The sequence below is a fragment of the Panicum virgatum genome, chromosome 1N (assembly GCF_016808335.1).
Source record: "Panicum virgatum strain AP13 chromosome 1N, P.virgatum_v5, whole genome shotgun sequence".
Taxonomy (NCBI): Eukaryota; Viridiplantae; Streptophyta; class Magnoliopsida; order Poales; family Poaceae; genus Panicum; species Panicum virgatum.
In genome coordinates this window covers 5,322,598-5,387,361 of record NC_053145.1, presented here as the reverse complement: position 1 = coordinate 5,387,361, position 64,764 = coordinate 5,322,598, and the positions used below count along the sequence as shown (strand labels likewise).

The following is a 64,764-nucleotide window of genomic DNA, read 5'->3' as shown; positions in this document are numbered from 1 at the left end:
TCAAAAATTTGAAAACTTAAACTTTATTATAGAGCAAAATTTAAAATCTAAAACGCTTTCACAATTCATTTGCACAAATGCTTACAAATGACCCGCTGTGCCTACAATTTGGATACCAAAATGTCTTCAAATTAAAAATGATCAATATAAAAATTGCTTAGAATTTCAAAATCTACATTTTTACTATATAGTAAACTTTCAAATTCGAAAAGTGATGAGGACATCGCTGCATCGGATACGTACATGTTGAAGTCCGACTCGTCTACAACTTGGACTTCATTTCCTTCTCGGATTCCAGAAACTGTCTGCACCAAAAACGACGCCACAGCCACATATGGAGTCCGTTTGAGGAGATCTTTGTATGGTTGGAAAGATAATTTCATAACCTTTCCAACGCCACCACATTCAGGTCCATAGTTGTTCGGAGTCCATGGCAATTCATGAAACAATTCAACATCCATAATCTGTCAGAGTGCTGCGCCACCTCTTTTGGGCCAATGGCCCGTGTATCGTGTCGGGCCATCAGCCCATGTTATGGGCGCCCCCCCTAGTCGCCCCAACCCTAGGTCGTCCTGGTTCTTCCATAAACTCACTAGCCGCCGCCGCTTAGATTTGGGTTTTGTTTAGATCAAGTTTTCCACCGAGAAACTGTCTTCTTCATTGTAACTGTGACGACAAGTCCTTTTGCTGTGAATCAGGGTCCCCATTCTTGTTCTTCACCACTGTGGCGATTAGTCCTTTTGTGATCAGAGCTTGAACCCTTCTTTGATTTTCACTTCATACATATCTGCAATTTTAGATTGCGTGTTTATTCTTTCTTACTTGTGTTCTTCTATTTGCTTGCAGGAAAAGGCTTCTTGGCGAGGTCAATCAAGTTGTGCTTGGTTGATAACCAACGGAGCGGTAGTGTAATGGTTGCAGGCTTCAAATTCGTGTCTGATTAGAAGCCGGATCGCCAACGTCATGTACTCCACTAATCGAATCTACCCTACCTCTTGGAAGATCGGGCCGCGTCTACATCAAGTGGTATCAGGACTCAGGTTTACCGTGAGGTATAATTTCGTGTTTCCCCTTTAGATTAATCTTGTTCCTTTACCTACAGTCCACAAAAAGCCCAAAAAAATTTACACTTTCCACTATCCTATAACCTGTTTTAGCCTCTGCAATTTTCGTTTCAGTTTCGATTAGTTGAGTTCGTGTCCGTGGTCGAGTCTTGTTGCGGTTTAGTGTGTTCGTAGTCATAGTCAATCGCTCGTCGCTATTTTTTGTTTCCGCCGCCGTCCCATCCACCTTTACCCAAACAACAAGTCGAGCCCTTACGCTACTTGACTTGCCCTCGCTAGCCGCCTTGTGTGAACTCTCACAGCGCAAGCCCTAGATAGGTTGCAAGCCGCCTTGTGTTTTCGCCTTGCATCGCAGCCCTTCTTGATTTCATCTGGCGATACCCTTGCTGCATACACCAGGAACGCTTTGCCCTAGGTTGTTCGCTTGCTGAGAAGCTTTGCTCAGCCGTGGTTCTGTGTTGGAGAATAGGGAAGCTTTACCCTAGCCGCCGTCACTCGATCTGCCAAGTTGTGAATAATAAAAACCATAACTTGAGTTACTTTCAGTAAAACGGGCATAATTTTTCGCTCGGTGCTCCATTTTGGCTCAATTTTTTATAGCAGAAAGGTGACGAAATTTTGCACAAGCGATAAAATCGCTTCGCATTTAGGGCCGATCGCAGAAATTCAAAAAAATTCACAGACATAGAGTTTTGAGGCTCCGAAATTGTTTTCAGATTTTTAGGAAACGTTCCTGATTTTGTGTAGGCCACATCCCACCTCTATTTAAGGTGAAAATTTTTGTGGTTCCATCTCATGTGATCCTAGTTCAGAGAAAAATATAAAAATAATAGTTGATAAAATAAAAAATCTTGATTCCTACTAGTCCCGGAGGGAAATCGGCAAAAACAATAAAAACAATCGCGCAAGTGCTGTTTTGCTTGTTCTTTGAGTTTTATCCATCGTTCTTTGTTCCAACTTGTTGTGCTACGCCTAGGGACATATCTTAGCCAGTAATTGTGACTTGTACCTTAGATACTTATTGAACTTTGCTACTCTGTTGTGTTTATTGCTAATCCCTTGCTACCATATTGTGCCTGTCCAAACTACACATATTCTTCTGATCAGCACAGGTTCATTTTGCAACTGTTACACCCAGCTCGACAACAGATTGTACCATTCTGTTTGGCTTTGGTAAGAACACTTGCAAGACAGTGGTAAGCCGTTTAAAATTTTGCACTCCACTGTCACCACCACCTAGTAGCTTTTAGTTGATAGGGATAATACATTGGTTTTGTCTTTTGCGCTAACCATGTCAGGGACAGAAGGATTGTCAGCTACGGACTTCAACGAGTGTGTGTCAAAGAATGAACTTCAGAGACTTGTTGATGACCAGCGCACCTACATCGACGGGAAGTTTGATGAGCTGATGCGCACTATCAACGGCCTGGTCACCCGGGTTGAACATGTTGAACAACGTCCCCCTCCACGACGACACCGACGCCAACCTTATGGGGATGCCGATGACGAGGATGAGGATGCCGACCTTGATGCTGATGCTCGTGATGCGGACCGTCTTTGGCGCAATCGTCAAGGTATGGGAGGTAATCAAAATCGTGGTAATAATGATCAGTTTGCTAAAGCCAAATTTACCATGATTTCTTTTGTTGGCACTGCTGATCCTGAGGCTTATTTAGATTAGGAACTTGCTATTGAACAAAAATTTAATTCTCATTTAGTTCCTGCTGAGTTTAGAGTTAGACTTGCTACTAGTGAATTTACTAGCTTTGCTCTGTTTTGGTGGAATGATCTTTGCAATGCTGATAATGCTGTTCCCGTGCCTCAAACTTGGCCTGTTTTAAAACAACGCATGAAGTCTCATTTTGTTCCTCCTTATTACCAACGTGATTTACGTTTAAAATTACAAACTTTTAAATAAGGTAATAAGGGAGTAGAGAAATATTATCAGGAATTGCTTATTGGTCTAGCACGTTGTGGTATTCGTGAGGATGATGATGAAACTAGTGCTAGATTCTTTGGTGGTTTAAACCGTGATATGAAAAATATTCTCGATTACAAAGAATGGACTCGTTTTTCTTAATTGTGTCATCTTGCTCTTAAGGCAGAATGGGAAGTACAGGGACGCCGCGAAGACCAACTTTCTTTCAGGTCCAACTCTGGGAGATTGTTTCAGCAGCGTTCCGACATTGAGAAGCCTAAGGCGCTAGTTGTTAAGCCACCAGCAACACCACCAGCTCATGCGCCCGCTTCTGAGGTAAGCAATGTGTCTACTGTGTAGACCCAATACCACAAGAAGCATACTACTTTGGAAAAGGGCTCCTCGAGTAGATCTGCAAACATCGTGTGCCACCGCTGCAAGGGAATGGGACATGTCATGAAGGATTGTCCAAGTGCTCGTGCTTTCATCGCTGCACCTGATGGTAATGGATATGTAAGTGCTAGTAATGTTGATGTTGATTTGGTTCTTGCAGCTAACATTGTTGCAGATTCGGAGGAAGATGAGGGTGTGGCAATTGATTCTATAGCTGCAACGGCTGATTTTCCTAGTCTTCTTGTGCAGCGTGTGTTGACTTCTAAAGCAGAACATGAGGATGAGGAGAAGCTCCAACGCAAGAATTTGTTCCACATGTTTCTCATTATTCAGGATTGTCGTGTTCTAACCATATTTGATAGCGGAAGTTGCAGCAACTTGGTGAGTTCAGATTTGGTCAAGAAGCTTGGCTTGACCACTCGTTCTATCCCTCACCCCTACCACCCAGAATGGTTCAACAATTATGGTAAGATTAAGGTAACTAAATCAGCACGCATACACTTTTTTGTTGGTTCTTATCGTGACTATGCTGATTTTGATGTTGTATCTATGCAATCATCATCATTGTTGTTAGGACGATGTAGCGAAAATGGCCTCTCATGCCATATTTCAATATAATGTTTTGGCGATTGATGACACACACAACACTGGGACTAATATATGTGTTAAAATGATCATTATCAGGCTTATAGGTCCAAGGGATGAAAAGATACAAAACCCCAAAGAAATCAGGTCAAAAGGACCAAGACAGAGGTAAATTGTACTCACCGGTTAAACCGACGTGAGGCAATTTACACTCACCGGTGCAATGGGCTCAGTGGAGACCAAGTCAACAGTGTGCACCGGTTGAACCGACGACGGGAAAAATGAAGGCGTCGGTGCAATGAACCCAGAAGCTGAGGCTAGGGTTTAGCACCGGTTAAACCGACGATGCTCAAAATTGAGTGTCGGTGCAGTTGTCCAGAGACTCCATATTTCGGGGGTTTCTGAGCTTGCACTCACCGGTTAAACTGACGGTGATTTCAAGAGCGTCGGTCGATTGATCAAGTAGCCGTTGGAAGACTGTAACGACTGAAAGGCACTTGTTTGGTTTTGGTAATTGAGTGACAACTTAGGTGGACTAATAAGTGTTTATGTTGAGATACATAGGAGATTAGTCCACACAAAGACACTAGTATGAGCAACATGTGCCATGGAGGAGAAATGGCTAAGGGTTGATGCTATGCTCATATAGTGTGATCGAGGAGCTCATTGCATATGAGACATGACATGGAGTTATGTGACCAAAGTGGAGAAGATCAAGACAAGGCTTGGCTTGATGGACCGGTTGCAATGGAGAAGGGCAAGTCAAGGCTTTCAAGCGAGGGACCGCGAGGCGGTGAAGCTTGGGCAAGATTTGGCGCCGATGGACCGAGGCAACGGTGAAGAGCGAGCAAGGTCAAGATCGATGGACCAAAGAGGTCATGTGATGATATGGAGTGGATCATATCATTCAAAGAAGATCAAGCCAAGTGTTGACTCATGATGATGATCAAAAGGCTTGATGGAGTTTGGTGCTTGTGTGGCATCAACATTTGGGAAGATGAAATGGAATGCGCAAGGCAAAAGTATGATTTGTAGGGCATTTCATTTCACCGGTCAAAGGTTGTGTAGAGAAGTGTATGACCGGATTTAGGATAGATAGCCGTACTATCAAGAGGGGCAAACTTGTTTGCATATCGGTCATCTAGTGCCACTTGAGCGATCTAACATTGCGATGTTGCTAGGATCGAGTGGCGTGGTGAGATCAAGTGAAAAATCCTTTGAAAATGATTGTGAAATGCTAACACACATGCACATGGTGTTGTTCACACGGTGGTGTTGGCACATTTGCAAAGGAGAAAGAGTTGGAGTTAATTTTTATCAACTTGGGGAAGCAAGAAAGGCTTTTCGGTGTCTTCGAAGAATAGGTTGGCTCTTGGAGTGAAATACTGCTTTGATCCATTGTGTTTTGGATCAAATATTCAGTTGGGATGTGTAGCCCTCTGAATAAGCTTTCCATAGAGTCCAAGATCACCAAATTTGGACATCGGAGCTAAGAGTTATGGCCGTTTTACCGAGGTATATTTCTGCTGGAAATATACCTGCGGACGGTCCGCTCAAGGGGGCGGACGGTCCGCCGTTATCTCGGATGAGCTCGAACAGAACCGTTTTTGGCTCTGTTGGTGATCCAAAATGAACTGCGGACCGTCCGGTCCATGGGGGCAGACAGTCCGCCTTTAAAAGCTGAAACGGGCGCAGAAACTTGGTAGTTCTGTCTTGGGTGTCCAAAATGAACTGCGGACCGTCCGGTCCTTGGGGGCGGACGGTCCGCCTCCTACTGAAAATTCTGGGACAGAAACACTGCGGTTTTAGTGTATGCTCAAGTTTTGAACGGCGGACAGTCCGCCCCTGGGGAGCGGACAGTCCGCCGGTCACTTCCAGATTTAGTCAGAGACGTTTGCAAATCGGTTGGTTCGAAGTTTTGAACCGCGGACGGTCCGCCCAGGGGTGCGGACAGTCCGCCCGGGGCTCTAACGGTCGACTCTGACACATAATCATTGCAGTTCTAGCCGTTGGTTTTGAATGGCGGACAGTCCGGTTTTTGTGAGGCGGACAGTCCGCGAAAACTCTGTTTTCACGAGATTTAAGTGTAACGGCTAGTTTGGGGCCTCCCTCTATAAATAGAGGGAGTGGCCGGTCATTTGAGGTGGCCGAGCACCTTGGGGACTTGGTGTCCATGTGTGAGAGTGCTTGAGAGCCCTCTACTCACTCTAACTTGATAGTAATCATCCGATCGAGTGAGAGAACGATTCTAGTGCGATTGCTTTGAGAGATTGCATCAAGTGGCACTAGGTGATCGTGTTGCAAGCCGGTGTGCTTGTTACTCTTGGAGGTTGCCACCTCCTAGATGGCTTGGTGGCAAGAGGCTCCGTTGAAGCCCGCAAGAAGATTGTGCGGTGCTCCGGAGAAGAGATTGTGAGGGGTATTGTGCTCACCCCGCGGGAGCCGCGAAGAGCAACTCTAGTTGAGCGTGACGTGAAGAGCAACAAGTGGTTCGGCCGGATCATGTGCTAGAGCTCGGTTTGAGCACTCCACGTGGGAGAGTGTGACTTGAGAGTCACCAGTAGCAAGAGGATCGGCGGCAACCTTGGAGCTTGTATCAACGGGGATTAGCTTGGTGGCAACCAAGTGAACCTCGGGATAAAAATCACCGTGTCAATCTTGTCTACTCTTCTCGGTGGTTTGCATTCTCCAAATCACAAGTCCTGTGTTTACATTCATCTATATCTTGTGCTTGTGTAGTTGCTCTCTAGTAATTAGTTAGCTTGTGTAGCTTGCTAATCAGCTTCTTGCTTGTGTAGCTAGAAGTAGAGATCCTAGTGTAACTAGTTAGCTTGTGTAGCTTAATTAGTGGCTCTTGCTTAGATTGTGTAGCTAAGCAAGTTGAGCTCTTAGATTTGGATTGTGTATCCTTGTCCTTGAGCATCTAGTGAGCTTAGGTTTGGCTTTGTGCTTTTGCTCATTAGAATTGTGTATGAGCTCCCCCGGTTTGTGAAGTACTAGTGCTTAGGCTTGTATGACTTGGCATTAGAATTGTTAGGAGAGCTCTTACTAGCTTGGCACTCCATTTGCTTTGTGTAGGACCTTTTTAGAGGTGCCTTAGAGTCATAGTTAGAGGGGTGAAGTCTTGGCTAAGCGAATAGTTTCAATTCCGCATAAGTTTCGGTTAGCTGACGCAATTAGTTTTAGAAAGGACTATTCACCCCACCTCTAGTCCGCCATCTCGACCCTACAACGACTAGAAGGGAAAGTACACTCACCGGTTGAGCCGGTGTTGACAAAACAGGAGCGTCGGTTTAACCGGCGTTAAGAAATTTTGTCAGCCTTTCCCAACGGCTCTTTTAGGGTGTGTGGGCTATATATACCCCCAAGGCCGGGTCATTTGAGTGTGCTGGAGTTGCTGAAAGCTTACTACACTTGAAGAACACCTCCAACCACCATAGAACTTCATTGTACATCATATAGGCTTAAGCACACTTGTGAGAGTGTTTAGTGCTTGTTTAGGCTTAGTTCTTGAGAGAACTAGCTTGAGAGAAAGTCTTGCTGCGGCAAGCATCTTGTGTACTCGTCGTGTGACCCTCCGACTTGGTGTGGAGAGGCAACGACACTTTGTGCGGGGAAGGAGACCCCTCTTGGTGAGAAGCTCCAATAGTGAAGACGGTGCCGTTGGTGACGCTTCGAGAGAGACGGTGGCGGTGGCCTTGTCTTGGTGACTTGGAGTCACTTAGCCTTTGCTTGCCGGGAACCTTGGTGGCGAACGCAAGACGGTGATCAAGCGAAGAGACTCGGCATCACACTTGTTCGTGTTGGACAAGTGGCCGTGGACGTAGGGAGGGACTTGGTGTCCTAACCGAACCACGTTAAATCGTGTGTCTTGGTGTCTTCACGGGAGTTTGCATATTCTCTCCCTTACCTCTTTACTTACCGTATTACGTTTCCGCATTTGCTCTTACTTGCTTGCGTTTACTTTCCTAGTTAGTTTGATTAGGATTGGCTATAGGTTGCAAGTCTTTTAGGGGTAAGTAGAGAGTAGCATAGATAAACCTTAGTCATAACTAGCATGTGTAGGACGTGTTAGGTTTATCTCATGCAAATAGATTGAGCCATAGGATAGAAAGCGATTAGCGACCCTATTCACCCCCTCCCCCTCTAGGGTCGGACACCCCACTGATCCTTACAGACGACCATGGGAATTTGATACTGATGCTGCACACCATGATAGAACTAATACATATACTCTCATGCATTCGGATAAAAAAATTACTTTGTTTCCTTTATCGCCAGCTGATATTAGGAAATATTTTAAAGAGCTTGCTGAAAATATTAGCAATGAATCTTCTGATGCAAAAACAAATGGAATTAAATTGAAAGAAGGAGTTTATATTGCTACTACATCTGCTGCTGCTGAGCTTTGTGATAATTATGATGCACCTTGCTATACTATGCTTTGTCGATATGAATCTTTTCCAAATGCTCCTATGTCTTGCACAATGTATCCTGCTGTCACTAACCTTTTGCAGGAGATTGATAATGGGATGGAGTCGAGAACGACTCCAATTCAAGAAGGGGAGGATGATGAGGACATTGCTGCATCGGATACGTACACGTTGAAGTCCGACTCGTCTACAACTTACCTCATTTCCTTCTCGAATTCCAGAAACTATCTGCACCAAAAACGACGCCGCGGCCACATATGGAGTCCGTTTGAGGAGATCATTATATGGTTGGAAAGATAATTTCATAACCTTTTCCAACGCCACCACATTCAGGTCCATAGCTATTCGGAGTCGACGGCAATTCACGAAACAAGTCAACATCCAGAATATGTCAAGGTGCTGCGCCACCTCTTTTGGGCCAATGGCCCGTGTATCGTGTCGGACCTTCAGCCCATGTTGTGGGCGCCCCCCTGGTCGTCCCAACCCTAGGTCGCCCTGGTTCTTCCATAAACTCAGTAGCCGCCGCCGCTTAGACTTCGGTTTTGTTTAGATCAAGTTTTCCACCGAGAAACTGTCTTCTTCATTGTAACTGTGACGACAAGTCCTTTTACTATGAATCAGGGCCTCCGTTCTTGTTCTTCACCACTGTGGCGATTAGTCCTTTTGTGATCAGAGCTGGAACCACACTTTGATTTTTGCTTCATACATATCTGTAATTTCAGATTGCGTGTTTATCCTTTCTTACTTGTGTTCTTCGATTCGCTTGCAGGAAAAACCTTCTTGGCGAGGTCAATCAAGTTGTGCTTGGTTGATAACCAACGGAGCGGTGGTGTAACGGTTGCAGGCTTCGAATTCGTGTCTGATTAGAAGCCGGATCGCCAACGTCACGTACTCCACCAATCGAATTTACCCTACCTCTCGGAAGATCGGGCCGCATCTACATCAAAAAGCTTCTAAAAATTAAATACAAAAAATGCTCAAAATTTCATAATCCAAAACTTTGCTACACAACAAAATTGTTAATTCAAAATATTTCCGTAATTTCTTCAACATGACATCTTATTTTGCTAAAAATATAATCTTGTACTATCGTTCTTCTATAACTTTTGATGCGATAACGTGGCGTATTTAAATATAACCACTACTTCCTTAAAAACATCATGTCTATTAATTGTCTCATGATTTTGCAAATCAATTAATTATCCACCTAATTGTGCTCTATCCTCCCTAAAAAATTATTTTACTCCTTCTTTCATCACAATAAATACGCCAACAAAAGTCATACCTCCATTTCAATACCTAAAATAATATACTACTTAAATAATAGAATCATGGTAGTAGAGTGCCTAAAATAATATCCAAGTAACTATGTTACTTAAAAAATTGTATATTTACCTATACACAACAACAACTACATGCATTTACTAAAGTCCACATCAACTATAATACTACGACGCGGGATACGGGTCCAACGCGGCTTTGCCGTGTGCCTTTCTAGTGGAAAAGAAAGGTGCTCTTACATATGTTCTTCTAGCTTGGATTGCAGCTTGTAGATTTACAATTCAGAAAAAGCTTGTGGATTTTTAAAATATGCAAGCTAAGGTAAAGGAGATGGCTAGACTGTAACACTAGATAGCCTGTGGATTGTTAGTTTGTTACTTACCTGATTGGAAATTATTGATTGTTTTAGCTTTCTACATTATAAATTATATTATAAATCTAGATATATGATATATATCTAGACACATAAATTTTATTACATATTTAGAGAAACTAAATAACTTACAATTTAGAACGGAGTATACAATCTAAAGTTGTTTCATCTTAGAGGCTATTCCAACATAGGATGGAAGCGGCAATCCACGACTAAATAAAAACAAGAGTAAAATGCACTGGGGGTCCTTAAACTAGTTGACCTATTCTGTTTAGGTCCATGAACTTCGAAAGTGCATTTTTAGGTCCATGATCTATTCAAGTGTGTCAATTGAGGTCCAAAACGCCTCTGTCAGCGTTGAGCGCCTACGTGGACCGCCACGTCGGATCTAACGTGGACAACATATTTGCACATTGACCCTCCCGAGCCGAGCCTTCCTCAATTCTCCCCGTCCTTTCATCTACTCCTCTGCTCCCGCACCATGCGGCCGCCGCAGCCCTGTTGCTCGGCTCCTGCCTGGCCGCTGCTCGGCTCCCTCCCCGCGCCTTGGCCATGAGCGCTCCTGCTCCCTCCCCGTGCCGGCCATGGGCGCGCCCCTCCTCCCTCCCACCTCCGGCCTCAGCTCCGCGCCGCCGCGGCCTCTCCCCTCCTCCCTCACCGCGCCGCCCCGGTCCTCCTCCTCCCTCCCCGCGCCGCCCCGGTCCTCCTCCTCCTCCCTCGCCGCGGAGGCCCGTGGCGCGGAGGCGCACCGCCGCAGGCCGGATCCGCGCGCGGCGCGGCGTTGCCCCGCCCTCGGCAGCGCGGACCGAGCTCGGGCCATCTCTCTGGCCGCCGGCCATGGCGGGTCATGGCGCGGCCATGGCGACGGCGGCCCCTCCTCCCTCCCTCTCCCTCCCTCTCCCTCCCGCTCGAGCTCACGGGGGGCAGAGCAGGGCGCCGCCGCGGCCCCTGCTCCATGGCCAGCAGGGCCGAGCACGCGCGGCGGGCGAGCACCCTCCCTGCTCGCGCAGAGCAGCGAGCCGCGCCGCCCCTCCTCGGCTCGCTGCCCCTCCCCACCTCGAGCTGGCCCGCGCGCTGGCACCGGCGGCGCGGAGGAGGTGCGGAGGACGGCGACGTCAAGGAGGCGGCGGCGGGCCTCCCTCTGCTCGCGGCGGCCACGGCCCCTGCTCGGCCGGGCGCGCGCGAGGCGAAGGTGGAGGCGACTGGGCGAGCGCCGCGGATCCCCGGCCCTCCCCTGCACACGCGGCGCGGCGGAGTAGTGCGGATGGCCCGGGCCCGCGGGTGACTCGCTCACGGCGCGGCGGAGGCAGGGCGGCCCGGGCCCCCTCTCCTACTCCATGGCAGGCCCTCTCGAGCTCGGCCGGAGCGGCGCGCAGGGCGTGGAGGAGCGGGAGTGGTTCGCGGCGGCGCGGGCCTGCAGTAGGGGAGCGGCGCGCGCAAGGAGCTAGGGAGGCGTGCGCGAATCCAGGCGGGCCAGCACGGGATCAGCGGCGCGCGGGAGGCCGGTGCAGGCTCGCGGGCTTGTGGGGGCGCGCGTCCAAGCAGCGGCTCCGGCTGCTCTTCCTCCCCTGCGCTCCTGCTCGCCCTAGCACGCGGTGAACCCCGCCATAGCCACGCTCGGCTCCGGCCGTCGCCGCCATGGCCCCGCGCGAGCTGCAGGGGCCGGTGACAGATGGAGCAGGGGATGGGGCGGAGCCGGCGCAGGGGAGGAGAGGAGGGAGGGGCCGCCGCAGCTCCATCTCCCTAGCACCGCAACTCCGTCCGCCCATGGAGCCACGGAGGGCTGCGCCAGGCTCCGTCCACCCATGGAGCTCCGCGGCGGGCCTCGCGGGGCTGCGCCGGGCCGGCGGGGGCCAGGCACGGCGGCCTCCTTCCCCCTCCCCTGCGCCGCCTCCCAGTCGAGCTCCGGCAGTGGCTCTCTGCTCCCCATCCTCCTCCGTGCGCGGGCGCGGGGCGGCGACCCTCCCCTGCTCCCTCGGCGGCGAGTGCGGACGGCAGAGCGCGGCGGGGAGGAGAGGGGGTGATTTGCATATATGCCCCGCTCTCGCAACAGGCCCAGTCCACGTTAGATCCGACGTGGCGGTCCACGTAGGCGGTCAACACTGGTCAAAGACGTTTTGGACCTCAATTGACACACTTAAATAGATCGTGGACCTAAAAATACACTTTCGAAGTTTATGGACCTAAACAGAACAGGTCAACTAGTTTAAGGACCCTCAGTGCATTTTACTCTAAAAACAAGCATACCTGTCATCGCAGGTCTGTGTAAACAGATAGCTAAAACAACTTAGATTTAGAATCAATGTTCGATCGAGTCGCTTCATTCCGGATAACCACAGGCACTAGTAGTATGTTGTATGGTGGAGTGTTCCGTGGCCGTGACAAGCCGATCGACTGAACCAAGAATTCCCTGGTTCCGAGACCACTACTGTTGGTCACTCAAAAAGTCACAACACAAGTCACGCACAAAGATGTTGTCCTTGAAGAAGGCGCCCAACGGCGCGCCGTTGGCCGCGGTACAATTCTATACAAGGCCTGTCTAGTTTAAGCGCAAAAATTTTTTATGTTGGAATCTTACTAATTTAAAGTATTAAGTCTATTTACAAAATTTTTTACACAGATGGGTTGTAAATCGCGAGACGAATCTAATGATGCTAATTAATTCATGATTAATCAATAATTAACGGATGGTTACTGTAGCATCACTGTTGCAAATCATGCATTAAGTAGGCTCATTAGATTCGTCTCGCGATTTACAGCCCATCTATGCAAAAAGTTTTGTAAATAGACTTCATTTAGTACTCCATGCATGTGTCAAAACATTCGATGTGACGTTTTTTTTTGCGTTTACGGGATTTATGAGGTGGGAACTAAACAGGGACTAAATTGCTGAGCCATCCTGTCATGAACATAAACAATTTCTACTTCCATGTCTGCTGACTTTTTAGCTTCCATTGTTCTTGGAATTACAAGTTCTATGATCATTGTTTGAGTGCATAGAGTTACAAGTTCTATGACCACTGTTTGAGTGTTTAGAATTGCAAGTTCTATGATCGCTGAGGCACGAAACCTTACAGGTCCTAGCTAGTAGCAGCTAGCATGGGCACACACTTTCTCCTGATTCATACTGTTAGTTAAAGTGAGATGAAAGGGTTTGGCAAAGCGGTTCCTGCCTGCTCAACGAGATGACAGTCTTCCAGGTGATACGGGACTACCATCGCATTGCATCGGACACCCATCTCTCTCACTACTCACTAGACTGGGGGACACAGACAGTGGTCCATGGCAGAGTGAATCACAACTGCATCAAACAACCAGGTCACAGCGACACGATTGAAGAGTTTGGACCGGTGCTGGGCGTTTGCATCACATGCCGGTCAGGTCAAACCAAAGACAGGGACACACACACACACACACAGTTTGCAACTACATGTAACGAACAATGGGAGCTCCCCACTGACCCACAGCAGGTAAACACTAAACAGGCACCTGGAAATCAATCACTCGAGCTCTTGAGCACAAAGCACCATTGCACACGATATAATGTACATTGCTAAGAACATATTTAGTCTGGGGAACATTCATATATAGCTGTGGAAGTGTATGCAAGTAACCCTTGTTACATCAAATACAAAATTGGTAGCCACCTCTGTGGGGGCCCGGCCTGCAAACGTGGGCCCCACTTACCAGTGCCTACCTAGGCCTGTAACAGGGGAACTGCTTCGCCACCCTCTCTCAAGTGTCATCAACACAACAGCCTTGGGATGGCCATGGCCCTAGCAAAGCTAGGTGGATCACAATGCCAGGACCCTCCCAAAGCAACCAACCGACCGACCAACCAGCTCTCTCACCGATCTCTACAAGGCTAATCATAGGACTATGACAACACGCTACTAATAGCTACCACCACCATAACTGCAACTACTACTAGCTATAGCCAGTGATAACGAACACCAGGGCACATCGACAAAGTGCTTAGGCCAGAGGGGACCTGTGGGGGGCACCCTTCCTCCTGTTGCCGAGTGACAGCACGATCTGGGGGAAGAACCCTCCCCCTTTCTTCCTCTTCCCCGCCTCGCCGCGACGGGCAACGACAACAGCCCTAGTGTCACCGTTGTCGCTCGATGCCCCGCCACCATTGCCGTAGTGCTGCGTTGGGTCTTCAAGGGTCGAGTTCGGGGTGATCTGCCCGCCATCAGTGTCGTCGTCGAGGTCCGAGCCGTCGACGCGGAGGTTTTCAAACTGCGGGAAGGCAAGGTGATCTGGGTATGTGGTGTCGCCGCCGCCGACCCCGCCGTAGTACTGCAGGGTGTTGAAGAGATCCCCTCCCTGCATCGTGACATGATCCACCTGCATGCAAAACCATATGTTGCCATGCAATTGCCATGACGGAATTCAGCATACTACGGTCACTGAATTGGTGCATTAGGGGTGATGATGCAACAATTGTGGCAAGTCCTTTGGCTGTTTTATTTCACTGACCTTGCAAGAGAGGGAGCAGAAATGGAAGGGTTCTTGGAGGATCCTGTCGCATGTCAGGCAGACGTTGCCGGAGCCCTTGAAGGGCCTGGACTGAGGCCTCGGCTTCAGGAAGATGACCTTGGCACTGTTGATCGTGTAGGCCTGCACAATCAGGGAGGGAATTAACATGCCATCAGCTAACTTCAAATCTGCAAGCATTATCAGACGATGATGCATTGCTAATCTGTTCAGAGATGAACTAAAGGAATCCTTCAAGTTTAAGGAAGGTGGCTAACTGTAATTTGCAAGGAATCACCTGAACATAGGAGCAATCAATGAGTTTCTCGAGGTCGCCAAGGCGGACAACGTCATGGTACACGTAGCGTCGCACCTAATTTCACAAAAAAATGTAAAAATATGATGTTAGTGCCTCAAGAGTCGTGCTAACCATGTGTATTCAGACCATAATTCTGTGCTTTTAAGATAACTCCCGTAGTACAACAGCAGTACAACTCGATTGGGTAACAATGCGGCCCCTGCTTTGACCGGCGGGGCAGTAGTACCACTTCAGTCGTGATCTTAGCATGGGAGAGGCCAAACCACGTGCAGGGACGAAACTACCCTCGTAGGAGCTTGTCCTCTACAACAAAATCCAACCCAGAATCGGGGGCGGAACGGTAAAACTAGCCGAGGAGAGAGGAGGAAGGTTTGGTCAGTAGCAATTCACTGTGGCCGTGAGTGAACAGTGCCAAGGCGAGCCGCCCCGGGAGGAACAGTACCGAGGCCTCTGTTTGGTAAAAACGACAAGAAGCCCAGTTACCAGGCTCACGATTGGGTAAAAGTCTGGGTGCCCGGAGGTAATAATTCCTAGGCTGCCCCGTTTTTACCACCGGCGCTGCAGGGACCGGACGAGCAGGAAATGTTGCTATACATGGCAAACCAGTTTGGATAAACAGACCTATTAATGGAACTTCGCACAAACAGCGCATGGTTCACGCAGAATTCTTGTTTTTAGCATGCTAGGAATTGAGGTCATCATGCAAAGGGTTCAAAGAAATTCTCAAATTCAATTAAGGGTGTGTTTAGATCATTTTGCATTTTTACGTTTTTAGAAAAGAATATTCAATATTTGAAGTATTAAATATAGACTAATCACAAAACTAATTACAGATCTCGTCTGTAAACTACGAGACGAATCTAATGAGCCTAATTAATTCATCATTAGAGCATGTTTATTGTAGCATTACTGTAGCAATTTAGTGTCTAATCACGTCATAATTAGTCTCATTAGATTCGTCTTGCGATTTACAGTCCATTTGTATAATGCAATTTATTTTTTGACTATATTTAGTACACCATGCAAGCGATTTACAAAAAATTTGTATTTTGCGTTTTGGGATCTAAACAAGGCCTAACTGTCAATTTAGATGCAAAAATTTTACATCCAAAAATATCACATTGAATGTTGCGGTACCTGTATAGAGAATTAAATATAGATAAAATAAAAAACTAATTACACAGTTTGTTTGTAAATTGCGAGACGAATCTAATTAGACCGTGATTAGACACTAAACTGCTACAGTAACAAATATTCTAATGATGAATTAATTAGGCTTAATAAATTTGTCTCTTAGTTTATAGATGGATTATGTAATTTATTTTATAATTAGTCCACGTTTAATATTTTAAATGTGTACCACATGACTTCTTACACCAAAAACTTTATACATCTAAACTAAGCCTCAGTTCACAGAATTGACTCGGCAGTAACTTTGCAGGCAAGAGGATAAGATCGAGCAGGCATGGAAGAAAGCATCCATAGCATTTGTGGAAGGGTGAAACACGAATGCCGCTGAAGAATTTTTTTCACCGTGCAAGACTCTGGCCATTTCCAGTGAAAGGCCAAACAAAAGCGAGGGCAGTAAAACTCGGCAGCTTTTGCCCCTCCGCACTCACAGCAGAGTCGCACCACCACCAAGTCCTGACCGGATTAGTTGCGAGAAAGAAGAAAGTGGCAGCAAGAGGACAAGCAAATTGAAGCGAAAGAGGAAGAACATGACGGAATGACTTGCATGCAAGAGAATTTCTACGGCCCACCCTGAGAACTTACCCACCCACTCCCCCACGGTCAATTTCCATTTACCTCCCAGCAATTTTCCCCACAAATCCCGGTTGCAATCGACACAAAAATTCAAATCAAAGCCTACCCTATAGAATGGGAGGAAATAAAATAAGGAGCAGGTACCACTAGCATGCAAGAGAATTTCTACCTTCCATTCACAAAACTTACCAAAGCAACCGGTCACATTTACCCCCGAATAATTCCATCACTTTTCCGTCATCAACAAGTAGGTAGAAACTATGCACTACTCCAAAGCACGGAATTGCTGTTTCGGTCACGGAATTGCTGTTTTGGTCGAATTAGGCGACGGTGCCATGGCCCAACAATCATCCTCCTCCTCCAATCCAAGGCATGCATGAGCATGACCCAAAACCTCGCAACGCGACAAAGGCGAGGACCCGAGCAAAGTACAGGGGCGGGGGTTCAGCGATTAGCGCAGCCTAGGATCCCCGGCCCAAATCAGATCGGAATCGAATCGGAAGGGAATTAGTTGGCTAAACGGGGACCAAATCTACGGGAGGAGGAGGACTGGAGGAGAGAAGAGCACGGCGGCGCCCCCGTGAAGAGACAGCACAGGACAAAAAAACAAAGGGAAGACACACCATGTCACCATCCCCCTCCTCTAGCATCTACGCTAGGCTGCTTCTGCTTCCCTTGCTGCTACGCCGCGAGGCGAGGACGGATGGATAATTTAATCAATCAATTGGATTGTTTAATGGAGAGATTTCGTCCCGCGCACAGGAACCGAGGGCTCCAAAAGCTGCTGCCGCTTCCTGTGCGCCTCCCGTGGTGTCAATTGAAGCAGCCCAGCAGCGAGGATTGCTTATCCTTGCTAGTAGAAATCGAGGAGGCGGGGACGACGGGTCGTCTGACGATCATGCGGCTCCGTGGCAGCAGATGCTCCGGAATCGGTCGCCATGCAGAGAATCCGAGGAGGGATCGGGGGTTGGTTGGGATGGAGAGAGGGGGGAGAGACGAAGGGGAAGCGGAGCGGACCTGGAGGAGCGGGTGGTGGCAGTGCGCGGCGGCGCAGTTGGGGCAGATGCTGGCGCAGCAGGCGAGGCAGAAGATGTTGCGCTCGTTCTTCTTGTGGTTCTCGTGCGCGGGGCACGCCACGAAGAAGCTCTCCGCCACCAGGCCGGCAACCCACCCGGGCCTCATCCCCATCGCCGCCGCCGCCGCTGGATCTCTGTCTCTTTCTCCCTCCCCTCGAGCTCCTTCTCCGGGAAGGAACCGGAGCCCCTCTCCTCGTCCCGGTCCGCTACTCCAGCAGTATGATCGCTTGGCCTGGCAATTCCGCCCGCTCCCTCTGCTGGTTTGTTAAGTAGCGGTGGTGTGCGAGTGCAAGGAGGGAGCCGAGCCGAGGGCGTGGTGGACTGGTCGTGGTAGTAGTACGTGTGGCTTGTCTTGTAGCTGTGGGTAGAGAGAGGGGGAATGCTAGCCAGGCTAAATTTCTAGATTTGACTACTATATTTTTTTTGTTTTTATTTAGTAATTAGTGTTCAATTATGAATTAATTAGACTTAAAAGATTTATCTCATCATTTACAGTTAAATTGTGCAATTGATTATTTTTTAAACTACATTTAATGCTTTATGCATGTGTCAAAAAATTTGATGTGACGGAAAATTTTAAATTTTTTTTGGAAATTTAATGTGACGTTTGAAATACCTTTTCAAGTTTTTTTTCTCCTCGCAAAGAACCTTTTTCAAGTTCAAAGCCATCCCACCGCTCGTCTTGCACGGCCGTCTGCCGTCCTGGACTCTAGCGCCGCGCCCCGTACGCGCTCCCGGTCTTGCCTGCCTGCCATTCCCTCGCAAATTTCTGAACTCACCCAGCTGGGTTGTTGGGGGAAAAGGTAAAAAACACCTTAAAGAGAAAAAAAAAAGGCAAGAAAGCGTAGCGTGCATGGAGCCGGCGGCGCAGGCTCGGCGGGGCTCGCTCGCCGTGGCCGCAAGGCAAATGAGCCAAACGGTTTCGCAGCGCTCGTGCCCGGGATCGGCCGGCACGGAGGACCTCGCCATCCCTCGAGGACACGCCGCCGTTGCGCCGGCCAGAGTCGGCCATGTCCCTTTGCTTGTCTTTGGAATTTGCCTAGCGACACTACACCGCATGGCTGTAGCTTGTAGGGTGATGGGCAACCCTGCCATCTCACGCGACCTCGCATAGCATGCATGCGTCGGCTCAGATTCGTGGATATTCTTCCCTCTGTTTTCTTTTTTTTTACAAAAGTTACATATAGCTATCTCCGCCGTTAAAATTGGAACCTCCGGCGATCTGGTGCTTTTTTTTTGCCCCTGCCGTGAAATTTTAGTTTTGGGGGTGTTTAGTTACCAAAAAAATTTCTACAATTCCTGTCACATCAAATTTTCGAACACATACATGAGACATTAAATACAATTGAAAAAATAATTAATTACACAGTCTAACTAATTACCACGAGATAAATATTTTAAGCCTAATTAGTTCATAATTGAACATTATTTGTCAAATAACAACGAAATGTGTTACAATACCAAAACCCAAATTTTTTCACCAACTAAACACACCCTTTGTCGAAAGGCAAGGGGTGTGCACGTACATGCAGAGATCTTTGGTTCCTACGGGGTATGATGGGCTCTGCTGAATTATTATCCGCGTGCGTCTCGAGAAATTTCACGCAGGGGAGGCCCGCTCTCGTACTGTCGTACACGACCACGCCAGAGATTGGGGATTACCCGTGCATATTTACGATATAGATAATTCCATCCAATGTGAAGGGCATGCCTTGAGCAGGTAGTAGCAGAATTTAAATTAAATATATTAGTTTAGATAATGGATAAATAAGTCATCTTAATATTCAAAATGTATTGAAAAATAAGCTACTTTAAGATTCGAAATTTATTCCAAAAATGAATCTTATCCTATTTAGGAAAATGTGTGTACACACAAGAATTAATTAGTGTCAAATTTAAATAATATTATATGAGAGAGAATAATTTAATCGGATTAAGCTGGAATAAGCTGGAAGTAGGCAACCCGAGCAAAGAGGATAATTGATATAGGGACAGGGATGGTCGTGCTCCGGCAAGGGCAAGTAGATACATGGAGCTGGCTGGGGCTACACCTAGCTCCAGTGGCACGCATACTTGATGCTGACAAGGAAATGTGTGCGCAAAGAGGGACGAAGAACGTGCATGGTGCCTTTCCCACCCTATTCCTTGCGAGGCCACCACCGACCACCCCCCATGCAAGTCATTCTCGAAGCTCATGCTGCTATGTTTGTGTGGCTAGGTGCACGGGTAGATCGGGATTTATTGGGGAACCACTTGTAAGCAGGGTTCACATTACCGGTGCTACTGTAGCGAAAACCATTTATTTAAAAAAAATTGACTTTTGTATTTTAAAATTTTGAACCGAAAAATATTAAAAACCGGACCGATTTTCACCTCCTGGTCATCACCGGGAACGGGAAATTTTTCCGGTTTTCGGCCTTCCCGGGAATGTGAACCCTGTTTGTAAGAAGTACTCCCTCCATATTGGTAAAAAAAATCGTTTATGATAGCGACACGGTCTCCAAAACACAACTTTGACCTCTTGTTTTTTTAAAAAATATTTATAAAAAAGTGATATACGTAAATTTTTATGAAAGTATTTTTCAAGACAAATCTATTCATATAATTTTCACATTTGTAAACTCAACAACTTAAAAGTTATTGATGATTTATATTTCTAATGTTTGACCCAAATTTTATCCAAAACGACTTACTTTACCAATACGGAGGAAGTATGAGGCAGTCGTGGCCATGGTGTAGTACTACGTGATATATGGTCTGTAAAATAAATTTCTGCTTCCTAACTTTGTTGCGAGTTGCAAGTTGGTAATCTGTTTGAAAATAATTTTGTTGTTACGATAATACAATCGTGGTCTTATATTCCTAACGGATTCCCCGGAAACACCTTTTCGGATCCTCCGAACAAACTAGTAAAATAGTTTTTAGAGCGAGAGAGGGTTGTGGAAAAGTTGAAAGTGCAAAATGAGTTGACAAGACGGGAGCCCATTAAGGCCCACTATGAATGGGCCGCGAGCTACGAAACAACCTGCACGGCTGCACCGATACGGCGAGCCCAAGAATAATCGGCGAATGAAAATCGTGTTTTTCTTCAAGTGAAATAAAAACGGAAATTCCCCATCTCTTCCGCGCGGTGGAGCCCGACCGTCGATCCGCTGCGTCCAGACGCTCGCTCGCTCCGCCTCAGCGCCCCAGTGCTCGCTCACATGGCCCTCTGTCTTCCCTCAAAAAAAAAAAAATGGCCCTCTGTCCAGTGGGCCTAGCTACGGATGACGCGCGGCAAGCGGGCACCGTGCCTGTAGAACTCGAAGCTCGTGATCGAGCCTCAGAGGGAGGGCGAGGCTCCGATCAGCTGCCTACCTAGCAACGTGCCGATGTGACAAGGTGGCAGTGGGGCCCACGGGCAGGCCGCAACGTGCTACTACATGACCAACGGAACCAGAGCGGCACGCACGACGCATGCATGTCGATCGTGATCAGATCGTCGCCGGTTCTGACTTCAGAGCGCACCAATGAAACCTGAGAAAAAGGCTACTCTTGCCTTCATAACCACGAACTTGAAGCTGCAAATCAAAGCATGGGCGCATGATTTGCTCGCAAAAGCTACGCCTGAATCGATTCCAGTTGGGTGGGGTTATGATGTGATGGTTTCTCACACATGACATGGCAGCGCCATGGCGGTCGTCGTCGCCTGTTCGGTTGCGCTTGTCTGGCTGGGCTGGAGCCAGCCAACGCTGGTTCCGTCGAACTGAAAATTAACGATGTTAGGTAGCGAACGTCTGCTCACGCGAGGGATGCGTGCATCTGCGTTCCTCCCAACCGCCCGTGATCCGCCGAGCTCCGCCTCCGACCTCCGTCCCGCCGCGCGCTCGCCGGCCACCTCTCGTACGCCGCAGCCGGGAGCGTCGCAAGGAGCCGCGCCGCCCCCTCCTTCCCGCCGTGCAGCCCCTTTGCTCCTCCGACGCGCGCGCCCTTGCCGGCGGCCGCTGCTCCGCCCCGCCCCCGCCGCGGCCCGGCCGCCGGAGGGAGCGGGGGCGGGCCGCCGGCGCCCACTCGGCCAACCGCGCCTCGCCGCGCAGGGCCGCCCGTGCCTCGCCACCACCAGCGCCGGGGGAGGGAGGGAGGGGTCGTCCTGTGTGCTGCCCGGTACCCTCGCCATTGGATCCGGCCTCCCCGAGCCGAGCCGAGCCTCGACCGCGCTCCCGGATCCACCCGCGAGGCCCGCCCGGTGCTAGGGGCGCTCCTGGCCTCCGCACCCATCGTTGTGGCCACGCACATGGGCGAGCTGCGCCCCTGCCCGTGCTTGCGGGCGAGCGGCCGGGCCCCGAGGGGGGGGCTTCGCCGCCGGCCAGTTGAGAGGAGAATGCAGCCGGCCTCCGTGCACGCCACTGAGAGGCCGGCGCGGGGATGGCCAGAGAGAGGGGTGGTGGAGAGATGGGAGAGGGAGAGAGAGGGCGCGACGGGGGAGGGGAGGACAGAGGGGCGGAGGGGACGTGAGAGGATGGAGAAGGGAAAAAAATAATTCTCTCTTTTCTGTTAACAGAAGATAGAAGATGAGCGTAGTTGGGAGGCGCGGACGGAATCAGCCACCAGCCCAGCCAATTCTGCTCAGTCGAACGGGGCGTTAATTCCTCGGTCTCGGTCTCACCACCCCAGCTGGTTTGAACTGAAGGAGTACTATCCTTCACGCAGAGGTAGGGCTAGCTCTCAGCAGTGCAGCTCGCAGAAGATGATGTACTCATGGGTAATGGCGGACGCTCCTCCAGTGTTAACCTAAGATTAGTATTGGATGAAGTCAATCGTTTTTTTTTTTGAAACAGAGTCGACCAAATTAATGATCAACGACATCGCAAGCTGTTTGAGTCCTCGACCTCACGCATCCATGGATGACCGTACGGTTTTGGACGAGATGTGTCGCCGTCCCCAGCGAACTGAATCCCTGTAACTTTCGGCCTGAAAGAAAAGCTGCGGCGCTGGTGCGGCAACTGGATGGGTGGACGCTGCATGTTCGGCCGCTGCATGGGTGCCAGCTGCTGCTCTGGCCGGCCAACCGGCCACCAGGCGGCAGCAACTATAGCTGCATAGTGCGGGCATGCCGATGCATGCTCTTTGACCGTGGTCTCCGGCGATCTCCAGGCACTGCCGCCAGTAGCCGCCCGGCCAGAGAGTAGCTAGGCCGGCAGGCGAGGCGACAATGGTGACTGCAAGTCTGCAATGGATCGAGTACTACCAATGTAGCAGCTGTGAAGGAAGTTGATGTGATGTACGAGTATACACCCAAGAACATCGATGTAGATGCAGTTCTGTATCTGAACTTTGAACACCGATATATGCATACATGAGCTCTGTATACCACTAAATATCTTGGCAATGTACTAATACTCAGTACTCGCATTTCTTGTACGAGTAAGAGCAAAAAAGGTTGTAAGCTCCTGCATCATATCCATGTTCGAGCGACGATGCTTCTCTCCAGAGTCCAGACGGGATGCAATGCAAGGATCTAGGACTCGGTACACATCAAGCAACTTTTAGGTATCGCCGAGTGCCTGCCAGCCCTTTCAGATTCCGGAATCAAAGGCCTTCAGGCGAGGCAGGAAGAGATAGAGACGGATCGGCGAGAACAGCTAGCTAGCATAAAGATGCCGCTGCAGCGCTGCTGCCCGCGAACAGTTAACAGTGGCAGCATGGGCTGTCTGTCCGAGCGCCTTCCTGTCCCGTGATCCGCCTGTCGAGGACTTCCATGGCCCTAGCCCTTTGCTCCTGCTGGAGAGTGCTGTGCTGGTCTGCTGGAGCCCCTCTCGTTGCCTCGTCGCCGTACCGCTGGGCGGTGGCGCCTTCTGGCCTCTCTGCCTCGCTCTGGCCCTGCCGCGCCTCCGCGCACAGGCGTTCCTGTAATCGCCGTCCATGTACACTGATACTGTGTTTAGTTTCTGATTTTGGCTGTGTTTAGTTGCGAAAAGATACGAAAAGTTTTTGCGAAAAGTACTATAGCACTTTTCGTTTGTATGTGATAAATATTGTCTTACCATATGCTAACTAGGCTCAAAAGATTCGTCTCGCAACGTACATCAAAACTATACAATTAGTTTTTTTATTTACCTATATTTAGTACTCCATACATGAGTCGTTTGCTATATTTAATGTTTCGATGTGATGGAAAGTTTGGAGGAGTTGGGGGGAACTAAACACAGCCTTTGGAGTGCCAAAATACACCGTAGTACACTGTAGCTCTTTCGTTTGTATTTGATAATTATTGTCCAATCATTGACTAATTAGGCTCAAAACATTCGTCTCGCAAATTAGAACCAAACTGTACAATTAGTTTTTGATTTTATCTATATTTAGTACTACATATATTTACCACAAGTTTGATGTGACGGAGAATCTTTTTTTGGATTTTGGATTTTGGAGGCAACTAAACACAACCTGAACGCACAGCCAGATATTTGAATTATTCAAAAAAAAAGGGAAAGAAGCTAGGACAGATTCGGGGCATGTGTAGTTGCTAATTACACTTAAGGTGGGGCAGGTGTAGTTGCTAATTACACTTAAAGTTAGATAAGTGTGGCAAAGAATTTAGCCGTCGTGCTTTTTCTTGGCAAAGGCAATTTTCTAAACACCTATCAATTTGGTTAAACTTAATTAAGGTTAGATGTAGCAAAATGTAGCCAGGAATCAAACACCCTTTTGATCATACGCGGAACACAATTCATTTAGTTAGCTTGTTTTACTGCTGTCAAGGCGCTCAACTACGCCTGGTTTGGGGCTTTTGCAACCACAGGAATAATGGTAGTTTTCTCGATCCACCAATTTAAATTGGTATAGCTCTTACTTAGGCAATGTGGGATTATTTTCTTTGGCTGCTGCTAGTGCGTTGGATTCGGCCCAAGAGCCACAACGGGCTGGGATGCGGCCATTTTGGAGTTCGTCTGCAGGAGTGCTAGCTTTTCAGAAAGGCCTTGTCCAACGGTTAGCTTTCTCTGAGCTGGCGGAGAGAGAAACAACAAAAATCGTTCCGCTAGCGAGTAATTCGTCGCTAGCTAAAGGAGCGCTTTTCGGAGCGATGAGTGTAGCAGCCAGCAAATCGAGAAGCTCAGCAATTTATTTTTCTTTCTTTATTGTTTCACACCTCCAGGTCAGCTGACGATTTCGTCAACACTGCTGGACACGGCCAAAGAAGAAAAACTACAGAAAAGATCGAGCAGAAAAGGCTCCAAAGACAGAGCACCGCATGCATCGCGTGTTTGTTACGCATCGATAAGAACATGTATATTATGGTGAGCTAAAATTAGGTTGAATGCTGAGGTGTTTAAGAGAGAAGAGGTGAGAGAAGAGGAGAGAGAAGAAGTGGACTGTTAGAGCAGCTCCAGTGTAGACAAAAAGCGAACCGTGGGCAGCTGAAACCGAACCAACACACTGCGGCAAGCGAACCGTGTGTGTCAGAATTTGAAATCGAACTCCAAAGACGGTTCGGCTGTTGGAGAATTAAAAATGTTAGATGAGGCAGGCAGAGGCGAGAGCATGCGCCTTGTACCCAGATAAAGCAAACTCAAAGATCATTTTTTATTCATTGTGGGTCCAAAAGTCGATGTTTACACTGTGAGACTGAGGAATGCAAAAGCGAATCGAACTCAGTACTGACACGTTCTGCCACGGTTCGCATACAACACTAGAGATGCTCTTAGCTAACAGTCAATTTCGACACAAGAACCAAGAAATTATGTGAGATAGACAAGTAAATCATTTGTTTATGGTGGAAGACTAAATCATTATACAAGTGGGTTGAAAGATGAGCTGCAAAAGTCCTTACAGCCATCAGAACACTAAAACATTAGCCTTGCTCTAACTGTCGCCGAGCAGAAAAGGCTCCAAAAAGTTTGTTGCGCTTGCGAGCGGCTACCTGCGGCTGCATGTCACTTGTCATATGGTCGTCTCGTCGTCCACGGCCGATATAGCGAGCTGCGAGACGCCTGACGGGGCTTGTACAGTTTCTCTCATGCTTTCAGTTTCAGCAGCGCCACAGCGACCGATCAGAGACTCTGGTCATGGCGGCGTCGTGTCCGTCCGTCTTCCTCCTCCAAGCTGCATGCTGGTAGGCCGTAGGCGTAAGGGTCCAGACCACGCCGGCAATGGATTTCATGGACGCCATGGCAGGGAGAGAGAGAGAGAGGAGGGAGACCAGACTGATCAAGAAGGGAGGGAGGAGGTGCTTGTCTGCTTGAGGATCGTGGAATCTCTGATGGATCTGTCCGTGATCTGATCTCCTTGGTGGTGCTTCTTGCATGGGAGACAGCCACATCAACTGCCAATGGTGGGGGGACAGTCCGCTCTTAGGGGCTGTTTGGTTTGGCGCCTACGGCGCCACACCGCGCCACACATCGTGCGCCGCAGGTGTGGCGGCCGAATCGGCCGCCGCGGGTTAGGCGCGGTGTGGCGCCGTAGGCGCCAAACCAAACACGCCCTTAGTCTTGCTTTCAAAATTCCAAAATTTTATAAGTTTCCATCACATCGAATCTTTAAACACATATATGACGTATTAAATGTAACTAATAAAATAATTAATTATACAGTTTGTTTATAATTTGCGAGACGAATTTTTTGAACCTAGTTAACCTATGATCAAATAATAATTAATAAATATAAATATAAATATTATAATATTTTATATTCAAAACTTTATGTATCTAAATAAATAAGAGCCTAATCCTATCCGTCTTCCTCTCGAGCGCCGTGCGAAGCAAGTGGGCGGTAGCTGTGTGCGCCCTGCTCGCTAGCAGTGGAGAGCGCAGTGCACCAGCATGCAGGCCTGCAGCTGCAGCATCTCTCGATGGTCGTGGCATGTGAGGTGGCAGCTGCAGGCGATTGGCGAGGCGCCCGCGGCGTCCTACCCGTGGCGTGGCAATAATGCACGGGAGCCTGCTGCTGGTGCCGGTGCCCCAGCGCCGGGTTTTGATGCCCCCGTTCACCAGTCGAGCCAGTGAACGAGCGCGCCGTTTTGGTTCCACCTCTCACGGCTCTAGGCGTGCCCCGTCTTGTCCCTACTCACTGAGACTCTGCAGCAGGGGCCGGTGGGGGAGGAGGGGGGGCGCAAAACTCGGGCGAGGGAGGAAGGGACAGGACAGAGGATTGAGGAAGGTGGTTTCATCAGCACAGGAGGTTGGTGGTGTGGGCTCGTCGTTGCTGAGCACGTCGTCGACGAGCCCAGCCGCCCATGCAAGGCAGATTGCTGCTCCCTTGGCCCGGCCCGCGTAGCCGGCCGATTCATACCGTCTCTCGGGAAGCCAGCACCACCACCACCAACAAACGTGGGGTGCGGGCCTTTCGCTAGTCCTGCAAGCCCAAGGGCCGACCGACGCGACGACCATTGGGCTGCTGGTGCTACGGGTGCGCGTGTTTCCCGTGCTTGGCGCCCCGTCTCTCTCTGACGGCGGCCGAGGCGGTGGTGTACTTCTGCTACGGTACAGACGCGAGCAAAGCCTACACACACATTCTGTACGCCCGACGCCACAGCCAAGGCCAGTCGATTCCTCACCACCACCACGCACGCCTCATCGCCGACGTCTCACGCCAAACATTCGATCCCAGCCCTCGTGCTTTAGCCAAAAAAAAAAACCTCACAGATCCCGGAGACCCTGCCGTGATCTGGATGGAGGCGGTGACGGTCGGATGCTGCTTTCTGGCACCAGCGGCCGGCGGCGACGGCGACGGCGACGGCGACGTGCGTGATCAGAATGGCAGCGTGACGGTACTGTTTGGTTTGTCCGTAGCATAAGTAATATAAATTTTGACTAATAATTAGAAGTACTAAATAAAAATAGTTTATAAAAACTAATTTCATAACTCTGCGCTATTTTGCGAGACGAATCTAATGAAATCTTTGACCGCACAATTAGAAAATGATTACTATAACATCATTGTTGCCAATCATTAATTAATTATCGTCATTAGATTCATCATGCAAAATTAAATTCATCCATGAAAAAATTTTGCAAATAAATTTTATTTAATATTTCATGCATAAAAAATTCTTTTTAGCACGAATAGGGTCAAGAAAACAAAGGACCGACGACGGTGGCCGTGACTCGTCGTGCGCCGCCGCTGCTACTGTGCGCCGGCTGCCTCAGCACGTACGTCGCGTGCCAACTCCTCTCCCTTGTACTCCACGCCACGCACGCGTTGTTGGTGCTTTTGTCCCTAGCTCCTTGCACTTATAGCGCTCATGAATTTTATCTAGCTTGTGAAGCAAGAGCTAAGTTGACGGGCAAATTTGGATCGGATCCAAACCGACGTTACAAATAACAAGGAAGTTCAGCCAAAATTTTAAAGTCCATTCGGATTTTCAGCCAAATTTAGAAAGAGCTCGGAGTAAATTTTTTTCGTTTTTCAACCGTCAAATTGTCCAAACTCAACATCTGAATCTCCCGTCAACGATGCCGCCTTCCCACCTCACCTACCAACCCACAACCACGATCGAGTCAATCCCGAAACATTTGCACAAACCCCCTCGAGCTCCACGCCCCTTTCCGAATCGGTCCCCCGCATCCTCCTATCATTGCGCGTCCGCCCCGGCGTCCCACCTCGCCCCCACGATTCCCGTTCCCCTCCCGAACATTTCCGCCGCGGCCCCCGCCGCTGACGGCCATGGCCCACCTCCAGCTCACGGCGCTCGCCGGCGGCGCGGGCGACGAGATGGAGGAGGTCGCGCTGCTGGGCTCCTACGACGTGGAGGCCGGCCCCGTAGCGGCGTCGGACGAGGAGGCCGGCATGCGGCGGGTGCAGGTGCGGGTCGCCGGCATGACGTGCTCCGCGTGCACGGGCGCCGTCGAGGCCGCGCTCTCCGCGCGCCGGGGCGTGCGCCGCGCCGCCGTGTCGCTGCTCCAGAACCGCGCCCACGTCGTCTTCGACCCCGCGCTCGCCAAGGTTCGTGAGCCCGGGCGGGCTGGCCCCGTGATCCCCTCCCATCCCGTTGCTCCGTCAGCTTCGCCGGCCCTCCCGGTGGATTTTCCCCCCTCTCGCGCGCGCTGTAGCTCCAAATCGAGTGGATTTCTAGCGTCGTGCTGGCGTTGCGCTCGGGAATTGCGGAGCTCGGGGGCGGGAAATTCAGCTGCGGCCTGTTGGTTAGGATGGTTAGGATGGGATGTGTCGACGACCAAAATTGGCATTAGACAATACAGACTGGTCTGACCGGTACGCCTTAGCGGTCTGACCGCTCAGACACTATAGTCGGTCCGGCAGCACCCGACCGGTCTGACCGGTCCAAGTGGAATCCGAGTACAACTAGGGATTTTAATAGATTTAGATCTTGTAATAGGATTTCTTGCGGGATAAGTCCACCCCACCCTATAAATATAAAGGGTCACGGTTGATTAGAGAATCCAATCGAATCTATCAAAAACACATCTTTTATCTCTTTACCTTTACCCTACTTTTCCAACCTCGACATGCTGTTCTTCTCTCGTCTGCATGGCGTTTGAGGACGCCCTAGCTAGCCTGCCGAGCTTAGGGCAACCCTACGCGCGCTTGCCCCGACGGGGTCCCTCCCGGGCGAGCGTTCGTCGGATCGTCGCCGTTCTGCATGGCGACCGGTCTGACCGGTCCCTCTGACCGGTCTGACCGCTCCACGCAGGAGGCGCTGCAAGGAGCCCCTCCTCGCACCGAGCGATCTAGCGCGTTCGTGTGTTGACCGAGATTTGCGTCAACACAAATTGGCGACTCCGCTGGGGAAGAAAATCAGGTTATCGTGGCCGATTTGTCAAACCTTAGCAATATGGCGGCACGTGAACAAGGAGTCAAAGTCATAAAGGAGCGGCAAATACCATCCCCATTGACATATTGATAAAGATGCAATCTTCAGGTAATTTATCTGATTTTGTATCCGGTATTGTTAAAGATTTTATTGATAAAGAAAATAGTTCAATTCAAGCTCCTATTGTTCAAAAGTCGGTTATTGAAAAACCGACTAATAATTCTTACAAAGATTTGCCTATTTGTGATGTTATTGGTCAAGATACAGTTCGGCCGTCTCAAGCTGAAATTGTAGAACCAAATTCCCCTTGCAAGTACACAGAAATTAATTCTAGTACTTCTATGCTCGGGGGGGGGGGCAACAAAACAAAGGTAAAGCTGCTGGTTGCACTGCAACCGGTCTGACCGGTCTTAAGACCGGTCTCACCGGCTCATCTAGAGTTTTGCAGAATAAATCAAAACCTAAGATGGTTAAGCCCAAAAAACCCGAGATTGGTGTTTGGAAAACTGTTGAATCCAAAGGCCGTCACAAGCATCAAAAGGAAAAGCCGAAGCCCTTTCTTGGAAATCTTCCGGCTAAATCCATAAAACAAAATAATGATGCTAGTCGGCTAAAACATCCAAAACACTCAAGATCTACTCCAAGACAACAATTCCATGATCGGAATCGGCAGCCGAATAATTTTCCTAATTCAGTGCCGTTTTCATCACATAGGTCGTCTACACATATGCCATATGGGTCTTATTATAGCATGCCTTGTTTTTATCCGTCATGGTATTTTAATTCCTATATGCCGTCTCTTCCTACATATTTGTGTCCAAATTTTATTAACTATAGGGAGCCGGCAATTAGTAAGCCATCAGATACAAATAATGGCCGTTTTGATCCAAAAAATCGGTCTGTGCAAAAAAAGAAACACATGGTGATCAAGCAAGTTTATCGTGTCAAAAAAGATGGGCGATTGAATAAAAAATCAGATTTGACACAAAATAAAGAAAAACCGACCGTTGAAGAAACATCGGCTAGTTCTGTTGCTCAGATTGTCCCCAATGGAGACCATACTTCAAATAAGATAGCTGAACAATGTTCAAGTTCGGCTAGGAGGCAAGATAAGAGCAACCATGTCGGTTCTGACAGGACTGGTCAGACCGGTTCGTCAGACCGATCTGACCGGTCTGAACCTAGGAAGTCTGATGGTGCAAAAAATAGGATCAAGCCGACCTTTGAGGAGCTTCTGGATAAATACAAGAAGATATCTGCGCAAAAACAAAGCAATCAATTGGAAGGCAAACGAAGGAGTTCTTCACCACCAAGATCAAGAAAGCATCATCGATCATCTTATTGGACTTCATCATTTATCCCGTCGATGCACGCACGATGGACTGCATATTCAGGTGTGTTTAATCTGTGGTTTGATCATAATCCTTGGCTGCCATATTATGGCTATCAGTTTTATGCTTTACCAAGAAGCTATGATTTGTATAATCGGTCGCATTGGCCGTCTCAAGACTTTTGTTATTAAATATGCTAAGGAATATAAAGCCGAAATAGTTTACTGATCTTAAACTAGAAATTGTTACATTTGCTAGTTCTCTTATTTCAGCTATTTGGGCATGTTTAAACAATATATGGCCGATGCATTGCTAATCGTCGCCCTTAGACAATTTTGGTCCAGAAGAGTGTTATTTGGCACGCAAGCTTTGCCAAAGAACAGGACGACATATGTTGACGACCAAAATTGGCATTAGACAATACAGACCGGTCTAACCGGTACACCCTAGCGGTCTGACCGGTCAGACGCTGTAGTCGGTCCGGCAGCAGCCGACCGGTCTGACCGGTAGGGTCGACCGGTCTGACCGGTCCAAGTGGAATCCGAGTACAACTAGGGATTTTAATAGATTTAGATCTTGTAATAGGATTTCTTGCGGGATAAGTCCACCCACCCTATAAATATAAAGGGTCACGGCCGATTAGTGAACCCAATCGAATCTATCAAAAACACATCTTTTATCTCTTTACCTTTACCCTACTTTTCCAACCTCGACATGCTGTTCTTCTCTCGTCTCCATGGCGTTTGAGGACGCCCTAGCTGGCCTGCCGAGCCTAGGGCAACCCTACGCGCGCTTGCCCCGACGGGGTCCCTACCGGGCGAGCGTTCGTCGGATCGTCGCCGTTCTGCAAGGCGACCGGTCTGACCGGTCCCTCTGACCGGTCTGACCGCTCCACGCAGGAGGCGCTGCAAGGAGCCCCTCCTCGCACCGCGCGATCTAGCGCGTTTGTGTGTTGACCGAGATTTGCGTCAACAGGAAGCGGTCCGTGCCTGCCTCGATTTGCGGAGCTTCCGAAGCTGCCTTCTGTTTTTCTCCTGTTTGTTTATTGTCACGCTGGCGGTTTGATTGAATTCGTTGGAGCTGCAATTGGTGACGATTTTTTTAGCTGATTCTGTCGGACTGGTGTTTCCTGTGTTTGGAAGCGATAACAGTGGAATCGATGGCGATTATGGATCTCAGCCGCTCTTAACAGGAATGCTGAGAGATTTTCGCAATTTTGATTAATAATCCCCTATGGCAGTTATCGTGATCGACTAATATTAGTAGCAGGTACCAGCAGACAATCTACAAGGATCTCAAATATATAAGTTAGTCATTTTAAATAGCACAACTATTTCCCGGACAGCCAGTCTGCAGACATTTAGTACTACAGTAGCCACTAACTTCCTTTTGCTTCAAGTCTCTGCAATGGCGCCAACATGAAGTATTCTATATAAAATTCAATTCATGAGGATTTTATATGTTTTATATTCAAAGCTTGTATGCAGGATGAAGACATTGTGGAAGCGATAGAGGATGCTGGGTTCGAAGCAGAAATTCTCCCAGACTCTACTGTTTCACAGCCGAAATCTCAGAAGACTTTGTCAGGACAATTTAGGATAGGAGGAATGACTTGTGCAGCATGCGTGAACTCAGTTGAGGGGATCTTGAAAAAACTGCCCGGTGTAAAAAGAGCAGTTGTTGCATTAGCGACATCATTAGGGGAAGTTGAGTATGACCCTTCTGCCATTAGCAAAGATGAAATTGTTCAGGCTATTGAGGATGCTGGTTTTGACGCTGCGCTGTTACAAAGTAGTGAGCAGGACAAGGTTTTATTAAGTGTTACTGGGTTGCATACTGAGGGAGATGTAGATGTATTGCATGATATCCTGAAGAAAATAGAAGGCTTGCGTCAGTTTGGTGTAAATTTTGGAAACTCTGAAATTGAAATTGTATTTGATCCTGAAGTAGTTGGTTTGAGACAGATTGTAGATACCATAGAGATGGAAAGCAATGACAGACTGAAAGCTCATGTACAGAATCCATACTTACAAGCTGCTTCAAATGATGCACAGGAGGCCTCTAAGACGCTTCATCTTCTTCTCTCTAGTTTATTACTAAGTGTAAGTTTTTTCTTCCCAGCTATCCTAGAGTTTTATTTTATGGTTCCATGATATGTTTTGAATACTATAAATACCATTTGACAAGATTCTTTGTGTGTTACTTGTACTGACTCACCACTTGGTTTCCTTGCAACAGATTCCTGTATTTTTCATCCGCATGGTATGCCCTCACATACCTCTAATCAGTTCATTTCTAGTCATGCACTTTGGACCATTTTGTATAGGAGATCTGCTGAAGTGGATTCTGGTTAGCATGATACAGTTTGTTGTTGGCAAACGATTCTATATTGCAGCTTATAGGGCCCTAAGACATGGCTCTACGAATATGGATGTTTTAGTTGTTATTGGCACCACCGCTTCATATGTCTACTCAGTTTGTGCGCTTCTTTATGGGGCATTCACTGGATTTCATCCTCCAATATATTTTGAAACGAGTGCCATGATAATTACATTTGTGCTATTTGGGAAGTATCTGGAGGTGCTTGCAAAAGGAAAGACATCGGATGCTATCAAGAAGCTTGTAGAGCTTGCTCCAGCTACAGCGCTTCTGCTTCTGAAGGACAAAGGTATCTGATCCAAACTGTGAACTACTTGCAACAATAATGTTTACCAGCTCTGGAAAGCTCACACAAGTAGTCTTCTTATATTACGAATCTCTTTTTGGTTGGGCATTCAACCTTAGCTGGTCGCTAGCCTATCACACATACTCTATGAATTTCAGTTTTTTACTGTTGGTTGCACACATCAACTTAAAATATTTTCCCCAAATACAGAAGGAAAATATTCAGGCGAGAAGGAGATTGATGCATCGTTAGTACAACCCGGTGATACTTTAAAAGTTCTTCCTGGTTCAAAGGTTCCTGCTGATGGTGTAGTCATTTGGGGTACAAGCCATGTCAATGAGAGTATGGTAACTGGTGAATCTGTGCCTATCTCGAAGGAAGTATCCAGTCCAGTAATTGGAGGCACAATGAACTTGCATGGTGTTCTTCATATACAAGCGACCAAAGTAGGATCCGGGACAGTCCTGAGTCAGATAATCTCTCTTGTCGAGACTGCCCAGATGTCTAAGGCTCCTATTCAGAAGTTTGCTGATTATGTAAGTGCACTCCTCAACTCCTTAGTTCATAAAGATTATCTATAAGTCTGTTTGGTATCATCTTAAATCTGTAAAGCATTGTTTCAGGCAACTTAATTCTTTTTTCTGAATTGATGTTTATTGTTATACTTGTTAAAACATTGACTATATGTTTGTTTTTAGTATTTAAAGTGCAGTGTGGAGGAATTTAAATTATGTACGTCAATTTTTGTACATATGTTTACATTTCTTGTTACTTGACATAACTTGATTGATTTTTCCTTCTTTTTTTTCATATTCTTATAGATCACCTTTCTTATACGTGTCATGATTTTTGTTAAAGAATCCTGGCTATCCTGGGGATTTGTAAAGCCTTGATTCGCAGGGTTCTTTTGCTCTTTTATGAACACCTGTAATCCCACGTCCCTTTTATCAATGCTGACATACCTATGCCTATTTTAGGTGGCCAGCATTTTCGTTCCTATTGTCATCACCTTGTCCTTACTGACATTCCTTGCATGGTAAGTTTCAAGACCCTGACATCAGTACTTAGTACCGTGAATATCAATGCTCAAGTTCCTGACTCATAAATTGTTGATGTTCTTAGGTTTCTATGTGGATGGTTGGGAGCATATCCAAATTCATGGTCTGCTGAAAGTAGCAATTGCTTTGTTTTCTCCCTCATGTTCTCCATATCTGTTGTGGTGATCGCTTGTCCATGTGCTCTTGGTCTGGCAACACCAACTGCGGTTATGGTAGCAACTGGAGTTGGGGCTAATCATGGAGTACTTGTTAAGGGTGGAGATGCACTGGAGAGAGCTCAGAATGTGAAATATGTTATTTTCGACAAAACTGGAACACTGACCCAAGGAAAGGCTACTGTTACAACAGCAAAGATTTTTTCAGGAATGGACCTGGGGGATTTCCTCACATTGGTAGCTTCTGCAGAGGTGGGATGAACAAAAAAAAAATGCATTACATTAGTTTCTTATGCTTCTCCCATCAAAGTGGAAAACTGCTAATCTGATTTTGTTTTCTGTACTTAAGGCAAGCAGTGAGCACCCACTTGCAAAAGCTATCTTGGATTATGCATTTCATTTCCATTTCTTTGGTAAACTTCCCTCAGCAAAAGACAGCATTAAGAAAAGAAAAGAAGAGATTCTTTCCCAGTGGCTACTGGAAGTCACAGACTTTTCTGCTTTGCCTGGCAAAGGGATCCAATGTTGGATCAACGGGAAGAAAATTTTGGTGAGTTGAAGGATGCAGCTATCCTTTACTGTGCATCTTCCAATAATTGGAGGATAGACTTGACTTACTGAGTTACCTTCTTGAGTTAATATGAAATTGGTATATTGACGCTTAAATATTTATTCAGGTAGGGAACCGTGCTTTGATAACTGAAAATGGGGTAAACATTCCTGATGAAGCTGAACATTTCTTGGTAGACATGGAGTTGAGTGCAAAAACTGGTATTCTCGTAGCATATGATGGTGGCTTCATTGGCTTGATTGGGATAACAGATCCTTTGAAAAGGGAGGCTGCTGTGGTTGTACAAGGCCTAAAAAAAATGGGTGTTCATCCAGTTATGGTCACTGGAGACAACTGGAGGACAGCACAAGCGGTTGCAAAGGAGGTCAGTTGAGTTAATAATGTTCTACTGCTAGCATAGCATCTGCATTTCACCGTCACGCAACCTCTTGTCAGTATGTGCTCATCCTCTGAAGTGAAACTTTGATATTATTGTGGTTCTACAGGTTGGTATTGATGATGTGAGAGCGGAGATCATGCCAGCTGGAAAAGCCGACGTTATCCGGTCGCTCCAAAAGGATGGCAGTGTAGTCGCAATGGTAGGAGACGGCATTAACGACTCCCCCGCTCTAGCTGCCGCCGATGTCGGGATGGCCATTGGCGCTGGAACTGACATTGCCATCGAGGCGGCGGACTACGTGCTGCTCCGGAACAACCTGGAGGACGTGATCACAGCAATCGATCTCTCACGCAAGACGTTCAGCCGGATCCGGTGGAACTACTTCTTTGCCATGGCGTACAACGTGGTGACCATCCCCGTGGCCGCGGGCGTGTTGTTCCCGTTCACGGGGCTCCAGATGCCGCCCTGGCTGGCCGGCGCGTGCATGGCGTTCTCGTCCGTCAGCGTGGTGTGCTCCTCCCTGCTGCTGAGGAGGTACAGGAAACCAAGGCTCACCACCGTGCTGCAAATAACAGTGGAGTGAAATTTTGGGCGTTGTGTCGTGTCACTTTACCGGTGAAGAAAAGGAAGTGGTGCCTCCGACAACGTGAATGTCTGGTGCAGGCGTGCAGTTTTGAGGGTCAAACACATGTACATATCCAACATTTTGCAACGGAGTTATAATGCATGGTAGTCAAAATCCTCCTGCATTGAGCAATTCCTCTTTGCAAAGTTATCAGTTGCACAATGAAGTGTTGCTACTTCAAAAAATGGCTTAGACATCTTTTATTTTCATCAGGATAATCTGTTAGAAAAAATATACGGCGAGATGATTTATAAAGATATCGAGGGAAATTGTATTGTAACAAAAAAAAGCATTCCATCTGTGTGTGCAATCCAGTGGATATGGAGATAGAGATGAGTCAATCTAATGGATATACGGTAGCTTAAAGCTATTGAGATAATCCAATGGAGATAGACTTGGACCATCACACAAAATCAACGGTTGACACGCCTCTATCAGCTCTTCATCTTGCATGGTCTCCCCTCCTCCCCAGCAGGAGGTTGGGCGCTCTAGTTGTTACCCCTGCCAGGACCGGTGGATCACCCCCACCACCGGGCGGGACTTTTGGTGCGCCGCCGCCGCCGCCGCAATCCCTATTGCACACGCATGTCCTACCCAGCTTGACCCTGCCCTTGCAGAACCCGCCGGTGTTTCCCTCGGTCATGCAGACGGACCAGCAGTTGTGGTGGTTGCAGCGCCCTTTGTAGCCCTTGGCCCTTGCTCTGCGTCGCGCACCGATCAGCCTCGGCACCTGCATGCATGACCAGATTCAGTCTACCATCTGAGTATCTGATGCCTAGTGATGACTAGTCATTCGCTTCCATGCTTTCATTTGGTATTTTTGATGGATTAAATCGATCACTAACCGAAGGTGAGCAGCAGGACAGGAGCAGGGACATGGCCGTTGCGGCGATCTTGCCCTTCATGGCTGAACTGAGCTGAAATGAACTGAACTGAACTTTGCTGGGTGAGGATGGAGGACGTGAAGGGCACAGCCATCTATATTTATAGAGTTCAGGGTGGATTCATCATTACCATCGCGCATCCGGAAATGGATACGCGCATATCCTGGTCTTGGCACTCTCAGGATTGATGGAATTAATCTACTTCATCATTTGCGGTTGGAGTCTGCATGTAGCAATATTATGATATGGTTTTGGCTGCCAAATCCTTATATAAATGTCTGTATATCCATCGGTTTGGAGCTGTGCGCCCTAATTAAGTACACTTGACAGAAACGCCATGCCAATTCGCATCAGTGCCAGGCGACATGGCGGCAACGCCATGTTCTCAGGAGCTTAGTGCCTTTCATGCTGTCGTGCTAGTTAGCACTACCTGAATAGTTCTGATAAAGATATCATCAGATGGTTCATTTCCTTCCATGCTTAATTTGGAGCTTGGTTGAACTCGATCACTTAGCTGCTTATCACTTGAGGTCAGGAGGAGCAGGACAGAGGCAGTTTCTGTGATCGATAGATCTTGCCATTCATGGCTCTAGCTAAACTGAATTGGATCTGTTTGGGACGCCGCCTAAGAAAAATTCTCTTACTCTGTGACGAGTCAAGGGACGATGACACCATTCTCATGTTAGCCGGGTAGAAACTAAAACTAAAAATGTTTTCTTAACGGCGCCTTTCAAGGAAGAGGGAAATTGAGAGGCCCCACTCCCTCCCATGATCAGCACCGCTACCGGAGAAAACAAATTTTCACTCTAATATATTATATATGTTTATGAGTGAAAAATTTATATGACGCACGCAAACCAAGTGAAGCACAAACTATTCACGAGTATCTTCACGCCCTAGTCGGTTCCAGCTCAGCCGACGATGGCCGCCGCTCACCCTGCGCCGATTCGGAGCACGGGTTCTCGCAGATGCATTCCCGGCGGTTGACGCCGGCGTAGCAGGCGCCGGCGCTGTACCCCTTGTGGTAGCACCAGGTCTCGCAGGCGTCCGCGTTCGGGGCCTGGCACATCGGAGCGTCGCTGATGAGCACGCCGCAGTTGTCAGCTCCTCCTCCTGTTAATAGCAGTTCACAGAGAGATCGTGACATATATAAAAAAGGGTAAATTATTAGTCAGAACAAAGCCCAAACCATGCATCAGATTTTCTGAACTTACCAGAAGACAAGAGGATCAGCACCAACAATGTCATGATGGCCGGCACAGCTCGTGCGATGTTGCTGCTGCCCATGGCCAAATCTTGGGATGATTGTTGCTGTTGAGTTGCTTGAGAGGTAGTGCAAGTGCTGATCAAGACCACCTACTGGCTACTTATATGACTAGTGCTTAATGATGTGTTGTGGAATGTGAGCAGGATGGACAGTTACGCATATACAGCAGTACTAAACTTTGCCAAGAAATTACTTCTGCCTTGTAAATTAAAATTAGAGCGAACCTTATATTCCCAATTTCCATGATCCATCAATTTGGTGCCATATGGAAGGCATTGCTTGAGGATGGGACAATTCATCAAGAAGCATCAATGCTTGAGGTGGTGGACAATCATTTTCCCCCTAATTTTTGGATAGCTTTTATTTTGTTGAAATCACAGGGATGGATGAACTGTAACAATGGTGAGGTATAACTTACGCAGAAATATTCCTTTCTGCTTGTAGGGATCTTATTACAAAATGGCTTGACATATTCAAGATTAGGGACGGATCCAGAAAATGAAAATAGGGAGGGCACTCAACTGCTTCTTCAACCTCCAGTTGCTTATATTATTATGGCGCAAAAAATGGAGAGGGGCTGCGGGGGTGGCTCCACTGCTGCGCAGGGGTAAGGGGCTCTGGCCTCCTGCCCCACGTTGGATCCGCCCCTGATCAAGATGGTCACATTATATATGTAATTCTTTTATTTATGTAAATTCAAGGTATGCCAAATGATGATTCCACGTTGGTTGTGGTCCTTTCATGCCCACAAAGGGCAAAATTGCGATGCACCATATTGCTTGGTCTCCTGTAGCTCCATTTGCTTAGTTTCAACTGACGGCGATCTATGAGTATTTAAAACCTAAAGATCAACTAGTTTTGGAAGGACTAAAGTTTGGCCACCACGAAAATAAATGGCTTTATTTACGTTTTTTTCTTAAAAAGATGTTCTATATAATTTCACATGTACAATAAATTTCTCGTACAAATATATATATTTATATTTTAGATATATTAAGTATGTCGTGTAGTTAATTCTAGTAGATGATGAGCTCTGCCATGATCGGGCATATGAGCATCTATTATCTTATTATTTGGCCAACAAATGGAGCATCCACATTCGTTCTCAAGGTCTAGAAATTCTCATTAATTGGAAAAAATAAAAAAATAAAAATTACCGACCACTCCCATTACGATAAAAATTAGCCTAAAATATCCCTATGCCTAATTAAAAATCACACACCAATGCCATTATGAAAAATTAAATATATACGCTATTAATAAAAACTAAAACTAACAACAATCAATCAAAATAAAATGAAAATAAGAATAATTATAAGCACAATATTATTAAAGCTCAACAAATCAAATTGTTATCATAGGTAGATCATTTGAATTGTTTTAACCAACAATAAGACATAATTTACGATAATGAGCAGGGTGATGTATAGTATAAAATAGTATAATTTTTAAGTAAGAATACAACGATATGAAAAATTTTGAATTTTCAATACTAGCCTTGCGCGGGCTATAGACCTAGTTCAGTATGAAATGCATGACTTCTTATTCGGAGGCAATTTTGAGGGGAGTGGGCAACCATATGAAAATTCCATTAAAATTCTTCATGAATACCACACGAAAACCTAGAGAAAAATCGGAGTTCTTCCCGCCGGCCAGTATCCCTGCCTAGCAGAGATGCACTGATGTAGGTCCTTACATGCATGCGTGACGCTATTCATTTGGCTTGTCAGCTAATCAGCCAGCAATATTTTTCTCTCATACCAAATCAGTATCATTCACCAGCCAGCAGTACTGTTGTCTCATATCAAATCAACATCAGTCACCAGCCACAGCCAAGTGAACAGAGAAATCGGGAAGCAACATCTGTTTCTCCTCAGGGAATCGGGAGCGGTACATCGTTAATTTTGGTCCTACTGATCTTTGTGCCCTGGCTGGCTCCACCGCCTGCTCAATCAATCAAAGATTGAAGAAGCACCAGTATCTATTATATTATTAAAGGAGTGTTAAAAGAAGCCACCACGTTCGCCGAGAGGGTCTAGAAATTCCCACATTAATCTAAAAAAGAGAAGAATTTGCACCGTTGGATTTTATGAAGATCTAACGGTTCAAACTAACTCAAGAGTTCATGTCAAATACGATTAATAAATAACTAATTTCGGATTTAAAAAATTAAGGAAAATTAAGACATGGCAAAGAGTCGATGCTGAATACTATTAGTAAATAGTTTAATTCGGAATTAAAAAAAAGGAAATTAGGGCTTAATCAAAGAGTCCATGTTGAATACAATTACTAAATAGGAAAATACTGAATTATCAAATTTAAAAATAGCATTACCTCTATTATATTATTAAAGGAGTGTTAAAAGAAGCCACCACGTTTGCCGAGAGGGTCTAGAAATTCCCACATTAATCTAAAAAAGAGAAGAATTTGCACCGTTTGATTTTATGAAGATCTAACGGTTCAAACTAACTCAAGAGTTCATATAAATACGATTAATAAATAGCTAATTTCGGATTTAAAAAATTAAGAAAAATTAAGACATGGCAAAGAGTCCATGCTGAATACTATTAGTAAATAGTTTAATTCGGAATTAAAAAAATAAGGAAATTAGGGCTTAATCAAAGAGTCCATGTTGAATACAATTACTAAATAGGAAAATTCTGAATTAAAAAATTAAACAATAGCATTACCACTAGATAAAAATTAATATTAGCTGAATAGCTAAATTTAAAATTAAAAGTATAAATTCTATTATATTATTAAGGGAGTGTTAAAACAAACCACCACGTTCGTCGAGAGGGTCTAGAAATTCCTACGTTATTCTATGACTGTCCAACTGTTGTCAGTTGACTAATTTTTTAGTATGTCATATTGTTAGTACCTGTTAAAAGTTTTGCAAACGGATTATGCATTCTGGACGATTGAAGAAGAGGGGGGCATGGGTAATACGTGAGCTTGATGGAAAAACATATGTTTTAGAATTAATCTGGACGGTTAATACCTCTTTGCAAAGATATAATGTTGACTTGAATTCCTAGCAACTACTGGTAGCTAGCAGCACGGTGGTCGCAGGCAACAGGCTGGCAGAGGGAGCCTCCAACGCGATGTGCCCCCGGTGTCGTGGCACTGCCCCGACGTGAAGGGATGTCGAAGATGGATGGACGGACGATTTCGTGATGATGATGGAGTAAAGAAACGCGATGAGATGTCAAATACGATTAATAAATAGCTAATTTCGAATTTAAAAAATAAAAAAAGACACGACAAAGAGTCCATACCAAATACGATTAGTAAATATAGCTTAATTTGGAATTAAAAAAAGGAAATTAGGACTTAACCAAAGAGTCCATGTTGAATACAATTACTAAATAAGCAAATTCAGAATTATAAAATTAAAAAAATTAGCATTGGCACACGACAAAAAAATTATTATTAGCCAAATAGCTAAATTTAAAATTAAAAGTATAAAAAAAATTGGCATCAAATATCATTAATAAATAGATAAATGCAAGAACTAGAATAAAAAAAATTATTGTTGATATGTGTAGTGATTATGAATCATATTAAGAAGAAAAATAGCTAAATAAATAGTATCAAATGCAATAATAAAAATCCAAGTTTGAGTTTCATGGCAAATAAAGTTAATAAATGCTCCAAATTAACGAAGATCTAAATAATATTTGTGTATAGGATTTACACCATTCGATTTAATGAAGATCTAATGATCTAAATTAATTTAATGAGATGCAATATTTTAAACTACCAAAAAATGTCGTATCCAATTAAAGTTAAATACAGGGTCCGCATGACATAAAAACTCATGTTACCATCTGTCTCGCATTAACCTTCCTTAAAGAAGCAAAAAAAATGGCAGCAGTATAAGCGTGACAACACGACCATAGTTGTATTGTATTGGTACTATTGAAAGAGATAATTGCTTTGAAAAATCTTTGGAACGCCCTGCACTACGACGCGACCATAATCTTTGCCCGAGATTCCGAATCACAACTTTTTGAGTCTCAAGAACGTCATGAAGTACATGCAGCTGCATGAAGCACACTGGATTCTACTCAAAATCATTGCCGAACTCAATCAATCCATTTCTTCTGGAGCAACCAAACATCAAGATAGGGACGAAAAAATAATGATGATGCGCAGAGTTTCACATATTGCAATCTATTGCAAGACCATCGGCACCTTATGATTGTAAGTGTGGGCCAATGAATACGCAGACGAATTAATGTGAGAGAAATATCCGCTAAAGAACCAATGCTTTCTCCAAACAAGAATTATCATCATAAATATTGCATATTCTTGAACAACTTTAGTTATACAAACTAATCTGATGGTGGTCAACAAAGAATTATGATTCTATGGGCATATAATAGTTCCATACAAGTAATAATCACTGGGATAAAGGGTAAAGCACCGAAACCTACAAATAAATGTGACTATTATTAGCTCAATCTAAATAGATACATGGGAAAAATCAGGGAGTTAGTCATGTGAGGAATCAAATAGCATAGATAATTATTAACATTATTATCCCCATCTAATCTTCTATAAGTACACACTAGGCATGGAACACAAATGTGATCGATACCTCTAAAGAAGTATAGAGAAAGAGAAGAGAAAAAGATAAAGAAGCACCAAGATTGAACGGGTAAGGAAAGTAGAAAAAGGAGAATAGAAAAAGAAGAATAGAAAAAGAAGGCAGGAAAAATGAGAAAATGAGGGCAAAAGAAAAGGACAAAAGTGAATTTATTGGTTTAGTCTATAAACAATATCATTAGAATGAGAAAAATATTAAATTATAGCCATGTCCTGTTGGACATTTGACATCTTTCATATATTCATGAAAAAATAGAAGAAGCGGTTCAACCGAACGGTTTTCAAAACAGCTCTATATCCATAAAAAAGCTGCTCCATCAAAGAAGCCACAACTGAAATTATTTTAGCCATAGATACAGGCCTGAAGCCCTGCTAATCTATCTCAAAATCGATTGCCTACAGTACAAAATCAAATGATTCAAACAAATGTACGTTGTCGATGCTCCTCTTCGCTCAGAAAAAAAACCCTGAGGCACAATACTAAACAGGAAACTTCTCCATTAGATGCATCGGATGCGATACACACTAATCGATTTCAAATATACCGAGGAACAAAATACAAGACAGAGAAATCAATAAAAATTGCTAGAGAAAATGAAAAATAAAGAAAAGAGTTAGAAACAACAACAAAGATATATATGGAACTATCTATCACCGAGATGACAAAACTCTAAAGTAGACCAATATATGCAGTCATATGGGCTAAAAACAAATAAATTGTGCAGTAACCAAACTGGGAAAAATAATAATAGGTTCGGTTAAATAAAAATTTTAAAACATATATGCATTAACATAGTACGCATATATATAAGTTTTGTATAACATTTATTTACCAAAGCCAGCAGGAGGCCTCAACTTATTTTTTAACATAACTTTTTTTGTCTAATCCATGATCATTTTTATTTCGCTCCGATGATGAGTCAGGTCTAGATCTGCTAGATGCTACTTAAGTGCTCTAACAACTACACTAGATATATTTTCGCTAAATATTAATCAAAATATTGTAAGATACAAATCGAACTCCAACATCTAAGTTATAGATTGTTGGCAAACATAACTATCAAATACATATAAATATATTTCATAATTATAAAAAACTTTATATGAATACAATTATGTACAATTTGCTCCGTATTCAAGGTGATCCAAAATTAAATTCAATCCTCAAATTTAGATTTTGCAGGTTTAAGTACTAAAATATGCAACTATAATATAGAATAAAGCAACATAAAAAGTGATGATTGATATGAACTCCTATGCATAGAAAGCTGCAAGTATTATAATATTCAACAAGAGCAAATGAGAGGTAAATAAATTATAAAATACATCTCTTCTGTCAATGTAAATATTTTTAAAGAATTAAATAAAAAACTAGCTACCCGCGCTATTAGCGCGGGCCACCTTGCTAGTTCTTATAAACTGTGATGATGAAGCCGGAACAGAAGTGTAAATCTATCAGGAAAAAAATCTACCCTCGCCACGTGAACAAACGAACAATTCTTGTGATGATGATGTTGCCAGACAAGAAGATTCTTGAGGATTTATTATAGAAGCACCTCCGGGCTCCGGCTTTATATGTGGTGGAAAGTTGATTGATATTTATGCTTACATATATTTTTCCTAAGGAATTAAATTCCTTGTTATATATTTCTTTATTAGTTATAGTTGCATTGCAATCCTGATTAAGCAGGCAAATCTTTTGCTAAAATGTTTCCAAGAAAATGATTAAGCCGCAGCACATGAATCGGCTATCTTGTTTTATTTGGAAAGCAAAAGCATTCTCAGCAGAAAGTTAATTCTGCATGCAAAAATGAGTATAGCAGAATTAATAATCCATTTATTCTATTTTTCATCAAATAACAGCAATCCATTCGTTCTTCTTTTCAGCCTTAATTTCCGTTTCTTTGAGAAATGATATTATAGCAGGTTAAATGGCGAGAGTTTTAATTCCGTCTTAATTTGCTGGAATGGTCCGAGCTGCGTGTCCGATCCGAAAGACCCCATGTGAATGTCAGGCATCCCTCATGCAACTGGGGCCTTTATGCAGGAGCATGATCGATGATCGACAAGCTCAACAGAAAAGAAAAAATTAGATCAGATGCCAACACTGAATCTTCATTTGTTTATCTTGTTTAAGGCAGTACAAACTCTACATCACGGAACCGATGCACGCATCATCAACTCGGTATCATCGCCATTGTCCCCCCCCCCCCCCCCCCCCCCAAAGATCGTATCAATTTGGGATCACCATCTTTCTCATTGTCGTCGCCAGCTCCGGCGGCGAGCATGGTCCGGTGCACATGCAGACACGGTGGTCCGGGGCGGCGACGTCCAGGAAGCAGAAGCCGTTCGGGTACCCCTCGCCTGCGCAGGCGGCGACGCAGGGGGGCTTGCTCACGCGGACTCCCTTGAACGTCTTGCTGCGGTCCCAGACGTAGCACACGGCGTTGGCCTGCGGACCTGTGGCATGCATGCAGTTCAAAGTTAAAGATACATCATACATCTTCAACTAATTAGAATAAAGCAATGGAAATGCAGTAGAGATTTGTTCTGAGCCCACGCGTACCGGTGGTCAGAAGTAGCACGAAGATTAGGGCTGCTGCTGCTGCGACCTTGCAGGGCTGCAACTCCATGGCTGCTAGATCGATTGAGCTCAACTCAAAGTTCAGTGGTGGGGATGGGGATGGGGATGCGGGACGGTGGAGGTTTTGGTGAGTTGTATGCTGGGTTTTTTTTTACCGACCGGTGGGACAAACCCGCCGCCCACGTAGCGGTAAACCGGACCGATTTGGCCGGTTACCGGAAAAAACCAGCTAAATTCAAAATCCAAATCAAAAACTCATGTTCAACCGGTTCCTATCGGCTAGCCGACCGGTTGGACCGGTTTACCGGTCCGGTTTGACCGGTTACCGGTTTGAGTGATAACCGGATAAATTCAAATTTTTTTCTTTTTTGGTTTAAATTCAAATGCTTGCAAAGTATACTAAATGAATGTTTGTATAACATGTTTTAGCCTAAATAAACCCTCCAACCCTCTTTTGTACTACTTTTACATTGTATTTGTATACTTTTGTATGCATGTTTTTTTTGTTCTTCAAATGCTCGCAAAATATACTAAATGAATGAATATTTGAAAAAATTTAACACCATTAGATTCGTCGCAACTTGAAGTATTTTTAGGAATTTTTTGAGAATTTTTCATCTTTTAAATTCAAATTTGAATTTTGAATTTGGGCCGGTTTGAAACTGGCCGGAACCGGAACCGGTCCGGACCGGTTTGACCGGTAACCGCGGTTTCCGGGCCGGTTCCGGTCGATAAATTTAACCCTGGTTGTATGTGCATTATATAGAAGCTAGTGTGCTGCATGCATGCTTGTGATATTAATGGAGTGTATTATTTGATTGGCAGCCAAAATGGAAGGGCATATATCATGTTTTCGGATTCTCTGGCATCATCAGCAACAATTATGTGCATGTAATCCTCCTGGATATGTGCAATCAGAGAAACTAATGGGCCTGCATATCTTTTTTTAGGTGCTTCTTAAGTACTGCCGTTTGAGAATGCACACGACAAAGGTGTAGGCACACAACTAGTGAGTTTCCGGTAGGGTATCCAATACATTTGATTGGATGTATTTTAATAAACTTTATAATTTATATAATTATTGGTTACGAAAAATATTTATCAAGATTGCTATATATGTGTACTAGTTATCTAATTTGACGTATCTTTTCCTTCCAAATTTTAGTCGGGTCTTCAGACTCTTTCACATAATAGGGTGAGAGAGACCTAACATACGAACAAAAAACTACATGTGTTCTACTACAACCTAAGGGAATTTTTTCGAAGAGGCAGTATTAGTTAATAACAAAAAGCAAAATGCCAACTAGAGAGAAACAGTGAAACAGCTGTTTTTTTTCCATTGAAGGGCATAATCCTAGAGATACAAAGGGTACAATAGAGAGAAGTACAACTCGCGAACAAATCGAAGAGTCAAAACGAAAGCTGAAAAACTACCACCGATTGTCAATTTTAGTGCCACCGTCGAACAACATACTTGCTGCTGACGCCATGACCATTGCACCCCGCACCACCCCTCATAGCTGCGCCGTCACCCTCCATCCAAGGGACCACCCAGTGGAAAGGGGACTCAAGGTGGTGAAAGAGGTGCAAGCCAAAGCCCACCGGATACAACGATCTTCCTTGAAGCTGATGATGACATCTGCAGCACATCCGGCCTCCACGTATGGCCATCCAATGGGAGGAAACCTCGAAGGGGAATGATGAAAGTGGTGGAAACAACACCTGACATTTGATTTACTGACACCATCAACAAAAAGAGCATCGACAAAGCAGAGACACCAAAGAAGGACACTCGCCAAGTCACAACAGCGGCCAACAACCAACGCCGATCCCATCTAAGAGGAGCAAGGAGGGGGCATGAAACAACCACAAGCAGTGGCGGAGGGCCCAGTGTGGCGAGATGTGGCGCTCGCCATACCTCGGCCCGGCCGATAATGTATATACCTCGGCCCATGAAGAAACAACCCTAGCAGCCGCAACTTCGTCAGTTCGTCCGACGGTCCGAGTCGTCCCCACTGGCTGCGCACCGAGGCGCCGCACGCCTGACGCCCTCGCCCAGATCCCGGCTCCCTGCAGCGGCGCCCTCGCCCTCCGCCCCTCCGGCCCCGGTCCCCGGCTCCCCGAGTCCCCGACGCGCCTGGGCACCTCGCTGCCTCCCCGGCATCCTGCTGCAGGCTGGCGTCAGCGGCGGAGCGGGCCTACGGGGCGGCGGCGCGGTCGGCGCTGGAGCGCAACCTCATCCCGGACGCGGGACGCGGTCACCCGGCGCCTCACGCGGCTGCTGCTTGCGCGGCGGCAGCTGGAGCAGCTCCTTAGTCGACGCCCGATTCCGCTCGGCGGCGGACCTCGCCACGGCCGCCGACGTCGAGGCCGAGATCCGCGGGCGCTGCGCGGAGCTTGAAGCCTTAGTATCCGACCTGTCCGTACGCATATACGAAGCTCAAGCTGCTGCAGCGTACTCGTCTTGCCGCGAGGCCGCTGGTTTGGCCCTTCGTGGCGTCCGGCCGTCCGCAACGGGCTTGGTGCCCTCAGAGCCTCCATCTCCACAGGTATCTCGAACACACATTCACGAGGATTCTCAAATTGAGAGCTTACTAAGTAGATTGCTTCTGTAATTTCGTGATATTCTGCGATTTTAGGGGTTGGAGAAGAGCCTCCTCCACTTCGTCCACTGTGAGTGCGTGCATCGATCAGTTGCTAGCTCGTTTTATTAATTTGGCGCAAGCAACTTTTAATTGATTGCTTTGTGAAATAATGCAGCTCTCCAAGAGATGCCCATTGCGATTGAGACGGACAAAGCTAAAGCCCAGCACTACGAGCTGCCAACCACATTTTTCAAGCTCGTTCTCCGAAGGAATCTCAAATACAGGGAAGGCAGCCGCCGGCTCAAGCTTCATGGAGCAACAACCAAGCTCTAGCAGAAAAGGGAAAAGAAAGGCACAAGAAAGAGGTGAGAGAAGTATTTTTTGGGTGTTGTATAGGATTGAGAACTTAAGGTAATTTACTTTAATGTGAATTTGACTATTTATTTCAGATCTAAAGAGCTATTTTAGTCCATTCGGATCCAGTAGCACAAACCCAAGCACTCATGGAAGTGAAGTTGGTAATGCCATAATAGAGGAGGAAGAGGTGGTGGAAACTCATTTGGAGGACACCAATACCATAGGCCAACAGCCAGGTAGCAATGAAAATGATCAAGGTACAATAACTGAGTTCAATCCGGATTATATCATTTCTGATCCGGGGCTTCGGATTCCAATTGAGCAATTTAGTCCTAATATTAGAGATGAAATTAGGAGGGCTTTCATGGAACGAGGTCCAACTCAACCTAGTAGTCATGTTTTTCCTAGAGGAGAAGATAAAAGGCACTTTCGAAAAGAATGGTTTGAGAAATATAATTGGCTAGAATATAGCTTGGTGAATGGTAATGCTTATTTCTTTTGTTGTTATCTTTTTAGAAGAGTTGGTGTAGATGATGACAAATTTGGTTATGAGGCCTTTACAAAAGAAGGCTTTAGGCAATGGAAGAATGCCTGCTTAGCACTCCCTAAACATGTTGGTGGCCCTAATAGTGCTCATAATAGATCAAGAGCGGCATTTGATGATTTTGATAATCAAAGGGCAAGTGTAAAGGAGAAAATTGTAGTTCATACCAAAGAGGCAGAAAAGAAGTATGAAACCCGTGTAGATACATCTTTGGCTATTGTAAGTTATATTGCCTTGCAAGGTGAACCGTTCCGTGGACATGATGAATCAGAAACTTCATTGAACAAAGGCAACTTTTTAGAATTTCTTGATTGGTACAAACTAAGAAATGAGGAAGTGAGGCAGGCATTTGAATTTGCTTGTCCTAAAAATGCTAAAATGACTTCTGGAACAATTCAGAAAGAACTTGCCGAGTGTTGTGCTCAAGCGGTTACCAAAGTCATAAAAGAAGAGATGAGTGGTTGTTTATTCTCTATTCTTGTTGATGAATCTTGTTATAATATTTCTAAATATTGTGAGTTTCCTCATATAGGTATGTGAATAAAAAAGGGCAAGTAGTTGAAAGATTTTTGGGTATCAAGCATGTCAAGCTAACTACATCAGAAGCATTGAAGAGAGCAATAGTGGAGGTTCTTAGTGCCCATGGTTTAACTATTGCAAAAATACGAGGCCAAGGGTATGATGGAGCTTCTAATATGAGAGGTGAATTCAATGGTGTTCAAAAACTAATTCGTGATGAGAACCCATATGCTTTCTATATCCATTGTTTTGCTCACCAATTGCAGTTGGTAGTTGTTTCGGTTTCAAAGTGTTGTTCATCTATAGAGGATTTCTTTGACTATGTGAACATGATTGTGAGCAGCACTAGTGCATCTTGTAAGAGGAAGGATTTATTGATTGATAGTCATCATACAATTGTTTTGAATAAGTTGGAGAGTGGAGATATTTCATCAGGTAGAGGACAACATCAAGAAACATCATTGCCTAGGCCTGGAGATACAAGATGGGGATCTCACTACAGGACATTGCTTCGTATTGAAACAATGTGGGACTCAATAATAGAAGTTCTGCAAGTGGTGCATGATGAGGAACGTAATCCATCAAGGGCAGGGGGGTTGGTGCCTACTATGGAGTCTTTCAGCTTTGTGTTTATCATGAAGATGATGTTACAGATCCTTCGCATAACAAACGAGCTATCTCATCTGTTGCAGAAGAAGGATCAAAATATTGTTGAGGCCATGTCTTTGGTTATTGACGTGAAAACACGTTTGAACAATTTGAGAAGCGAAGGTTATGAGCCACTACTTGAAGAAGTCAAAACATTTTGCCAAGAAAATGATATCCCAATACCAAATATGGAAGATAGTGTACCAAGATTTGGTAGATCAAGGAAAGGAGGGAGAAACAACATCACTCAAGATCATTACTTTTGTGTTGATACCTTCTTTGCTACCATAGATGCTATCACAACAGAGTTTGATCATCGATTCAGTGAGGTATCATCGGAATTACTTACTTGCTTTGCTTGCCTTGATCCTAGAGATTCATTCTCTAACTTTGATGTGAATAAACTTGCTCGCCTCACGGATATATATTTGGATGATTTTTCTTTTGATGACCAGAAAAGAATAAGAGACCAGTTACAAACCTTCATTATTCATGTTAGAAGAGTTGAGGCATTCAGAGCTTGTTATGACCTTGCAAGCCTAGCAATGAAAATGGTTGAACTTAAGAGGCATGAAATATTTCCCTTGGTTTATCGCCTAATTGAGCTGGCATTACTGCTACCAGTAGCAACTGCATCAGTTGAAAGAGCATTTTCAGCCATGAAGATTATTAAAACTGAGTTGCGGAACAAGATGTCCGATGGTTGGCTTAATGACTTGATGGTGGTGTATATTGAGCGGGAGATATTTAAAGGAATTGATCTTGAATCTATCAAGAAGGCTTTTCAGAAGAAAAAAGATAGAAATATGCAATTGCCAAAGTCTCCTAGACGCAACTAATAATAAATATACCGGTATAACTCTATACTCTAATTGTGTATCTTGTATTACATTTAATATTTTAACTCTAATATTTCGTTACTAATTTATGTTTTCTCTTTGTTTGATAGCTTCTTTGGTCCAATTGTTGATTTGATGTGTACTTTACGTGTTTTTCTTCATTTGAGGTACTTCTAAATCCTATTTTTGTTGTGAACCTTTATTTCCGTATAATATTTGAACATAATCTAGTAATCCACCGCCACACCTAAAATTTTCGGCGTCCTCCGCCAACTGACCACAAGGGCAACAACCAACGCCAATAGCATCTAAGAGGAGCAAGGAGGGGGGCATGAAACAACCACAAAACCCTTGGTAAATTGTGGCAGAACCACCCAAATTAAATCGGCTTGAGTGCGCTAACTATCATCTTAATAGTTAATCAAGTTACCACACATTTAAAACGGTGTAATCCGGTAGTCTATATATCGGGTAAATCCCGATAAACCATAATGATCATGGATCAAAAAACACTGGAAGTCTTGCGTGAAGATGAGCAAGGATGATACAACCATACAAAGATTTTCAAAATTAATTTACAACTCAGAGTTTTACAAATTAAGTTTAAAACAAAATTAACAAAGTTCAACCTGTAGGGGAATTTAAATAGAAGTTCAATTTAAAAATAACGATAACTACGGAGATGTGGGGATGTCACATCGAACCCACCGATGTGAATCCTGGTTAGCTCCAACCAACATCATCAACACCTGAAACAAGGTAACAACAAACCTAAGTATACTAATACTCAACAAGACTTACACGACTAATGATATATACTTAGACAACTCCTAATATGTAAAGTTTTTTACTCTAGAGTTTATTTTTAGCTACTAATAGTGGATCCTTACTTTCAATATTTTAGCACAAGTTTAATATAATAAGTACCAACTAAGTTTGCATAAACATTTCCCTTCACATTAATCCTCCAAGAATATCATCTCAGGTCATCACATTTCCCTTCTCATTCCACTTCTTTACTACGATGTGATAAAGAGATCAAGGCTCTCATATCCACGAGTCACGGCGAATTGATCCGATTTAACCTTGCAAGGTGGACCTAACACACATGACACGTGCAAACCACATCGGGCCACACATGGAAACTATACCCATCATCACTCTGACATCCGAACCATGCCTGCCAAAACTCGGGTGAGGAACCTCACATGACAAACACCCAATGAACCCGAAGGTGACATACAACACCTGCCATCATCGAACTCCCAGAGTAGCAAGTCGTGATTCAAAGTATCATTGTATATCTTATGGCAGACCCTGGTTATGAACAAGTACATTAAAAATAGGGCCATTAGCACCATCCCACCAAAACTAGATGATTTACCTATGTGGAAAGACTTGCTGAAAGTTAGGAATATCTACTTGGCTGGCAGGAAACCAGTGATCCAGAATGGTGAAAACATTTTGTTTTGGCTGGATTGTTGGCTGGAAAATAGTCCACTTTGTATCAAGCACCCTGTACTGTTTGAACTAAATGAATGCAAACATATTTCTGTTGTGGAGTTTGTTAGGAAAAATGGTCATACTCCACTTTGTATCAAGCTCCCTACAATTTTGCATGATCAATGGGAGCTGTTGAAACAACAAGCTCTGAACTTTCCTCTAACACAAAACAAGGACACAGTATCCTGGATGTGGTCTCCTAAAGGAGTTTTCACTGTTAAATCTACTTATGATCGATTATCTAGGGAGGTTTCTGGTGATTCCTTTTCCAGAATCTGGAAAGCACACATTCCCTACAAGATTAAAATCTTCCTTTGGTTAATGGAACAAGGTGCTCTACTTACCAAGGAAAATTTGACGAAAAGGAATTGTGACGAATTGGAATCATTAAATCACCTCTTCTTCACATGCCCCACCGCTAAAGTTGTTTGGGGAATCGTTGCCCAATCTCTAGGAGCTATTAACATCCCTACTTCCCTGAACCAGTTTTGGATCTGGAGCCAAACTTGGCTTCCAGCAAAAAGTCATTTCTATGCTTTTTTACTTGCAGCTATTTGTTGGGCGACCTGGAAAACCAGGAACGATGCTTGCTTCAATGCTAAGATGATACATCATCCTGCCGAAATTGTCTGTCATGCCTGTGCTTTCCTAAACTATTGGGCAGGGTTACACAAGGAGGAGATCCAGTCTCAGATCAAGGATGGAGTCGGGTTGCTGCTGTCGTTGGCCTGCCAGATGTTGTCTACTGAGAGGCGCTCTACAACCAGAACGATCCTCCCTCCACAGGCAACTGATGAAGATAGAAGGGATGCTGTGCCTGATGAAGAGGATGCGTGAGAACAAGCCTCGCCGCATGTTGCGGTCCTTTTGGTGTGAACAAACTGTGTTGCTGTGTCTTTTGGTTTCTTGGTACTAGTTTAGCCTCTCTGTTTGGGCTTTTAATAACCCTACTTCTGTTCTCCGAGGCCTTGTGTGATTGTTTGGCTTGAATCAAGTCAAACTGCTGCGCACGCTAGGACCTGTCTCTCCTAGCCCTCTCCCCCCTCCCTCTTTTCTCCCTGCTACTTGTTCTCAAAACTTCTGTATTTCCGTTTCTTGGAATGGAAATGTGGGATGGCCTCGATTCAAAAAAAGTATCGTTGTATATCGGGTACGCAGCTTACCAATTTCGACTACCTCCAACTCAGCATGTGGTTAGTACTCTTCAATCCTTGATCAGCACTGCCAACAACAGTTCGGTCCTTAACTGACACATGCAGAGGCTTACTTTCTATCCATTTCACATTCTTAACCAAACTCGTCTTTGCTTGGTCTCCATTTTTATTTCCTCATTGATTCATTCTCAAGTAACTTTGCCATAAGTAACAAGGTCCTATATCTCGAGAGTGACAGAAAATCACTCGACTTCTACCGAATCATAATTAAGCATGACAATACTAACGACCTACACATACTAGTAGATTAACTGAGGATCATGCATCTAAAGTTCCAATCAACACCTAGAAAACTTAATGCATAATAATTAAATATATAACCAATGTAATTGAAATTAAGGGTTACACTCCAATTCTTGCCTGGAGTTTGACACAAAGTTAGCTAGTTAGCTTCCATCGGCTTGACAACATCTCTGGTCCTTGCATGTACTCCGGTTAGTCTTTCCATCTTCTGGATCTATCCACTAGTACACCATCTTCTGGTGCGGCTTCGACATCGCCCTTCAGTTCCACGGGTCGCAGATCTAGCATACCTAGGTGATATGAAAGGATGCAAGCGCATGACCTTAAGGAAAAATAGCACATGATGCAATGCAACTAACAGAAAAGATATGACTGGGCAATCATTTACCAAGTAAACAAAGCAACCAAACTCATAAAGGAAAAGTGCTGCTTGAAGAGTTCAGATTTCAAATAATTTAGTCTGAAGTGTTTCTTTCAAAAAGTATTACTAACTTGTTTGAAAAGGTTAAGCACAGACACAAAATGAAAAGGAATAAACTAGAGAGCTTATTTAATGACAGCCAATCATATAGAAGGTAAATAAAAGCAACCCACATTTTGATCCTAAAAGATTTAACATGATTTACACATGAGGAAGAATTTAGTTGATGAATTCAAATATGCAGAAAAACATTTCTTTGCAACAACATAAAAGGAAACCTATAGCTAGAAACTAAATCAAACACAATAACTTAACTTGACGACATGATTTAGTAACAAATTTTGCCAGCATGACAAGCTATGGATAAAGCATGCAACAAAAAATAACCAACATTTATTGATAACAGAAAGTATTTATTTTTACCTTAGCAAGACAAGTTGAACAATTAAACATCTACAAACATGCATACATCTTGTGGGCCTGAGAATTTTAAATTTAACTACACATGCAAAGACTAGGCTAATGCATAAATTTCACAATTTTTGGACTTCTATATCTGCAGATATTAAATAAATAAGCTTAAGCACAAAATAAATGCTAATAGGGGCAAAACTAACATTTCACAAGCATGAATAATTCTCCTATAAAGATTTGGATATAAAAAGACTCATAAAATTGATTTTGCATTTTTAGAATTTTTCTGCATTTTTCTCCGAATTTTACAAAATAAACAATCTAGAAAACCCTAAACCCTAAACAGGGGCTGATAACTGGGCCCCACCAGTCAGTGGGAGGCTACGATCAACCCCAAGCTTGCCAGTGCCATGGCAAGCTCAATCTGCCAGGCACGGCGGCGACGGCGGCGTTTCCGCCGGCGCGTGGCCCAGGCGGCAGGGCTCGATCACAGTCAGGGGGGCCCGTCAGAGCCGGCGCACGCGGAGGCGCCATGCGGGCCTGCACAGGGGGTGGCCGCGGTCGGAGATGTAAGGTTGGCGGGCCGGCCGGCGGCATTCCGGTGGTGGCGGTGTTGGAAGGGAAGGGGAAAGAGGCCAAATACAAAGAGGAGCACGCGAGGACACTCATCGTGAGCTCCAATTGGCGCGGAAGTGGCCGGAGGGAGGGGATCAACACGTGGCCGGAGTTCTGGTATGGTTCCAATGGCGGCCGACCTGAGCGGAGATCGATTCGGCCGAGGAAATGCACGGTGGGATGGGGAATGCGCAGCCGGGGTGGGGAATGCGCGGCCGGGGTGGGGTACGAGGTTGGAGAGGCGCTGGGCATGCGGAATTGGAGTGGGAGCGGCGTGGATGGTCGGGGCACTGACAGTGCGCCTCTGCTCGACCAGGAAGAAAGGAGGAGATGGGGATGGAAGAATGTGATGCTAGGGGAAAAGGATAAGGCCTAGCTCGGCATGGAGGGCAAAGATCGCAGGGGCGGCAACGCGTGGAGGATGGGCGCACGATATGGGCGCCGGGAGTAGGTGAAATAGGAGAGAGTTTTTCAAACGAATTTCGACTCGGTTTTGATTAGGGAAAACTCAAAACTTCATACTGAAACTTGAAATTTGATCAAAATGAAAGTTGTAGATTACTTTTGGGCAAAAGTTGATGTGAGCTATGGTGTGAGCACTGACTGTAGCTTTGAACTAAACTAAGTTTTCAAAATATTGGTCAAATATGTAATAGCAGAAATTTGCACAAACATAATTAAGTTTGAATGCATGGGATGACATGAAATTTAAAATGTAATTATACATGCACAATTACCACTAATGATAAGATTTATTTAATAACCATATTTAAGCATATGATTAGCGACTAGTGAAAAAGATTAACCCCCGGGGTTACATAAATTCCTAGTTGAACGGCTAGTGATGAGCCTCCAAAGAGACACCTCCAAGAAGGAAGACGACATCAAGACACCATTGTCGCCTGTCTGGTAATTCAGAGCAAAGTTTTCACACCAGAGGTTGCCTATGGTTTCAAGCTAGGAAGCTCGATAACGACACCTCCAACAAGGTGAGCTGCACCCTGAGCCAAGGGCATCGACGTCATCTGCACCGACATGAAGTTGTGCATAGCCTTCGCACAGACTTCCCACACTAACTAAACGGCAAAAACATCACGCCACCTGCAGCAACATTAGCACCTGGCAAATCACCTCATGGCCTTAAACTCGCCGAACGTGACGAAGACCTTGTTGTAGTGAGAGCAGCAGCAGCGTATATCCGTTTGGCTATGTAGCACCAATGACACGTCACGAAGGTAAAGTTCAAGTTGTTTTGCTCCAGCGTGAAGCCTCTCCTAGCCTGGTGCCCAGCCAAATATAAAAATCATCATCTAACTTTTCTCTCCACTCTCCCACCAATCCCAGCTGACCAAGTACGAGTATTTTTTTTTTGCTTTACTTGTAACACCCGGTGCAAGATCTAGCACCTCAGCTAAGGGGGTGCTTCGTAGCACCCTTGTCTCCAGTGTGGAGCACCCTGAGAATCTCACTCGCTCTCCTCGTAGCACCCTAAAAAACCCAACGCTAGAGAGCGTGCCTCAGATCGAGCAGCTGGGCTTGACCAGCCACGCACATCGAAGCCTGTGAGTGACAGTACAAACCGTGCAAGGACCAGCTGCCCTCACCGCCACTAGCAGATGCACACTCGTCTCCTCGCAGCTCCGTGCCGTTTGCTGCATCGCCCTACTGCCGAGCCACCAGATCCGGCGAGTCTCGTGGAGGGCGAGCCTCGCTCTGCCCCAACCCAGCGACCCAGAGTCCAGAGCAGCAGTAGGAAGCATGGCCGGCGACCGGAGCTTGCTGCACCACCATGCCGGAGAAGACTTCCCGCGGCCAAATCCGAGAGGATCCGGTCATGGGATGTGCGGATCAGGGCATCCAGCCTCCACGAGCTTTGATTCTACGGCCAAGGGAATGGGGAGGGAGTCCATGGGGAAGGAGGCGGGGTAGAGAAGAGAGGGGAGTAGCGGAGTGAAAAAATGCGGGGCCGCCACTTGGAGCTACCGTTGCCCGCCGCCGCAGCCTAGCGCCGCTGGCCACTCTAGGGCGCGAGTGGGGCTGGGGCGCGGCAGTCGGGGCTCCCTCGGTCACCTCGTAGAGATGACATGGGGTCAGGGGTAGTCTAAAATAGCTGTCTAGGTGCTGGCCGTTCCTGCAGCTCAGACGCTCTGCCATCGAAAGAGCAGCCGAACAGATTGGGGCACCGAATTCTCATGGAGTGAACAGGGAAGATGAACAAATCGCACTTGAAAATGGGATCTATTCAAAAGTTTAGAGCTCAACTACAATTTTTATGTAGGAGCATGGTGATCGACAATCTCAACAGAGAAGAAAAATAAAAACACTACTGTGACAATAGGCGATGGCACAAAAGCTCAGTTCTGGAATTCATCCTGAGTGGGTGGTCATGCTCCAAGAGATTTGGCTCCAAACTTATATAGGCTTGCCTGGAGAAAGGGACTGATGGTTAGAGAAGAGATCGAAAATGGAACCTGAACAAGAGGTCTATGGCGGACGTCGACAACAGAAGAAATGGTAGAGTACATCTTATCCTGCTGTGGGAGGTGGTGCAAGATGTTCAATTCTCAAAGGTACCTAATGAAATTTCTTGGGAATGGATAGCAAATGGCTTGTATTCTTCAAAGGCTGCATAGGAGATTCAGTTTGTGGGGAGCTACTGCACTTTCAACACTCAGGCAATTTGGAAGGCAAAAACAGAAGGCAAACATCGTTTTTTCGCTTGGTTGCTTGTCTAGGTGAAGATTCAAACAGTGGATGTCTTGTCGCCAAAGGGAGTGGAGTGTAACCCTTTTTGCTGCTTGTGTGATCAGGAACAAGAAACAGCGGCACACCTTTGTCTTCATTGTTGTTTTGCACAAGAGGTTTGGTGGCTGGTGCACATGTGGTCAGACGGTTTGATCAGCATTCCAGTACCAGGCGTTGATGTCGAGGACTGGTGGAATTCATCACTGTGTGCGGCGAATGCAGAAAATAGGGGTCGGGTTGCGGCATTATTGATTTATACATCTCGGAATGTGTGGAATGAACGGAACCGTCGCATCTTCCAGGGGATTTCACAATCTCCTACACGGGTCCTCAGTCTGATTAAAGAAGAAAAGGAGCTTCGAAGGCAAGCGTGCGAGGGAAGTCACCTAGATACCCTTATGTATTTCTTAGATAAGAGTTCGAGTTTGTTGTTTATTTAAATCACAATTATTGCACAAACCCCCCTCTTTATATGATTCGATAGCGCTGTTGGGGATTGGACCTTCGGGTCAAGCCCTCACCCTCGGAAATGCTCCCTAACTTGTTTGCAGGGCCCCAACGAGAAGAAGCCAAGCATACCCGAAGGTATCGGATGAACACTAAGAAGCGCAAGCATAAAGACCATGACCTTCGGGACGAAGGACATCACCTTCTGTAGGCCGAAGGTGACGGATGGCTGCCCAGAAGCGCAAGCGCAAAGACCAATACCTTCGGCGACGAAGGATATCACCTTCGTCCGGCCGAAGGTGACGAATGGTTGCTCAGAAGCACAAGTTCGAAGACCAGGACCTTCGGGTAAAGGGGATCAACTTCGGGAACGAAGGTGACGGCTGTTTGCTCGTTGATGGAACCATCATGGCTGTGACTCCCGGAGGTCCCCGAAGGAAGTGAAAACCTTCGTCGGTTGTAGATATGTGTGTGAAACGTGAATATGTGAGAAGGTCGGATTTGTACAACTCTCGAATACGTGAGAAGGTCGGATTTGTACACCTCTCACCTTGTAATTTTACCCCGAAGCCGGCTAAAAGTGAGCTGTAACTGAGTTGGGAGGGGGCAATTTAGGAAAACCTGGCCGATGGCTAGGGGTATAAATAGCTCCCTCTCTCCACAGTGTAAAGGGTTGAATTTTCTGATTATTATTGGAGAATTCAGCACCTACTTTCATTGCCATCTTCATACTGTTCATGCTCCCTGTCTGGGCGTCTAAGAAGCTAAGATCCCAATAGCGGCGCCCACCGTGGGGGCTCGAAAGACAACCCACGATGGCCCCAGCGAAGAAGAAAGCCACCGCCGGCACCACAAGCACCTCCACTGAGCCTGGCCGTATCCTCGATGGCCCTCAACCGCAGCACGAAGGAGCCAACCCACGAATTGAAGACGTCACCAACGAAGCTGCTCTTCAAGGAGACCCGATTGATAACATTGAAAACACCGAAGCTCATCAACTCACAGAAGCAGCACTCAAGCTCAAGGCCCTTGAAATCTAGAAAAAGAACATCGAAGCTCAACTTGCCACAAAAAAGAGGGTACTGGACCAGGCAAACAAGCTAGCCGAGGCCAGGCGCAGGCTAGCAGAGATGGAGGCAGAAGTTGAGAGCTTGCAGAGGGCATACCAAGAAATGCCCGAAGTTTCCTCCCAGCAAGAAAACCGCGTCATCCTCCAGACAGCCTTCGCTCACAATGAAAACCAAAGGCCACCGCCGGTCAACCTCCCATTTGACCCGACCTCGTCACTCTCAGTCGCTCTGCAGCGAACTTCATGGCCGCTCGGCTACAAGCCCACACAGCTCCCCAAGTACAACGCTACAACAGATCCAACTCAGTTCCTCATGGCCTACGAAGCAACCATCACGTCGGCCGGAGGTGACGACTCCACCATGGCCAAGTCCTTCGTCATGGCCTGCGAAGGTTCTGTGGCCAACTGGTACTCGTATTTGCCTCCGCAATCAATCAACAACTAATATCAGCTGAAAGGAAGGCTCCTCCAGGACTTCCAGGGCTTCAGAAGGCTCAACACCAACACTGTAAAAGACTTCAAATGCCCCCAGCATGACCGTGAGCCTCTCTATGACAACTTCCGGAGGTTCGTCCAAAAGAAGGCTCAAATTCGAAACTTCCCAGAGAAAGATGCGATAGAGAAATGCATCGAGGGTCTCCTGCCTGGCCAGCTTGCTTCCCACCTCATAAGAGAGCCTCTGAGGACTCTAGAGGAGCTTTATTCAGAAGCAGAAAAGTACGTGAAGTCAGACGCCGACCACCGCAGAAGGGTCGAGCAAAGAAGAATCATGCATCAGGCAGAAAAATACAACCAGCAAACATGGCAGCAAGAGAAGCAGCCAGCTCACCAGCTCATCTTACCTCTGGAACCTTCGCATGAAGATGAGGATCATATAACCTTCGATCCCTTCATAACACCGCCAGAGTCGGAACCCCAACGCTCAAACGACAAGCAACCTTCATCCGGGGCACGAGGCAGAGGTCGTGGCAGAGGAAGGGGTCGAGGTCGCGGACCTTCGCGCGAACCCAAAAAATTCTTCTGCCACTTCCAAGGGTCTGACTCTAACCACAGAACAAACCAGTGCCCGAAGAAGAAAAAGACCCTCGACAGAATGGAGTCCAAGAAAAAAGCCAAGCTAGTTGGTCACACTACATGGCCTCAGACTCCACAAGCTCCTCAACAAATACAGTATACACAACCTTCGTTCGCTCCACCCCCCACATTTACCCAAGCATACCGCCCACCCATGTTTGACTACAACTACAATCACAATTGGCAGCCGCAGCCAAACCCTCAAACGCAAACCATTCAACCCACCACCCAAGCTCAACCAACTCAAGAGCAGCTACCATCACCCCCAGTCCACCCACCAAAACAAGAAAACCAAACCACAAATAACCAACCCGCGGCACTACCATCCTTCGGTATGATCATGCCCATCTCCGGAGGTTCCACCCTGGACTTCGAAAATAAGAGACAGCGCAGGGACTACTTCAGGCAACTCCATTGCATCGTCTCCGAAGGTCCAACCAAGAGAACCCAGTGGTCACACTCTCCAATCACCTTCTCCGAAGAAGATGTCAACCTCATCAGCTACCCACACACAGATGCCCTTGTCATCGAGGCAAACATTCAAGGCTGGAGGATTGGCAAGATACTAGTTGACACTGGCAGTTCTGCAGACATCATCTTTTCCGACACCTTCGATAAGATGGGTATCGACCGAAGCCTGCTACAGCCTTCGGATATCCCCTTAATGGGATTCGGAGGAAAAAGAGTGAACGCAATCGGCAAACTGTCACTCCCTGTGTCCTTCGGAGACACAGCTAACGCAAGAACAGAGCACATCACCTTCGATGTGGTAGAGATGCCCTACCCATACCGAGCAATCCTAGGAAGGGGAACAATCAACAAGTTCGAAGCTATCGTTCATCAGCTGTACTTGTGCATGAAGATTCCGGCTCCCGCGGGGGTCATCACCATCTGCGGAGGCCAGCAGCTTGCACGAGACATAGAGTGGGGATACACCCAAGCCAGAAAAATGTCCACAACCTTCGGACTGAATCTAAGCCTGATACCTTCAAAGAGCAGCAGAGAGACAGCGAGAAAGCAACCTTCGAGGAAGACTGCGAAGTCAAGAAGGTCCCCCTTGACGTACACCTACCCGACAAGATGGTAACCATCAATGCAACCCTCGAGCCCGAGGAGGAAAAAGAGCTTCTTGAGTTCCTCCGCAAGAACCAAGATGTCTTTGCATGGTCCGCTAGTGACCTACGGGGCGTCAGCAGAGATATCATTGAGCACCGCTTGGATATCAACCCAAACATCAAGCCAAAGAAGCAAAAGCTTCGCAAAATGGCAGACGAAAAAGTCGCAGCGGTCAAGGCCAAAGTCCAAAGACTGCTAGATGCAAATGTTATTCGAGAAGTCAAATACCTAACATGGCTGGCAAACACTGTGCCGGTCAAAAAGAAGAATGGCAAATGGCGCATGTGCATCGATTTCACTGACCTCAATAAAGCCTGCCCGAAGGATGATTTCCCACTGCCAAGAATCGACAGAGTCGTCGATGATGCGGCAAACAGTCAACTAATGTCTCTGCTGGATTGTTTCTCCGGATACCATCAGATTTGGATGAGGAAAGAGGACGAAGAAAAAACAAGCTTCATAACTCCCTTCGGCACCTACTGCTTCGTGAGGATGCCCGAAGGATTAAAGAATGCATGACAGTCCTTTTCAAGAATGTATCCTGTGGTCTTAGAGCACCAACTTAGAAGGAACATCCTGGCTTATGTTGATGATATTGTTGTAACCAGTTCAATAAGAAGCAACCATGTGGCAGACCTGGCTGAAACCTTCGCAAGCTTAAGAAAAGCAGGACTGTCCTTGAACCCCAATAAGTGCATCTTCAGAGTTCACAAAGGAAAGGTGCTAGGATGCCTAGTGTCCACTAAAGGCATCGAAGCAAACCCCGACAAAGTAAAAGCTCTTTGGAACATGGAGGAGCCAAAGTCCATCAAGGACGTACAGAAACTCACAGGGCGGATAGCAGCCCTAAACAGATTCATCCCCCGCTCTGCATACCGAAGCTTACCATTCTTCAAGGTCCTTCGCAATGCAAACAAATTTGAGTGGGGCCACGAATAAAGCAAAGCCCTTCAGGAACTCAAAAACCATCTCCAAAACATGGTCAAAATGACCTCACATGACCCGAAGGACGTGTTGCTCATGTACATCGCAGCATCCTACTCTGCTGTCAGTGCAGCGCTCGTCCTCGAGAGAGACGTTGGAGGAAAGAAGCAGCAGCTACCCGCCTACTTCGTATCCGAAGCTCTTGTAGGCTCGAAACTCCTATACTCAGAGCTAGAGAAAATTGCATACGCAGTAGTCATGTCTGCTCGGAAGCTACAACACTATTTCGAAGCTCACAAGATAATCATGGTCACAGATCAACCTTTGCATGACTTGTTCAGCAACAGGGAAGCCTCAGTCAGAATTGCCAAATGGGCTTCGGAACTCTCGGAGTTCTACATAGACTTCGAAAGAAGAACAGCCATCAAATCACAAGTACTTGCAGATTTCATTGCCGATTGGACATCCCCAACCTTCAAGGAGGAACCTTCGACTAAAACCTGGATCATGCACTGCGATGGGGCCTGGTGCAACGACGGAGCGGGTATTGCGGCAATCATAGAATCTCCTTCGGGAGCAAAAACAAGATACGCAGCACGACTAACCTTCGGCAACCACGAATCATCAACCAACAACACCACCGAGTACGAAACCTTGCTCCTGGGCCTTCGCAAAATGAAAGCCCTCAGCCATCAAAATTTCATAGTCAGAACAGATTCGAAGGTTGTCAGAGACCACATCGAAAAGGACTCGGAGGCCAGAAAACTAGAGCTCATCGAGTACCTCGATGCCGTCAGATCCATGGAAAAGTACTTCAAGGGCTTCGACATCGTTCACATCCCGAGGCACATGAATGACGAAGCCGACAAGCTGGCAAAGGCAGCATCAAGAACAGAGCAGTTACCTTCGGATGTATTTTTCGAAGAAATCACAGAACCATCAGTCAAGCCGAAAAAAGAAAAACAAGTTTCAATCATCTCAGCCGAAGATTGGAGAGCACCTATAATGGAGTACCTTTGGGGAAACATCGAGCTGCCAAATGAGAAAGAGAAGAAAATGTTCCAGAGAGCGAGAGGCTATGTTATCTCCGAGGGAGAGCTGTTCAAGTCAGGCGTAACCAGCCCATGGTTAAAGTGCATCTCGACAACCGAAGGAATCAAACTCCTCAAGGAAATTCACTCCGAGTTATGCGGATCCCACATCGGCTTCAGACAACTAGTCTCCAAAGCCTTCAGGCAAGGATTCTTCTGGCCAACGACGCTGAAGGATGCTCAGCACATAGTGAAAACATGCCAAGCATGTCAAATGATGGGTCCGAAGTCCTCAAAACCTTCGGAGCCAACTCAGCTATTACCTCCGTCCTGGCCTCTTCAAAGATGGGGAATTGACCTAGTGGGACCTCTACCAACAGCTCAGGGCAACTACAAGTACGCAACAGTTGCCGTTGAGTACTTCACAAAGTGGATCGAAGCCAAGCCACTAATAAACATCACTTCAGAAACAATCAAAAAATTCTTTTGGCAGAACATCATCTGCAGGTTCGGGGTCCCAAGGGAGATCACTGTAGATAACGGCAAACAGTTTGATTCACAGCTTTTCAGAGAATTCTGTTACAGTGTGGGTACGAAGATAATCTTTGCCTCGGTGTACCACCCGCAATCCAACGGGGCCGTCGAAAAAGCCCATGGCATCATCTTAGGCAGCATCAAAAAGTGCCTGTTTGATCAGAAAAAGGGCAAATGGGCCGATGAACTCCCGAAGGTCATCTGGTCCCACAACACATCAGAATCAAGAACCACCAAGTTCACCCCATTTAGTCTACTCTACGGTGCCGAAGCAATGACACCAGAGGAGCTCAAAAACCGAAGCTTAAGGGTAACCCACCAAGTTGAGGCCATCCCCTCGGATGACATCCTCATGGAGCTAGAT

General features: G+C 46.1%; 4 protein-coding genes across 5 annotated transcripts; 2 read left to right on the top strand and 2 right to left on the bottom strand.

The window, feature by feature from the left end:
* Nucleotides 1-13,588: 13,588 nt before the first annotated feature.
* On the bottom strand, nt 13,589-18,005 carry LOC120654782 (protein RGF1 INDUCIBLE TRANSCRIPTION FACTOR 1-like). Of its 2 annotated transcripts, XM_039932428.1 has the most exons (5): nt 17,627-18,005; nt 14,825-14,899; nt 14,530-14,670; nt 14,350-14,397; nt 13,594-14,316 (listed from the first exon to the last, which is right to left on the bottom strand). In XM_039932428.1, the coding sequence occupies exons 1-5, from the start codon at nt 17,795-17,797 to the stop codon at nt 14,023-14,025; spliced, it is 729 nt and encodes a 242-aa protein (XP_039788362.1). In that variant the 5' UTR covers nt 17,798-18,005; the 3' UTR covers nt 13,594-14,022. The 2 variants fall into 2 exon arrangements, with proteins under 2 accessions (XP_039788361.1, XP_039788362.1); XM_039932427.1 differs by having other exon boundaries at nt 13,589-14,397; nt 17,627-18,002.
* Nucleotides 18,006-28,214: 10,209 nt separating this feature from the next.
* LOC120654779 (cation-transporting ATPase HMA5-like) lies at nt 28,215-36,365 on the top strand. The gene is made up of 9 exons (XM_039932425.1): nt 28,215-28,602; nt 32,247-32,861; nt 32,998-33,427; nt 33,635-33,960; nt 34,402-34,460; nt 34,547-34,889; nt 34,987-35,187; nt 35,315-35,572; nt 35,694-36,365. Exons 1-9 carry the CDS (start codon nt 28,324-28,326, stop codon nt 36,168-36,170), a joined length of 2,988 nt encoding a protein of 995 aa, XP_039788359.1. The 5' UTR covers nt 28,215-28,323; the 3' UTR covers nt 36,171-36,365.
* Nucleotides 36,366-36,535: 170 nt separating this feature from the next.
* Nucleotides 36,536-37,149, bottom strand: LOC120654780 (defensin-like protein). The gene is made up of 2 exons (XM_039932426.1): nt 37,058-37,149; nt 36,536-36,942 (listed from the first exon to the last, which is right to left on the bottom strand). Exons 1-2 carry the CDS (start codon nt 37,115-37,117, stop codon nt 36,655-36,657), a joined length of 348 nt encoding a protein of 115 aa, XP_039788360.1. The 5' UTR covers nt 37,118-37,149; the 3' UTR covers nt 36,536-36,654.
* A 9,897-nt stretch (nt 37,150-47,046) lies between these two features.
* LOC120654323 lies at nt 47,047-49,332 on the top strand. The gene is made up of 5 exons (XM_039931820.1): nt 47,047-47,142; nt 47,532-48,107; nt 48,198-48,231; nt 48,319-48,508; nt 48,593-49,332. Exons 1-4 carry the CDS (start codon nt 47,047-47,049, stop codon nt 48,474-48,476), a joined length of 864 nt encoding a protein of 287 aa, XP_039787754.1. The 3' UTR covers nt 48,477-48,508; nt 48,593-49,332.
* The last annotated feature ends 15,432 nt before the right edge of the window (nt 49,333-64,764 follow it).

Bases quoted from the DNA above. Each gene is read 5' to 3' on its own strand.
- LOC120654782 (XM_039932427.1), bottom strand. From the start codon at position 17,797: ATGGGGATGAGGCCCGGGTGGGTTGCCGGCCTGGTGGCGGAGAGCTTC. The intron at 14,900-17,626 runs GTCCGCTCCGCT...TTGTGAAATTAG, and splicing joins GCCACCACCCGCTCCTCCAG to GTGCGACGCTACGTGTACCA. The intron at 14,398-14,529 runs GTCAGTGAAATA...TTTTGCATGCAG, and splicing joins TCTGCTCCCTCTCTTGCAAG to GTGGATCATGTCACGATGCA.
- LOC120654779 (XM_039932425.1), top strand. From the start codon at position 28,324: ATGGCCCACCTCCAGCTCACGGCGCTCGCCGGCGGCGCGGGCGACGAG. The intron at 33,428-33,634 runs GTATCTGATCCA...CCCCAAATACAG, and splicing joins TCTGCTTCTGAAGGACAAAG to AAGGAAAATATTCAGGCGAG. The intron at 35,188-35,314 runs GTGAGTTGAAGG...ATATTTATTCAG, and splicing joins TCAACGGGAAGAAAATTTTG to GTAGGGAACCGTGCTTTGAT.
- LOC120654780 (XM_039932426.1), bottom strand. From the start codon at position 37,117: ATGAAGGGCAAGATCGCCGCAACGGCCATGTCCCTGCTCCTGTCCTGC. The intron at 36,943-37,057 runs GTTAGTGATCGA...TCATGCATGCAG, and splicing joins TGTCCTGCTGCTCACCTTCG to GTGCCGAGGCTGATCGGTGC.
- LOC120654323 (XM_039931820.1), top strand. From the start codon at position 47,047: ATGACCATTGCACCCCGCACCACCCCTCATAGCTGCGCCGTCACCCTC. The intron at 47,143-47,531 runs GTGCAAGCCAAA...CAACCCTAGCAG, and splicing joins GACTCAAGGTGGTGAAAGAG to CCGCAACTTCGTCAGTTCGT. The intron at 48,108-48,197 runs GTATCTCGAACA...CTGCGATTTTAG, and splicing joins CAGAGCCTCCATCTCCACAG to GGGTTGGAGAAGAGCCTCCT.